Source organism: Mustelus asterias, unplaced genomic scaffold (assembly GCF_964213995.1).
Source record: "Mustelus asterias unplaced genomic scaffold, sMusAst1.hap1.1 HAP1_SCAFFOLD_1434, whole genome shotgun sequence".
In the NCBI taxonomy this organism is placed as follows: domain Eukaryota; kingdom Metazoa; phylum Chordata; class Chondrichthyes; order Carcharhiniformes; family Triakidae; genus Mustelus; species Mustelus asterias.
In genome coordinates this window covers 381-72,469 of record NW_027591379.1, presented here as the reverse complement: position 1 = coordinate 72,469, position 72,089 = coordinate 381, and the positions used below count along the sequence as shown (strand labels likewise).

General features: G+C 43.1%; 1 protein-coding gene across 4 annotated transcripts; it reads right to left on the bottom strand.

The window, feature by feature from the left end:
* Positions 1 to 16,219: 16,219 nt before the first annotated feature.
* On the bottom strand, positions 16,220 to 66,338 carry ilkap (integrin-linked kinase-associated serine/threonine phosphatase). Of its 4 annotated transcripts, XM_078206325.1 has the most exons (12): positions 66,083 to 66,338; positions 63,958 to 64,022; positions 62,807 to 62,905; positions 61,296 to 61,418; positions 56,901 to 57,018; positions 55,928 to 56,034; positions 52,439 to 52,532; positions 49,977 to 50,064; positions 44,534 to 44,655; positions 38,288 to 38,407; positions 19,184 to 19,265; positions 16,220 to 16,885 (listed from the first exon to the last, which is right to left on the bottom strand). In XM_078206325.1, the coding sequence occupies exons 4-12, from the start codon at positions 61,366 to 61,368 to the stop codon at positions 16,745 to 16,747; spliced, it is 945 nt and encodes a 314-aa protein (XP_078062451.1). In that variant the 5' UTR covers positions 61,369 to 61,418; positions 62,807 to 62,905; positions 63,958 to 64,022; positions 66,083 to 66,338; the 3' UTR covers positions 16,220 to 16,744. The 4 variants fall into 4 exon arrangements, with proteins under 4 accessions (XP_078062451.1, XP_078062452.1, XP_078062449.1 ...); XM_078206326.1 differs by lacking the exon at positions 62,807 to 62,905; XM_078206323.1 differs by lacking the exon at positions 62,807 to 62,905 and having other exon boundaries at positions 63,954 to 64,022; positions 66,083 to 66,107.
* Positions 66,339 to 72,089: the final 5,751 nt, after the last annotated feature.

Genomic DNA, 72,089 nt, shown 5'->3' with positions numbered 1-72,089 from the left:
AGCCATGCTGACTATTCTTAATCATATTATACCTCTCCAAATGTTCATAAATCCTGCCTCTCAGGATCTTCTCCATCAACTTACCAACCACTGAGGTTAGTCTCACTAATCTATAATTTCCAGGGCTATCTCTACTCCCTTTCTTGAATAAAGGAACAACATCCGCAATCCTCCAATCCTTCGGAACCTCTCCCATCTCCATTGATGATGCAAAGATCATCGCCAGAGGCTCAGCAATCTCCTCCCTTGCCTCTCACAGTAGCCTGGGAGACTTGCGCCAGCGTGCAACTCTGCAAGATCCCTGCTCTCCTCCAATTCCAGCCTCATATACATCCCTTATTTCCATCGTCCAGACCATTGGTCACGTCTTCCACTACATATGTCCTACCTTCTGGAATCCCCTCCCTAAAATTCTCTGCTTCTCTCTCCTTTTATGAAGCTCCTTAAAACCTACCTGTTTGAACAAGCTTTTGGTAACTTGCCCTCATATCTCTTTCTGTTATCAAATTTTGTCTGATTACATTCCAGTGAAGCACCTTGGGACAATTTACAATGTTAAAAATGTTATTTAAATGCAAGTTATTGTTGTAGCATCATTTTCTTTCCAGTGTTGCTAACGATTTGGCAGATCCTATTGTATATTATGGCATAGAAGAAGGCCATTCAGCCCATTGAATTTATGTTTGCTCCTTTGAATAGTAATCCAATTAGTCCCACTCTCAAGCTCTTTCCCCGTATCCATGTAATGTCCTCTTCTTCATGCATTTATCCAATTCCTCTTTGAAGTCTATGTTTAAATCTTTCTCTAACACTTTAACAGGTAGTGCAGGTCAAATCCTCCAGTCACTCACTGCATAAAAGACTTTTGCTTCTTGCTGCTTTTGGCTTGTTTGCCAATCACCTTAAATCTGTGCCCCCTGATTATTAACTCTTCCATTTTTGGAAACAGTTTTTTCTCTATGTGCTTTATCTAAACAGTTCATGATTTCACATCCCCTCAGTCAAATCTCATATTAGCTTTCTCAGCTCTAGCAAAAGAATCAAACTTTTTCCAACTTCGTGGTGTAACTATAGTTCCGCCTCCCTGGAGTCATTCTCATTAATCTCCTCTGAAAGTGTGGTGTCCAGTCATGAGATCTGTACCCCATGGCTCCTCAGTTGAAACTCTTGGTCCATCACTTGCTACAATTCCAAAATAAATTACACTTTCACACACAAACCCTTAGAGAGTTTCCAGGGTTTTGCCCTTCATAGAATCTTACAGTGCAGAAGGAGGCTATTCAGCCCATCAAATGTGCATCGACCACAGTCCCACTCAGGCCCATAACCCCATGCATTTACTGTAGCTAGTGCCCCTGACACCAAGGGGCAATTTAGCATGACCAATCCACCTAACCTGCACATCTTTGGACTGTGGGAAAAAAACCAGAGCTCTCAGAGGAAACCCACTTAGACAGGAGGGGAATGTGCAGACTCCACGCAGACAGTGACCCGAGCCGGGAATCGAACCCGGGTCCCTGGCGCTGTGAGGCAGCAGTGCTAACCACTGTGCCACCATGCTGCCCTTTCAGGAACAGCGTTCGCCTACCCATCCCAAAATGTCAGCAAGTCCATTGTACAGCTCCAGGACAAAGGGGCACACAGCCCTTGAAGTTGGTGGGGAATCTAATCCTAGCGCCCACCCCCCACCCCGCAACCCACTCCCGATCCCATGGGTCGTATCTGAAAGTCAAAGCCCTGATCAGTGGAATGGGTGGAGGATCTGTGTTTGCACCCCTCCATGGGGTTCACCTAGAGTATGACCTTGTTTCAGGCCTTGTCACGGTAAGAATTACCCTTGATTCACCAGCAGCAGGAATTCATCTCCTCTTTGGGGAATGATTTTTGAGGTGGCACAGTGGTTAGCACTGCTGCCTCATAGCATTAGGGATCCAGGTTCAATTCCAGCTTTGGGTCACTGTCTGTGTGGAATTTGTACGTTCTCCCGTGTCTGCGTGGGTTTCCTCCGGATGCTCCGGTTTCCTCCTACAGTCCAAAGATTTGCAGGTTCGATGGATTGGCCATGATAAATTGCCCTTAATGTCCCAAGATGTATTGTTTATGGGGATTAGTGGGCTCAATGCATGGGCTTATAGGGATAGAGCAGGGGTGGATCTGAGGAAGATGCTCTGTCAGAGAGTTGGTGCAGACTCGATGGGCCAAATGGCCTCCTTCGGCACTGTAGGGATTCTATGATGCTATGATTTAGCTGGCAGAAAGCTGTTAGCCCGTGAGAGAAAAAAGGCTAACGCCAACTAGCAGAAATCCTCAGGACAGCAGAAAGCTGGGAAAGTCCATAGGCCCAAAAGGATGAAGTGGTGCACAAAAATCTTAAGCAAAGGCTGCTCATGTAGCAAGGTCAAAGCCAGGCCAGTAAAGTTAAACGAGAACCAGGAAGGACCAGTAGAATAAAATAGACTCACAGTGTGTACACCAAAATTAATCCTGGACCAGAGAAGTCCCAGAGCAAAGAGTGTTGAAGAGCCTGAAGAAAGGCAAGTTATTAAACCAGGAAAGGAAAAGGCTACAGAATTGACTGTCATGTAGCTGGCAGAATCTTTATTTCCAACTGTAAAGAGGGACAAAGCAAGTTCCCAAACAAATGATCAGGTAGGGAGTGAGATGGTTAACCCAGTTGAAAAACCCCAAGGGAGTATAGCCAGAGCTACACCTCCACTTGAGAACAGATGTGTTGAAGGGGACATGGAACAAGTGGGAGAGTGCCAAAGGCCCCAGCTCTAAAGCCAATCATTGATTTCACTGACAGCTTTATGGTGAAGAATTTAAATGGGGACCAGGAAAGTTCCCAAATTGGCCCAGAGAATGTGAGGGTGATGCTTCACTTAGTTTAAAAAACACCAGGAGCTACAGAGGAAGCTGACTATCCGCCAGAGGGCAGCAGTGTTCCAAAAGACACAGAGACTACAGCCCAACTGACAAGCAGAGGGATCCCAAATAGATTGGAACCCATTGTGATGATACTGTGCCTTTAAGAAATGTGTTTGTGTCATGTTTCTTGTGAAGGGACTGTTTTATGCTTCAACTCTGATTACGATACCGAATTGCCTATAACTGGCAGCCCACCTGCTGATTCTGCAGAAGGTTAATTGCTCGTAATTATTGGAGTGTTTGTTTTAATCTGGACTAATGCCTTATTATTATTCTTAGAGTTGTTCCCTAGGATTTCAGAGTAGGGTTCGATTAGATTGAAATGCCTTCCATGTCCGCTGGGCACCGCAGGGACTGGGGTGCATTATTGACTCCTTTAATCACATTTTGATTTGATGTTTTAAGTTTCCTTTCCATTTTGTCCTTTGCCTGAGGTGGTTCCCTTCCTTTTGGGACCTGCCTGTTTTAATTTGTCCCCTCGTTAATTTGATTTAGTTTATTTGGTTGGCCCAAAAAGATTGGTTTGATTAGGGTGATTGACAAGAGAATCATGTGAGTGGGTCGAGCTCAGCATACAGAGAGAGGAAAAGCAGGCAGTTGCTGTTTGAATTTGAAAAGAGCAGCAGCTCTTGTTATCTCTCTCATTCTGGAAATTAAAGTCTGGGGACCTGCGAGAAAGTAGGTATCTTTCTCCAAAGATCTGCAAAAGGCAAGAGGTGTTTTCTCCCCCTCTCTCTCATTGGAGTTCTGCTGTGGAAAGACAGGTTTTCTTCTGGAGGCTGCGGTCTGAGTGTCAGAAGACAGATGTCTCTCTGTATCTCCAGAGGGGTTAAAAGTCTGGAGAACTGGGAATTCAGGTAAGCCTGTGTGTCTTGCTAATTGTTACTGAAGAGTGATTTACATCTGTGGGGATATTGCTTAAATTGGAACTAATCAACATAGTTAGCAGTTAAGAATTAGACCTTGTCATATTTAAGCACTTCAATTAGTAAAAATTATGCTAATTCTTTCTGTTATATTTTAACTGTGTTGTTAAATAAAGTTTGTTTTAATAAAAGCTTCGTAGTGGGTCAATAGAATGACACCTGGAGTGGAACACCTTATGCTAACACTAATGCCAAAATCAAAAATAGTTGGGTTCTAGGTTAACTTCGTAACATATCTTGGAGTTTCTCATCTGGTCCCTAACACCATTCTCATCCACCTTAATGCAGAATCACGAAGCAACCTGATTTACTGCATTTACTATAATCCATAACAAGCCCCACAGGATGCAGCACTGTAGTCCTACTGGTTTTAGAGAATAGAATCATAGAATCTCTACAGTGCAGAAGGGAGTCATTTGGCTCATCGAGCCTGCACCAAAACAATCCCACCCAGGCCCTATCCCGCTCATCCCACCTATTTACCCCATTTATTCTCCTGACACTAAAGGGCAATTTAGCATGGCAAATCCACATAACCTGCACATCTTTGGAGTGTAGGAGGAAACCAGAGCACCTGGGGGAAACCCACGCAGACACGGGGAGAATGTGCAAACTCCACACTGTCAGCTAAGGCCAGAATTGAACCTGGGTCCTTAGCGCTGTGAGGCAGCAATGCTAACCAATGTGCCACCATGCCGCCATGTGGATGAGAGAGAGGCCCTTCCCAGAAAGCAATCTTCCTATCAACCAGGACAGAAAGGCTGGCTCAAGTTTAAGAGCAGACTAACGTCCTGTTGTTATGCCAAGTCAAAGCACCTAGCAACAGAAGCTAGAACCGTCCAATTGTACCAGTGCTCGAACCAGACCTTGAACCGTAATCTCCTAATAAAGCCAAAGTACCATTCAAAAACCCCAATTTCCTGAAAATCACCCTAACCACAGCCCCTGGGGTTAAACAGCTGAATCCACAGGTTACCAAGGTAGACATGGAGTAGATAAAGCTGGACAAAGCTGCTCAGCCCTGTGATGTAAGGGGCTGGCATTTAGAGTGGAACATCCAGCACTCCCCTGCAGATAAAACTGAGGGGCTTGACCATCACTCACCCTCTGAGTGCTAACCACACTGTAAAAACCCCAGACCCTTTAGAGGTCACTGAATCAGGAGGTGGACAGGCAGATTTCTGAAAGTGATAGCTTTGGTTATGCCTGATTCCCCAACAGAGGAAAATTCAGAACTGTGACCCTGAATAGACTTCCCCAAGAGCCAAATTTTGAATCTTCCCCAAGTCACCGAAACCTGTCACATCCCAGAACAGGTCCATATCCTTGGTGATGCCTTAAGCCAGGTTTAAATCTCAAAAGAAAAATGCAACAGGAAACCACCATTGCCCCTTCTGGCTGTGTGTCTGATGTGCCAGTGTGAATGAGAGAAAGAGAGCATACTTCTTCACTTCTTGCTCTTCCTTCATAAGACCACATTTCATCTGAGGCCATGAGGATTGTGAGGGGACTAAGACCTCACCCTGTACAGTTTTTAATAAAATGCAGATATTTCTAAATTTTTAAAAACTGGACAAAGATCTTTTAAAATTGAATTTATGTCTGCCCTTGACTGTTGAACAAAATAAACTGTCTGGCAGTATCAAAGAATTTTGCACCTCGTTATCTCTGAAGAGAGACTAACAACACATAGTGGGTTGCACAGACTAAATTCAAAGAGGGCTGTACAAAGACAATTTGCATTTCATATCCCAGGTTGGCCAGCTGGCGTCTAATAATATGCCAGGTCAAAGGATTCTGAAATGTTCTTTCTATTCTTAATGGTTGAGACGTTTAACCATCTTCAGGACCCAGATGGGGAATACACACCCTTTACCAAAGGCACTCTGAAGAGGTGGGAGTCATGTAACATGGGCCTCTAGCTTGTGTAGCCTATAATATTGCCTTGCTGTACTGAAAAATCTCAGTCTGCCATTTGACCATTGACAAGTGACCTCACAGAAAAGGGGCTCTGCCCAGATTGAATACCTGGCTCCATCTACACTGTTTCTACTATAACTTCTGTATCATCACCTAAAAGACTGATTCATTTCAGGATGCCTATCACCTTTTATGAAGTCAACTGCTCCAGAAAAGTAAATCATACAGCATTGGGTTTTAGCCTGCTGACCTGCATGAAGGAATACCATATTGGATTTTGACTCTGGATCCCATGTAATACAGTAATTCTTTTCTCTATGCTCTTTGCCCTGTTAATCTTTTCTCTATCCTTCTTTTACTGTACAAGAGCGCAGGAGGCAATATGGCAGCCCTCCTTCGATGGTTGGAGAGTGCGCAAATAAATTAACCCTTTGAGTTCATCCTACCTCGTGTTTGCTGTGGGGTTATTAATAGAAAATTGGATCACACACAAACGGAGGGTTTGGGAAATACGTCATCACTTATCGGGGGCAATTCCACCCAAAAAATTCTAAGGCTTGAATTTGCGTGAAAACTGGAGTAAATACCGCTGGGGTTTTTTCAGCGGGAGTTTCAAAATGAATCTCCCACACTTTGTGCGCTGCTGAGTGCACCAGTGTGAATCACTGTACAAAGCTGTGGGTGGGGCCTTTCCCTGCTGGAGAGGCCAGCAGCATGGCACTGAGCGGGCCACATTGCAATCGCCAATCTGTCAGCGCCAAGATCGGCTCATGTGCAGTGGCCTCTGTTTGCCAGCCTCCCGATTGCTGGCCAGCTCAATCGCTGGCCGGTCCCATGATCCCCACATCGCTGGCCCTCCGACTCCCCCCACGGCCTGATTGCTACACCCCCCCCCCCCTCAAACATGCCCAAGCCTAGCCCCGTCTTCTGCTTCCTGGCCCGCCTCGATCTCCAGTTAACCTCCCCGATCTTCCCCCCCCCCCCAGCAGTCCCAAACCCTCCTGCAGTGCCGACTCCTCCCTTGTATCCCCGACTACCCCAGCAGGCTAACCCCCTCACTCCAATAGCCAGCCCTGATTGCTGGCCTCTCTCCCTCCCTCCCCCACCCAGCCAGACTACAATGTGGCAGCGGGAACTCCCACCCCCCAGAGGCCCCATCCCATTAGTCCCCACCCCTTGACACTGCCCCATGCCTGTGCAGTGCCAAGGGGCTCAGGCTGGCACTGCCAAGGTGGCAATGCCCAGGGGGCACCCCCATGACGCCCAACCCTCTGGGGGGGCCTTGATTGCCCCCCCCTTCACTCCAGCGGGGTCAGGCCATCAGCTCCCATCAGTGGAGTGAACCACTGCGGCGGGGGGGAGGGATGGGGAGGCAAGTGGACCTGAAGATTTCAGTCCCGGACCCACTAGTGAGATTCAAAATACATTTAAATGAGCTGCTGCAAAATTTATTAAGCTCTGCGCTGGAAATCGGGCGCTGGGAGAAGCGCTTAGGCCTGGACGCCCAGCACAAATCATGTAAATCGGCCGCCACTGGAATCTCCCGGCCCACTACGCTAAAAAAGCAGCACAGAGGGATGGGGGAATCACCCCCATAGAGGGAGAAACAAATCAAAACAGCTATTTATAAATGGGTGACGAGAGGAGAAATCAGGGCTGTTTAAATTAACTCTCCCTCCTGTCTATAAAATAAATTAGCAATAAACACCAATTGGTCCAATTATTCAACATCTAATTGATCAATAGTACTAGAAACTAGCCGTTAGCTTCTCCCACACTAAACTGAAAGGTTTTGATCTTATGTAGTCCAAATTGGGCAATATAGCCATGAATTCAAAATAACAACAAAAACTTTGTTGCACCCTCTTATGAAACATTCAGGTGGTCCTTGAGACGAGCAGTTTCACAGAAAAAGGGCTCTGCGTAGATTGAATACATGGCCCCACAAGGACACCACAAGGATGATTGATGTGGGAATTCCTATCATTCATAGTGAGTGAGGCAAGATGTTTCTGTTACTGCAGCAGGCATGTTGGGTCTCCTAGCCATAGGTGCAAGAGGAAAATTCAAGAGGATTTCAATAACAACATAAAATCAAGTGATCTCTACTTATCCTCTCCACTTGACTTTCCTTAATGTGCATGTACTCAGGCAATTTAGTACATCCAAGTGTTTAAATCCACCCAGGTATGCTGAGTCACCTTAATTAATCTGACATTTGTACAAATCTGGTATATGCACACACTGAAGGAGTTAGAACAGATGGCCAGGCATCTGATCTTTTTCTAGATGACTTAATTATGAATGCTTGACTGAGTTCTAAGAATGACAAATACACTTCACTCTCCATAATTAGTTTGGTATGGCCTGCAGGGGAATGATAGCTTTGTCTGATTGGCAATAGTTATTACCTTGTAATAACCTGATGAGTTTTTTCATTGCCTGCATGTTCATTTATGCAATATTAAGAGATATGAAGTGGATAACAGTCTTTTGTCATTGATATTATGAATAGTGTGGCTGATTGACACGTTTTTCAAGTTGTAAGTTTAGCATTAGGTTTTCAAAATTTTTTAGCTTATTGTGTCAGTTTTAGAATCATTTCAGATTTACTAGACTTATTTCCCTTGTACATAATGCATACTGGGAGACTGGATACAGAGGATGCATGGAAGGAACATGGGAATTTGAGGGGGTATGGGGGGTGCTTTTAGGGTGGGAAGGGATTTGGGTGCTGAGGACTGAGGGTTTGAAGGCTTGGCAGTTATGATTGCAACTGGGCCAAAGTCCCAGGAAATGGAGGCAGGACATCCTCACATCTCCATTACCAACTCGGGTATGCTTCCAGAGGTGACTCTATCCCAGTACTCCTCCAACGACCCCCCACCCTACCCTACATGAAAATATGGCAAAAGGGGGCTCCTGAATGGAGACATGGTTTGTGGAGTCAAGAATGTTCCCTACTCATGCCTACCACCTCCTTCACAACAACATAATTCTCTGAGTTCAAATCCCATCAGGGCAGTTAGCAAATCTGGATTCAATATTTTTTTCAAGTGGAAATAAACATCTAATAAGAATAAACATGTCCATGAAGCTGTTGGATTTTTATAAAAACCCAATTGGTTCACCACTGTTCTTTAGGAGAGCAAACTGGTCTGATCTGTATGTGTCTCCAATCCTACACCAATTTGCTTGACTCTTAACTGCCCTCTGAAATGACCTAGCAAACCACTCAATTCAGGGGCATGGGGGATGGGCACTAAGCAAGGTAGAATAGCTAGCTTTATGTAGATAGTTTAGTAATAATACCTTAAGGGTTAAATCATCACATGGACACACACAGATACCAGACCCAGCAGTGAGGTGTTGGCTGATGTGAGAATGGAATGTTAATTACTGGAAGAATGCCAATGTGTCTGGGGAACACCAGGGGAGTATGTCAGGAGAATAAGTCTCTCTGCAAGAAATATCTAAAGAAGATAAAGTGAAGGTTTTGAAGGACATCTGTAGTCATTCATGTGTGTGGAATGTCCAGAGAACAATAAACAGATAGTGATACTAATAAGTTAGCATGGGAGCTCCAAGTGGTCTACGTGACTACTGAAATTCTTATATATTAACCCTATGTGTTTACACCTTAATCATAGGTAGTGGAACATTCTTACTACATGTAATTAGCTATGCTATACTCCATATTGGTATACTGTAGGAACCCCATCTCATCCTGTACGGTAGTTATTAGCAGAGGGCTCAATTTGCTGATCCACAATGAGGTCTTTCTTCATGAGCACTAGTAATGTCGATTTCATGAGCACTGGAGATAATGCATTATATTTGCGCTTTTATTAATGAAGGTTATTAATCAGACATTTCTCGAGTCCACGCTTATGTTAAAAGTGAAGGATAAAGATTATCCTTAATTCAACAGAATAGAGGAAGTGTATTGACCATTAATGATGCCTTTGAATTTCTTGCTAAACAATCTAAGTTCTCAACACCAGCTACTGCTCACTTTGCCAGCTGTGACCTGGCTCTCCGATGCTGTTAATTTCCTCTTGCACTTTTCAGAAGTAGTACCTTCCTCCTGGCACTCACTGCTACAAGTAGTACCTTCAGGAAGTCATCAGAAAACCTGGGGAAAACTTACTCCTTTTTACAGCCATTTGTTGGAAGTTGACAAAAATTCTGGAAGTCTAAAGTACAGGTTACATTGTGTAAATGCAGCCTCCCTTAAATAAGACCATTCACTCTTTAAATCATGGTCCAGGATTTTCAGTGTAAATTGCGTAACATAGACAGTTCAAAGTGACTTTGCGTCATCAGCTTTCACACTTCTGAGTGAGCTATCTGATTTGTTCCCTCCTCCGCACATCAATCGGAGAGTTAAAATCGTGTCCATCCTAACTATTAAATGCAGATGAAACATTGCGTATAAAGTTAATTTATTTGTTACAAGTAGGCTTACATTAACACTGCAATGCAGTTACTGTGAAAATCCCCGCCACACACTGGCACCTGTTCAGGTACACTCAGGGAAAATTGAGCATGGCACTGTGAGGCAGCAGTGCTAACCACCGTGCCACATATATTTTGACAATCAGCTATTAAAGCTGACGGTTCAACTCAGTTTATCAAATGTACATCTCCAAAGAACAATCAACATTATTCACTGGGATTGCAGAGTTGTAATGTTCAAAGTTCTATGTAACAAAATGCAGCTTGTTTTAAAGAAATATATTTTTCTTAAAAAAAAACATTTTATGATGTGGCTGGTTGCTACTGAGAATGTTTTGAGCTAAGGAGGATTAATTTGAGTAGTTCAATCTCTGCCCCAGTATCACCGTGAACATCAATCTTGAAATGTTCAAAGGAACACACTTTTAATACACAAGAACCAGGCCATTCATTGCTGCTATTGTATCTCAAATAGTTACTGTCAGCAAAGAGAGGGACTGGAGAGGAATTTCCCAGATTTCTTTTCTAATTGCTATTGGTTTTTTGCTTCTTTAAGGCTACATGGAATCTCGGGGATAGGAAGTCTCTGGCTCTCGATGTGATGCACAAGACATCGTGAATATGTGGGACAAGCGGGATAGACCAGCTGCTCTCTTCTTGTCTCAGGTCAGCTGCTCAATAGACAGATTTCACTACAACAGTTTCTAGGTCTATACATTCAGACATTCCTGGCAAATGAGCTTTATTGGGTTGGAAGTTCTACTTGCAACTAAACTTTCTTCCTCTGTTGGGTGACATATTAGACTAACACAATGGATATATCTTTGGAAGAGGATGCTTCATTTTGCAGTTTGATTTCTTCACTGCTTTAGAAGAGATCCCAGTGGGGAGACTGGAAACTGGGTGCTGTGAATATTAAAAAACACATACCTATATCAATACACAAGTAGGGGGTTGGTCATATGATGTAACCACAGGAGTAGCTGCATTTTCACGAGCTCCGGGACTACTCCTCTTTTAATCCTTTTTTTTATCCTAATGCACAACCCATAGTTATTCAATCCTGATGGGTAAAATCAGTGCCATGTTTCTGTAAGATCCTGGATAAATTTGGGTGATAGGGAGGCGAGTTAAGAAAATCCTCATTTGATTGAGATGGTTGGAATCGGCCAGGGTGGGGCCCAGTCAATAGTGGTGGTTTCACTAGTGATCAGGCCAACGTTTGAGTGGTGCCATAGACATAGCTGCCTTTGTGAGTGAAGTTGTGGATGACAATCTCGGCTCCTCCGCACAGATTTGTGGTGCTCACATTGATGAGCTGTGAAATATCCTAAAGAGAATGGATGAAGTGGAGAAGGGAATCCTGGCAGTCGAGATCTTTACCACTCGTCAGGGCCGAGGTTTCCCTCTACCCTCCCTCAGGACGACAAAATAGCGGAGATGGAAAGGCTTTGGTTAAACTCTGGATGTAGCTCGATGATCCTGTCATGGCTTTGGCCTTTAAGCTCCATGGATAGTTATATTATCCTGCAGTTCATCATTAATCCTTAACTTTGTTCCCTTATCATTCTCCTGATTTTGTGATATTGCCTTTTGTCCTGAGAAGGGTGTATGATATATGAGCACAGAAGCTCACATCAACAATTGTTATCCTGTTATACAGTGAAAATCAGGAATGTCCATTTTTTTCTTACATATGGTATATGTCCGCGAGCGTGCTCAGATAGTGGAATGAGGGAAGACTTAGTTTAATCTGCATTATCGTTTGCATTCAATCTTGAAGAGTAGAACCAGTGGTTTGTTGGGTAAGGGAGACTGCCCACCCTGTTTCTGCCGTGTCAAATTCTAATTCTTGGGTTTAGAAAACAGAGATATTTGCTTGTTTGCTGATTGTTTCTAGGTCTCCTTTCTCGTGGGGAGCAAGCTGGGTTGATTGTATGACATGAGAGTTGTGTGGTATTTACCTGTTTTTTTAATATGCTGTAATCCTTGCATTTACATTGAGGAATACATTTTCTCTACCCTTCATTTTATTAATGGATAAGTGGCGGCATAGCAGGGTGGCGGTGGGTGGTTTCATGTAGAGGTGGTTGTTATGGCCTTATAAGTTCTCATTGTGGGTGAGGAAAATACCTGTTAGAACTTTTGGTGTCACGTTTTTCTTTTGTACTTGTGTTATTTTGGGATTTAATATATTTGAGTCAGTTTCTGCAGTCTAACAGACAATATTCAAGCACTGTAATCCCTATTGGCCTGTGAGAATAAAGAAAATAAAGCAGGTTACATGAAGAAATAGGTGAGCAACATATTTAAGATTAATGTTGGAACACGTTGGGTAGCAGCCTAATCGAGTAAATCTTGGGGTAAGTTAATAATGGACGCTTGAATGGGGATCACTACCTTCAACTCTCAGCCACTGATTACATTGCCATTAATTTTTGAATAATTTGACACTTTGGAAGTGTCAGAGATGTACCAAAACACCGAGCCAGTAATTTCTTGATTTTTAAAAATTATTTCCTTAAGGGTTGAAAGTTTACGCTGGAAATCTTCAAGCTCCTCTCAAACACCAACTGAACTCTGATTGACCTCAGGACCTGCTACATCGATTCTCCATCACTGGGAACCTAAACAGCAAGCACCTGAAAATAAAGCTCCCTAACAACATGGAACAACAAATATCCTCAAAAGGAAAGTCCTTAAAAGGACAAGCCAGGTTATTGTCAGAGGAGGTCAGCGAGTGTTTTTCATTTACTTTCCTACATATGAGAAGAGTGCTGAGGGTGATAGAGGTACGAGGATCTGAATGGCGGGGGTGGGCAGGTGAGGTCACAGCTGAAACTTTGCAGCATCTCGTGATCTGAAATAAGATGAGATTGGCATTGCCAAGCCATGCCCCTCTGCACACCTCTGTCAATTCCACATAATAAACCCTCCCCAATACTTCCCAAAGTAATCTAATAGGATGCCATGGCATGAAGTCAGTTTTGATAAAAGCTCCCTGGTAACTCAGTAGAATCGAATCTGGATTGAAATATTTTATCCTCACGCTAATGTCAAAATGGAAAATTGCTGGGGTCTAATCTGACTTCAGAATATAGCTTGTGGTTTCGGATCGCTACCCTAACAATCTCCAGGTAGGGGGATGACTTATTGCCCCAGTTGCATGATAGAGCTGCTGTTTTTTTACTTGTGTCGGAAAAGCAGGGGACTGAGAATGGTAACTATTGTTAAATGCTTGAGAAACATGGACAGATTTGTATGTGAAAAGGTTTTTGGGTGTGAAAGTCTTTCAGTCAAAATGCATCAAAAATGCTACAAGCTGGTGTACACCAAGAGCATTCCAAGTCCCAAATTTTAAGTGCAGTTATCTCCTCCATGAGATGTGCTATGTAACTGATGCACTTACGTAGCAAAATTACCTGTGCACCCGTAAACTTTCTAATCTGGCCATGTGAATATGACCTCTCAATATAAAGCCTTGTCCATGTATTAGTAACTAATGGTATACCATGTCACATATCGGGTGCTTTATGGAGAGTATGGGTTTGCTTTGTTGGTTTCATGATGGGCTGCAGGTTCCTATGTTAGATTAAAGTTTCATTTCAGTTATTAGACAAAGCATGTACTCTACACGTTGTGTGTCTTCTCCAATACTCTGACATATCACCTGTACAGTATATTCATTACACCACACTGCACACCTGTCGAATCATTTCATTGTGGCGGGGCTGATACTAAAGAACAGTAAATGAGAGTTGACAATGTGTTAGACTTTGCACTTCACTTCTCCTCAAGTCCCTTAAGCACCACAAGTTCCATAAATCTTGGAAACAATTTATACCTGAAACAAAGGGTATGCATTACAAGCTACAAGGAATTGGCCTTGAGCCTTAGGCTTCCCCTCCACCCACCACACTGGAACAGCCAGCACCATGAATGGGAGAGGCTGTGCTGTAACAAGATGCCTTGGCCAGTGTCTTCCTTTCTGAAAAACCAAGTCCCCATGCCAAACCCTCCGGCGATCAAACCTTAAATTAATGAGCTGAACTAACGGCTTAGAGAAACTCCCAGCCAAGTATCTATTTCATGGATATGCAGTTACCCTCAAATTATGAGAAAAGGTCAACAAAGCAAATCCAAACAGGAAATATTTCATGCTTTATGTGACAATCTGACAGGATAGAGCGGTACAGAGCTGGTTATTGCTGGAAATGACTCCCAATACCTGGGCATTTGAACTTGCATACCGTGCTGGTATTGCTGTTGTGTACAATGATGACTTGGGCAGATAACTGCTCTAATCCTACAGAGTGTGCATAAAGTGCATTGTTATAAAGCTGTAATCTCAGTGCCAACAACAGTTCTCAGTCATTGCTTTCCTTTACTCTAGGTATATTCATGTCCACAAACACTTTAAAAGCGAGGACTGAGTCAGAGGATCCATCAACAAAGTCTGAGACATCCCGTTTATTTTGTCAGTGTTATTCAATCACATGACAAATGGTGAGGGCTGTGGGTTTTTGACTATATTAGGTGATAGTTGGGGGTCCTGAGATCGTGAGTTGGGGGTCCTGAGATTGTGATTATTTTAATGCAAGTAGATATAACTACCCTAGTGCCATGGAAACAGGTGGCCTATGCATGACCAAGCAGGTTTTAACTTCCCCTCACTTCTGAAACAGTGACCATCTGGAATAGTCAGCTTTCTTTTGTCAATGATGCACAGGTCACAGGCTGTCCTCTCAGCTTGCCTGTACGGACTGTTAATGGGCTTTTGCTTTGAGACACTGTAGGAAACCACACGGGTACATGTGTGTACATGAGAGCTATGAGGCACTATTTTAAAATGTTACCTAGGTACACAAGTTTACTGTTACTAAATAAGCCAAATTACATTTTTATGTGGAATTTTCATTACTGTTTTGGGATTACGTTCCAATTGCCAATTTTCCAATGAAATCCATCAATTAGAGGGCTTGTCTTTACTGAATCAAAGGCATTGTATAAACAGACATGAAGCAGTTATGTAAAGTAGATCTGGAAAGAAACTGGAACCATGGTTTAAACGAAGTTAGAAAAGAGGTTTATAAGAATGATTCAAGGGATAAAGGATGAGAATTATATTAATAGACTGGAGAAGCTGAGACTGTTCTCTTTGCAGTAGAGAAGGCCAAGAGGAGAATTGCAACAGGTGCTTCGATAAAGTAACTGAGGATAAGCTGAAGGTTCAATAACCAGAGGATACAGATTTAAGGTGACTGGCAAAAGAACCAGAGGCAACAAGAGGAATTTTTTTCATGCAATGGGTGGTTAGGATTTGAAACACACTGCCTGATAGGATGCACAAACCAAATATGACACTAGCCTTTATAAAGAAAATATATAAATAATTGGAGAGAAAAATGGCAGGGAGATGTGGGAAAGAGCCAGGAAGTGGAACTGATTATAAAATTGTTCTTTGAAAGAGGTCAGAACCAGCTCCTCCTGTGTTGTATGACCCTATGATTCTATATGGCTGGAGTAATTGGAGCTCAGTAACTCTATTGTCATAAAGTCACATAGCTGTCCTATACAGATTGAGCAGTCAGTCGTCACACGCAAGCAGAATGAAACAGAACTTCACTGTACCAAATATACTTGCTTTCAGTTTTTTTAAAAAAAAGGTGGTTTGTGAAAACACCTAGCGAGTTGGTGCTCCTCCCTCACCGCCTTGCTGTCTTATTTTACTTCAACATATATTAGCAAGTATTTTTATGTCTGCTTCAGGAACAGGCGACACTGGATAGGAACTATCACTAGGTGTTGGGAGAGGAAACAAGGTGTCAGTACTTGTATTGAAGTGAGCTGGTACAACCAGACATTTGGAAAAGAAAACTTTTAAGTAGAATCCAACCAAAACACAGACCTCAAAACCAGCATGAATGAACAAAGCAATAATAAGAGGTGCACACAAAATGAAACCTTCAACTCATTAGAAGCTTCCACACATTGCAGTTGGGATCAGGGAGAAGGATATCAAAACCCCTTCCCAAGTATCTGTATCCAGATTTTATTTCTTGAACCTACCACCGGCTGGCTGCAGATGGTGTACAGAGACACCAGTCATTTCCATACGTCCCTTCCATTCATGCACATGCCAGGCATTCCAACACTAGCAGGCCCAGAGAAATGATGCCAAGTCCGTTCTAGTTTCCCAAGTGTGAGAGCGGTGGGGACAAGTTCTTCAAGAGTTGGTGTAGCTTGCTAAGCCGTTCCACCATCAGATTAACGGAGCCCCGATAAAGAAGAATTTCTGCTACAGTCAGTTGCTTGGGGTATTTGGAAGTGTCAGTCGGTAGCAATTCTACAGGATCAGATGAAAGCAAGTAGGTCAATCAAGATAAGCATTTTAATTTCAAGTCTCTGAAAGGGCCCGAGGTTGTTTCATCGTTTCTTTCCAGGGTCAGCAATCCCTCATGGATTCCCTGCGTTAACCCGTGAGATATTCTTGGTGAGGTGAGTTCCTCATGTCAGTGTGTGATGGCTACCAGAATGATGGTGACATTATCAGCAGAGCCCCGGCGGACCGCCTCGCTGGCCAGTCTGTTACAGGCAGCTTCAAATTGCACGTCCTGCACTGCCTTCCCCGGCCTTGCAGTCAGAGTCTTGTCCTGTGGGTTGACACAAAGACCACCCTCATGAGATTATGGTTTATAATTCAGCTTAGCAGCTAATGCTGACAAGTCCTTGACTACAGCACGCCTGGGGCCAGCTAGATCCCTTGTGTGGAGCTGGGAGAATGGTGTCCTTATTCAATGTTTGTTGCTACTTGCCAAAATGCACCATTCACGTAATCCCCAAGTGGCAGCCCCACAGATAAACTCCTTCTCGGTTGCCTTATCACAGAATCCCCTTCCTGATTACAAAGTGCCCAAACTTCATCCAAAGGGATGTTCGCCTCAATCTAGTTTGTGGGATTTGGACTAAATTATGACTTGATGTGGTAGCAGACACTAGAATTAGCCTTGGGACCCAGGTTAGGGAGTAGCAAAAGGGTGCCTTCTTTCTAGTGATCCCTGCACCTGTTGGCTGCTACAATGTGCAGATATGGATGCTAGGCAAATTCAGGGTGTGGCTCTGCCATGAGTTAAACATTCATTAGGATCACACATAATGAATGGACACTTAACGAGGCAATGTAGGGACACTATACAGTGTAATGCAGGGGGATGGTGTGTCCTTGGAGCCAGCAATGATCATCCATTTCAGAAAAGTAGAGTACTGAAAGGAGCTGAGGGGATCAGAGGTGAATTTTCTAGAGTATTTGCCACATTAGTGACCCAACCTTTCCAGATCATCACATGGCTGTGGATGATGGGCGGGCAGGAGGTATCTAGTCATGTCCTGGAGACTTCAGTCCCACTAACGATATTGAAATTCAAATTTAAGTATTTAAATCAGCGCAGAACTGATGACTCCAAAAAACTTGGCGCAGAGACGCGCGGAGGTCGTGATGCCCTGCGGGGAACCTGCTAAACGGCCTCCGTTGATGTCTCCGCTAGAGCAGTGCAGCAGGCTGGGAGAATCGACCCCGTTGTCTGATTTCAAGAAGAAATCAGATATAACTCTAGGGATTAAAGTATATGTTGGGGGGGGGAGAATCAGGATATTGAATTCAATGATTAGCCATGATCAAAATGAATGGTGGAGCAGGCTCAAAGGGCCTACTCCTGCTTCTAGTTTCTATGTTCTATCAACACACTTTTTTTTATACAATGGGCAGGTTATTTGTTTATTTGCATGGGCTCTTCAATTTCTTTGCATAGCTTGAACTTAAAGGAGCAGACTTCTATATGGGAACTTTAAAGTTTCTTGCATGGCTTGCAAATAGAACATTCAGCATGATCTTCCAAGCATCAAGAGTGTGGAGCTGGCTTAATGGAGCAGCTGGTCATTTTAGTCTGTTCATAATAAAAGATACACAACTCCGTTCTGAAACCCCAGGCCACTGTCCTCTTACTTCCTTTTATAACTGGATATCATTTGCAGACACTATGGCAGTGAAATTCATCTTCAGCTACAATATAAAATGGATAAGAGCAAACGACTGGTCCGTTCCCACCATGGTATATTTTTCCCCATCGACAATCAATGGAATATGGGCCGCCCAATCACACTCACCCCATTTCACCAAAGACCAATTCCACCCACTTTGGATCAGTGTCTCCTTTAGGCCAGCAGGTTTATGTTCAGCAAATCTATCAATGATCATTCTTTATTACAACCTTATCCATGGTAGGCACCGGTCCTAAAGGCAGCACGGTGGCACAGTGGTTAGCATTGCTGCCTCACAGCGCCAGGGACTCGAGTTCGATTCCTGGCTTGGGTCACTGTCCGTGCGGAGTCTGCATGTTCTCCTCGTGTCTGCGTGGGTTTCCTCCAGATGCTCTGGTTTCTTCCCACAGTAAGACATGCTGTTAGGTGCATTGGCCGTGCTAAATTCTCTCTGTACCCGAACAGGTGCCAGAGTGTGGCGACTAGGGGATTTTCACAGTAACTTCATTGCAGTGTTAATGTAAGCCTACTTGTGACACTAATAAAATTAAAATAAAACTAAAGGAATGTGAGCGCTGGTTGAGGTTTGGAGGAGTTGAAGCCAATTGCAAAGTGCAATGGGAACAAGTAGGGGTATTGATGGGTTGGGGAGATCTTGCTGCTAGGTCAGGGTACAATACAGAAGTGGCTTAAAAAGGGCTGTTGCTGGTGGACTGGGAGACCTTGCCCCTAGAGCACTGCTAAAACTGTTTTGTAAGCAGCTACATGTTTGATGGAGAATGCAACAGCTTAAAATCACCATCCCACAGAACATACAATGAAGGGCCACCATACAATCTGTACATGGTGTTCCAACCCATTAATTTTACAGAATTCAGCTGTAGGGAACAAACCGTGAGATTAGCAAACTGTACCTCAAGTATTGCTGAAACAAACAGAACAGCTTCCTCCGGGGAGAATACTTTAAATAATCCATCACAAGCAAGGAGAATAAACCTGGAAAAGAAATAGCACATCACACAAATGCTACTACATAAGTGATGCTGGTGATTTGCACTCCAATTAAAGGCAGCATGGAAGACAGACAAGCATTCTTCCATGCAATATACGCTATCCCTCTGGTTTTTCCTACCTCTCTGAAGGCTACAGATGGTGGCTCCCCCCTCCAGTACCTCAGTCATAATTCATGTCTAAGCATTTAATAGCAAGCGCTGGCAACTGTGCCATACATCAATCAAACTCAATTCTGTCATTTTCCCCCACCTCCCCCTACAAGAGGCAGAGTCCTCAGCTAGAGAGATAGGACCTAACAGAATTGTCAACCACCCTTTTGTGACCATTTCGTTTTAGTACATCAAATGTTTAGCCAAGAAAATGGCATGGATGAACACCTGTAATTATTCCACAGCTATTTCTGACCACGTCACTGGAACCATTCCAATCATAAAACGTGCTTGAGAAGACAATAATGGAGCAAGTTAGGATCCAAATCCAATGAAGGATTTTGGGAGAAGTGTCAAATTCAGAGTGAAGTTATTAGGGTAATTCCTAGTCATTACCAAGGCTTTACAACAAAGCTTGCAATCAACCCTAATTCACTCCATTATTGTTACTGATGCATGAGTCGGGACTGAAATGATTCTAGTGATGTGGTTAGAAATGGCTGTGAAACAATTGCAGGCTGTTAACTGGTGCCATTTCCATTTACCTCCTCTAAACATTTGATACATTTAAAGAGTGTTATGTTCCTCAGACACAGTTAACTTTTAAAGAGAAGTTGAACACCCAGTGATTTACTAAAAGAATGAAGTTACAAGATTCCATGGTTTAAAAATAGATGAATTTTACTATACAAGAATCAAGAAAACACTACTAAATAACATGGTTTTAGGTAATTACTTACACTTTTATGCAAAAAGCACAATTAACATCGCAACAACTAAACTTTCCCTTTTCCACAATGACATCCCCCAGAAAGTCTCTGGCGACTTTATCAGGTTCTTTAAAGGTTATTTACTTTCTTGGGGACCAATTCTAAAAGAATTTTCCACAGCTGCCTTATAAGGTCTGGGGTTACTCAGCCGAACTTCAATCACAATTCCTGTGTAGCGATTTAAACAGCAAATTACAAATGCCCCTGGTTTCTAATAGCTCAATTTTCCTAGTCCACAGCTCATGATAAATTATTTTCCTCTGCCTTCTGAACTCGGGGCTTAAACCCACCAATGAGGGCAAAAGGAGGAGTTGCAATTGTCTATTGAATAAGGGAAATGATCATCGGAGCACTGCAGGTAGAAACAGAGCGCACTAGCAGATAAAGCGAGGTTACAAAAAAAAGTAAAAAGACAAAACTGAAGGATCTGTATCTGAATGCATATAGCCAAAGATGTGCAGGTTAGATGGATTGGCCATGCTAAATTGCCCCTTAGTATCTATCCAAAGATGTGTAAGTTAGGTGAATTAGCCATGGTAAATGTGCAGGGTTATGGGGATTGTGTGTGTGTGGGGGAGGGGGGGTAAGATTCTTTTTCGGAAAGTCAGTGCTGACTCGATGGGCCGAATGACCTCCTTCTGTACTGTAGCGGTTCTATGATTCCACTGGGACCTGAATATTCTAGGGCACATGACATTTAGGAAGAACAGGAAGCTAGGAAAAGGTGGAGGGGTAGCTCTGTTCATTAACGATGATACAATTTGAGAGTAATTGCCTTAATTCTGGAGATTAAGATGTAGAATCAAGTTTGGGTAATGAAGAGAAATAGTAAAAGGTAAAATGTCTCTTGCGGGAGTGGTTTTCAGCCCATTAACTGTAATCACACTGTAGGATGGTATACAGGAAGAAATAATGGTGGCTTGTGAAACAGGTATGGCGATAATCATGGTGATTTTAAATTACATACAGGCTGGACAAATCAGATTGACAAAGGCAGCTTGGACACTGAGTTCATGAAGTATTTTCAGGACAGTTTCTTCGTGGAGCATATTTTAGCACCAACCAAAGAGCAGGCTATACTGCATATGGTGATGTGCAATGACAGTAAGAAGTTTAACAACACCAGGTTAAAGTCCAACAGGTTTATTTGGTAGCAAAAGCCACACAAGCTTTCGGAGCTGCAAGCCCCTTCTTCAGGTGAGTGGGAATTCTGTTCACAAACAGAGCATATAAAGACACAACCTCAATTTACATGAATAATGGTTGGAATGCGAATACTTACAACTAATCAAGTCTTTTAGAAACAAAACAATGTGAGTGAAGAGAGCATCAAGACAGGCTAAAAAGATGTGTATTGTCTCCAGACAAGACAGCCAGTGAAACTCTGTGGGGTTTACAAATAGTGTGCCATGAACCCACAAGATAGACACCGCAAACTGCCGGCTCCAAGTGGAGAGGATCTCCAAGAAGATCGCACATATCGACAAAAATAGACACCGCAAACTGATGTGCAATGAGACAGGATTCATTAATTACCCCACAGTGAAGGTGCCTCTAGGTAGCAACAATCATTATATGACTGAATTTCAAATTTATTTTGAGGGAGAGAGGAGTGAATCTAAGACTAATGTTTTAAACTTAATTATGAAAAAAGTTAAAAAGGAAGAACTCAGGAGATGTTAGGATTCAAAAACGTATAAAACTAGCATAAGGGCACTTTAACTAAATGCTTGTAGCATTCAAAACAAGGTGAATGAGTTGACAGCACAAATCATCGCAAGTGAGTATGATTTAGTGGCCATTACAGAGACATGAGAGGCGATTCTCCCAAAAGTGCTGAATTGGGGGAAAACTGTTCTAGATCACAACTGTTTTTTCAGTGCAACTTCAGACCCGAATGTCCCCACTCTTTGCACTGCAGAGGGCACAATCGTGAATATCATTAAAAACCCAGGGGGTGGGGCCTATTCGCGCCAGAGTCTGACAGTTCCAGGACTCTGCGCATGTGCAGTAGTCCCGATCTGTCAGTCCACCCATTTGCTGGCCAGCTCAATCGCTGGCCAGCCCAGGACCCCCACAGTGCTGCCCCTCCAACCCACAACAATTTCTGGACTAGCCCTGACCTCCCCTCCCCCGCCCCAGAGCGTCCCGATGTCCAGCCCGAGCACCCCCAGCAGTGGCAATCTCCCCCACAAGGAGGCAGGCCCTCCCCCCTCCCCAGCAGACCAGCAACTCCCCCAATTGCTGGCCTCCCTCCAGCCCCGACCGATCCCAATGCAGAGTGGCAGCAGGACCCCGCCACCTCCACCGATCACCCATAGGCCCTGCCCACAACAGGCTCCGCCCCATTGGCACTGCCCAATGCAGCCTTGAGTTCATAGAATGTATCCACGATTAGTTTCTCAAACACTATGTAATGGAACGTACAAAAGAGCAAGCTATCGTAGATCTGGTTTTGTGTAACGAGGCAGGACTAATTAATGATCTCATAGTTGGGGATCCTCTCGGAAGGAGCGATCACAATATGGCTGAATTTAAAATCTTCAGATGAAGAGTGAGAAAGTAAGATCCAATACCAGTGTCTTGTGCTTAAACAAAGGAGACTACAATGGGATGACGGAGGAGTTGGCTAAGATAGACTGGGAGCAAAGACTTTATGGTGAGACAATTGAGGAACAGTAGAGGACTTTCAACGTGATTTTTCATAGTGCTCAGCAGAAGTATATACTGGTGAAAAGGAAAAACTGTAGGAAATAAAGGAGTGCATCAAATTGAAAGAAAATGCATACAAAGTGGCAAAAATTAATGGGAAACTAGAGGATTGGGAAATCTTTAAAGGTCAACAGAAAGCCACGAAAAAAGCTATAAAAAGTAAGATAGATGAGAGTAAACTAGCTCAGAATATAAAAACAAATAGCAAAAGTTCCTACAAATATATAAAATGAAAATGAGTGGCCACAGTAAACATTGGTCCTTTAGAGGATGAGAAGGGGGATTTAATAATGGGAAATGGCCGAGGCATTGAACAGGTATTTTGTGTCGGTCTTCACAGTAGAAGACACAAATAACATGCCAAAAATTGATGACAAGGAGGCTATGGCAGGTGAGGACCTAGAAATGATCATTATCGCTAAAGAAGCAGTGTTGGACAAGCTAATGTGGCTAAAGGTAGGCAAGATATTAAAGATCCAAAGTCTGAGGTCATGTACCAACTGACTCAAGAACAGTTTCTTCCCTGCTGCCATCAGACTTGAATGGACTTACCTTGCATTAAGTTGATCTTCCTCTACACCCTAGCTATGACTGTAACACTACATTCTGCACTCTTTTGTTTCCTTCTCTATGAATGGGTATGTTCTGTCTGTATAGCACACAAGAAACAATACTTTTCACTTTATGCTAATACATGTGACAATAATAAATCAAATCAAGTCTCCTTGCCCTGATGGAATGCATCCCAGGATACGAAGAGAGATGACAGGGGAAATAGTAATTGCGCTCGTGGTAATTTACCAAAACTCGCTGGACTCTGGGGCGGTTCTGGCAGATTGGAAAACAGCAAATGTGACGCCACTGTTTAAAAAAAAGAGGTAAACAAAAGGCGGGACAAACAGGCTGGTTAGCTTAACTTCTATAGTGGGGAAAATGCTTGAATTTATCATCAAGAAAGAATTAGTGAGACATCTGGATAGAAATTGTCCCAATGGGCAGATGTAGCATGGGTTCATGAAAGGCAGGTCATGTTTAACTAATTCAGTGGAATTCTTTGAGGACATTGCATGCACAGTGGACAACGGGGAACCGGTGGATGGTATCTGGATTTCCAGAAGGCATCCGACAAGGTATTGCACAAAAGGCTTCTGCATAAGATAAAGGTGCACGGCGTTAAGAGTAATGTATTATAATGGATAGAGGATTGGTTAGCTAACAGAAAGCAAAGAGTGTGGATAAATATGTCTTTTTCTCATTGGCGAACAGTGACTAATGGTGTGCCTCAGGGATCAGTGTTGGGACCATAACTGTTTACAATTTACATAGATGATTTGGAGTTGGAGACCAAGTGTAGTGTGTTAAAGTTCACAGATGACACTAAGATGAGTGGTAGAGCAAAATATGCAGAAGACAAAGTCTGCAGAGGGATATAGATATTTTAAATAAGTGGGCAGATGGAGTACAATATTGGTAAATGTGAGGTCATCCAAAAAAATTGCAGCATGCTGGTGTGCAGAGGGACCTGGGTGTCCTTGTGCATGAATCACAAAAAGTTGGTTTGCAGGTCATTAAGAAGGCAATGGAATTTTGTCCTTCATTGCTAGAGGGATTGAGTTTAAAAAAGGGAGGTTATATTTCAGCTGGATAAGGTGCTGGTGAGGCCACACCTGGAATACTGTGTACAGTTTTGGTCTCCTTACTTGAGAAAGGATGTACTGGCACTGGATCAGGTGCAGAGGAGATTCACTAGGTTTATTCCGGAGTTAGAGGGTTGTCTTATGAGGAGAGACTGAGTAGACTGGGACTATGCTCATTTGAATTTAATCTTAAAGAAACATAAAATTATAAAGGGTATAGATAAGATAGAAGCAGGGAGGTTGTTTCCACTGGCAGGTGAAACTAGAACTAGAGGGCATGGCCTCAAAATGAAAAAGGGAGCAGATTTAAGACTGAGTTGAGGAGGAATTTCTTCACCCAAAGAATTGTGAATCTGTGGAATTCCCTGCCTAGTGAAGCAGTTGAGCTACCTCATTGAATGTTTTTTAAGGCAAAGACAGATTTTTGAACAGTGAAGGAATTAAGGGTTATGGTGAGCAGGTGCGTAAGTGGAGCTGAGTCAATGAAAAGATCAGCCATGATCTTATTGAATTGTGGAGCAGGCTCAAGGAGCCAGATGGGCTACTCCTGCTCCTAGTTCTCATGTTTTTATAAGGGCAATTATGAGGGCATAATACAGAGCTGGCTAAATTGAACGGGGAAATTAGGTGAAGAGATGGGGTAATAGAGATGCAGTGGCAGACATTTAGGGAGGTATTTCAGAATACTCTGAAAATATACATTCTGATGAGAAAGAAAGACTAAGGGAAGGACACGCCATCCGTGGCTAAATAAGTTAAATTGAAAGTATCATTCTGTAACTTGATGTTGTGTCGCTGTGCACTGTTTGAGAGCACATTTCCACTCCATTTGACGAAGGAGCAGCGCTCCGAAAGCTTATGGTATTTGCTACCAAATAAACCTGTTGGACTTTAACCTGGTGTTGTGAGACTTCTTCCTGTGTTCACCCCAGTCCAACATCGGCATCTCCACATTAGAAATATAAAAACAGCAAGAATTTCGACAAGTATTGAAAAGGAAAAAATAATGTGAACATTAGTTCTCTAGAGAGTGGAATGGGAAATTAAAAATGAAATACAAGGCAAAACAGATGAATTGAACATATATTTTGTGTCAGTCTTCACTGTAAAAGATCAAAATAACATCCCAGAAATAATTGTGAATCAGGTAGTGAAAGGAGGCGAAGAACTTGAAACAATTACAAATCACCAGGGTAAGGGTACTGAGAAAATTATTCTAAACTAAAAGCTGACAAGTCCCCTGGTCTGATGGACTTCATCCTAGGGCAGTGGTTCCAAAGGGTGCGGCGCGCCACACTGGTGCGGCGAGAGAGGATGACAAGTGTGGCGGGAAGATTCAAGGACAATCAAAGAAACATTTAAACATGGTTTAAACAAGCATTGTTTTATACTTTCTGGATGTCCCATGATCATATTATAAAGTATGTTATGTCTATGTCTATATTTAAAGTCTATGTCTATATTTAAAGTCTATGTTATGATTCAAGCACTGCTAGGAATTTTTTTTTGTTTTCGAATGTATTTCTTATCAATAAAAAATTCGGTGTGGCACGAGCAAATTTTTATTCCGAAAGTGCGGCCCAGTGAAAAAAGTTTGGGAACCACTGTCCTAGGGTCTTAAAAAGAAGTGGCTGCTAAGATAGTTGATGAATTGGTTTTAATTTTCCAAAACTCCCTAGATTCTGGAAACGTCCCATCAGATTGGAAGATAGCAAATGTGACTCCACTATTCAAGAAAGGAGAGACAGAAAGCAGAAACTACAGGCCAGTTAGCTTAACATGTCATAGGGTAATTGCCAGAATTTATTATAAAGGAGATAATAGTGAGGCACTTAAAAAACCTCAAGGCAATCGAGCAGAGTCAACATGGTTTTGAAGGGGAAATTATGATTGACTAATTTACTGGAGTTCTTTGAGGCAGTAACAAGCAATGTGGATAAAGGGTAAATTGTGCACTTGATTTCCAGAAGGCATTTGGTCAATACTCAAACTAAAAGCTCATGGTGTAATGGGTAACCTATTAGCACAGATAGAGGATTGGTTAGTTAACAGGAAGCAGAATAGAAAATGGATCATTTTTGGATTTGTCAAGATATGATGAGTGGAGTGACACAGGGATCAGTGCTGCGGCCACAATTCATATCAATGACTTGGATGAAGGGACCGAATGTATGGCTGCTAAATTGGCTGATAACAAAAAGATAGGTAGGAAGGAGTGTCATGAAGAGGAGTCTGCAAAGGACATGATAGGTTAAGTGATTTGGCAGATGGAGGATAATGTGGGAAAATGTAAACTTGTCCACTTTTGCAGGAGGAACAGGAAATGCAGAACATAAAGTACAGAGGGACCTGGGTGTCCTAGAACATGAATCAGGAAAAATTAGTATACAGGTACAACAAGTGAAGGCAAAAGGAATGTGTTGTTTATTGTAAGGACGAAGTAGGGATATTTTGCTACAGTTGTAGTGTTAATGAGACCATAGAACATTACAGCGCAGTACAAGCCCTTCGGCTCTCGATGTTGCGCCGACCAGTGGAACCAATCTAAAGCCCCTCTAATCTACACTATTCCAATATCATCCATATTTATCCAATAACCATTTGAATGCTCTTAATGTTGACGAGTCCACTACTGCTGCAGGCAGGGCATTCTACACCCTTACTACTCTGAGTAAAGAACCTACCTCCAACATCTGTCCTATATCTATCACCCCTCAATTTAAAGCTATGTCCCCTCGTGCTAGCCATCACCATCCGAGGAAAAAGGATCTCACTATCCACCCTATCTAATCCTCTGATCATCTTGTATGCCTCTATTAAGTCACCTCTTCACCTTCTTCTAACGAAAACAACCTCAAGCCCCTCAGCCTTTCCTCATACGATTTTCCCACCATACCAGGCAACATCCTGGTAAATCTCCTCTGCACCCTTTCCAACACTTCCACATCTTTCCTATAATACGGCGACCAGAACTGTACGCAATACTCCAAATGCGGCCGCACCAGAGTTTTGTACAGTTGCAGCATGACCTCCTGGCTCCGAAACTCAATCCCTCTACCAATAAAAGCTAACACACCGTACGCCTTCTTAACAACCTGGGTGCCAACTTTCAGGGATCTATGCACATGGACACCCAGATCCCTCTGTTCATCCACACTACCAAGTATCTTACCATTAGCCCAGTACTCTGTATTCCTGTTACTCCTTCCAAAGTGAATCACCTCACACTTTTCCGCATTAAACTCCATTTGCCACCTCTCAGCCCAGCTCTGCAGCTTATCTATGTCCCTCTGTAACCTGCCACTTCCCTCCGCACTGTCTACAACTCCACCGTCTTTAGTGTCATTCGCAAATTTACTAACCCATCCTTCCACGCCCTCATCCAGGTCATTAATAAAAATGACAAAACAGCAGTGGCCCCAAAACAGATTCTTGCGGTACACCACTAGTAACTGAACTCCAGGATGAATATTTCCCATCAACCACCACCCTCTGTTTTCACATTGAGAGTATAGCGTATAGTTTTAATGTTTTTACTTAAGAAAGGTATAAATGTGTCACAAGCAGTTCAGAGGTTTACTCGACTTATCCCTGGAATTGTAAGGGACCTTATGAGGAAAGGTTCGTAAGATTGGCCCTGTGTCTATTGGAGTTTAGAAGATTGAGGGGGGATCTTGTAGAAACATAAAAGATCCCGGGTGGATGCTGAAAGGAGGTTTGCCCATGTGGGAGACTAAAACAACGGAATGCTGTAAAAATAAGGGGTCTCCCATTTAAGATGGAGATGAGGAGAAATGTTTCTCTCAGGAGGTCATGAGTTTTGGAACTCTCTTCCCCAAAGAGTGACATAGGTAAGAGTCAGTGAATATTTTGAAGCCAGAGGTAGAGATTCTTGACTAACAAGGGAGTCAAAGGTCATCGGAGGTAGGTGAAATGTGGGGTTGAGATTACAATAGGAGCAGGCTTGAGGGGCTGAATGGCCTGCATCTAATTCATATATTTGTAACTAAGTCACTTTCAGTTCCATTTCCTAAATACCTTCTGGAAAAATCGCAACTTCCCAGAATTCCAACCAAGGCAGCACCCTGAATCAATCATTTCGATAGTAAGAGGTTGATTGAGATATAGAACTATAGAATCCCCTACAATGTAGAAGGAAGCCATTTGGCCCTTCAAGCCAGCACCGACAACAATCCCACCGAGACCATATCCCCGTAACTCCATGTATTTACCGTGCTAATCCCACTGACACTAAATGGCAATTTAGCATGGCCAATCCACCTAACCTGCACAACTTTGAACTGTGGGAGGAAACCAGTGCACCTGGAGGAAATCCACGCAGACACGGACAGAATGTGCAAACTCCACACAGTATATCCAATAGATATTTAAAGTAATTTGTGTTTTAGCTTTAAAACGAAACTTTTTGGTCGGGATCTGCATGAATTATTTACCTTTCTAACAAAGACAGGACAATGTAGCTTAAACCCTTTGTCCATGGTCTTCAAGCTAAATAAGCTCCCCTGCCGATTTATAAATCTCGCTCTTTCATGCTGACCTCCTTAAATAAACAGTTCATTCTTTGAACTGCCAATACTAAAGGTCACCTCCTAAAGTCTAGAATTTCAATCACCATAACATTACAATTTAATCTCCACAAAACTAAAAGTTACCTCTAAAATATTAATATAAATCTATATCACTAAAAGGGAACAAATACTTCTATCTTAAATCCTGTCTTTTCCATCATCATTTCAACGCTAGCCGAGAAATCTGCTTCCTGTTATAAGGGGAAGCGGATGACAAGCACAGGATTGGGCTTGACTGATGTATAGCGCAAGTTCGATTTGAACTTCGATTTACAAACTATTTAGTTTTTGTGCAAACATTCCTCCTCACAGGGCACGACGACTGCCCAGGCTCTCTAAGATGATGTGGAACATGACATTATTATGGCACCTTTACGAAGGGTTAATCAGTCATTGAGCAGGATATTATATGGCTGGTAAACACACATCTTGTATATTAAAATTGAGTTATGCTTTCAACGTCAATTCCCTTACAGCTACATTTAGGAATCTTATGTTTGGGAAAAATCACAACAAAAACCAAACTCTGGCCATGGACCACATCCCAGACCAAGCCCTTGCTGTGCCCAAGATGCATCCCATCCCTTCCACTGAGTAATTTGAACAGTCATTTCCTCGATATGCAATCTGCTCAATCTGAAGCAGCAGTCACTGAAACATCAACAGGCTCCTGCCACAGCCCGGTATGAGATGGTTATCTGACGCTGCCTCGCAAGCAGGTGAGTGAGTCCCATATTTACACTTTAATGCTAAACCCAACTGAATGAACAACAGAAATAGCCATTTGTTGAGCCTGTCACTACATATCATACACTGTCATTAGGAAACCCACAACAACTTGATGAGCATAACAAGGTGAGGAAATACGGGTCATGCTGATGCCTGGTAGAGACAGACAGAATAAGATAGGGCTCCCATCTATTCTCACTCTCCTTTTCCACCTCCCTCCAATAAAGAGATGAAGTATCTGCTGATTTCACAACTAAAGCTCTAGCCACAGTTTACAAAGAGGTTTAGAGGAGGAGTAATATTTAAAATGGCTGATGGATTTTCTTTTCTTCCCCTTCTGAAAATGCAGACTCTTGTTAGAGTGCCACGGGTGGCATCATCTCATGAATAACTCACTCAAGCGGCACTCTTCATACGTGTGCCTAGCTTGATAGGGTACTGTAGTGCTACACCGAGGTTGTGTGCTCAAAGTCCCCCCATGGCAAGTTGTGAAAACGAACTCAATAAGTTAGGTCATTTCCAAGCTAACATTAGAAGGAAAATGGCTGTCACAAAAATCCAATTGGTTCACGAATATCCTTCAGTGTATATGTCACCCTCAACTGGTCTGATCATGTGAACGTAATGTGCTACTGACTTAATGCTCTTGGGAACGTAGCTTATCAAACCACTTAGCAGTACAAAGAATAAAAACATCAGCTTAGGGATGGGCACGAAATGACAGTCACTCACACCTTGATGAGAAGCTTTTTAAAAAAAAACTCTGCATTCTCCAGCAGGAGTAGGTCGATTGTATTCAGGACTGGAAACATTGTTTCAGGACTAACTTAGCCCAAAAGAAAAAAAAAGAAATGGAAGCCAATTGTAAAATTTCTATTTATATTCATGCCAACTAACTGACGACCCAGCAAGAATTGAAACTGGGACCTCTTGAGCGTGTGACAACTCGAATACAAGGGATACATGTTTTAAAGGAAGTGTATTTCTATTTAATCCTTTTGCAAGTTACTTTTGCTTTTTTGGTTCTCATGCAGTATATAGAATTCCAATCCAACAACCTTGGGCTTTGGGGATGCAATACAAATCAGAAGGAGTTGACTGCTCTGAATATGGAATTTAATGACAAAAAATATGATTTTTTATCACCACATACAACACAATTAATTCCTGTGTACAAATACAAATCAGATTAACGGAAATTATCTTGAAACAGTGAAGTACTGGCATGCTTGGGGTTGAAAAACTAAACCCTTATCAGATGTCCTGCAGATTTGATACAGTAGGAAATGATTCAATTTGTTAACCAGTTTTCACAATCACATTTATACGAGGCTGTTGCTGATAATCTAAACTCCATATTCACCCAAGATGTTCATATCGGTCACATCTCTGGAAATACATGCACGTTTATCACATGAATTCAAACTGATGCCATTGGGCAGCATGGAATAAGAGACCAAAGAAATGCCAAAATAAATTTCCAGTGTAAAAAAGATCTTAAATTAGAAGAGGCTGAATGGCAAGTGTCTATTTACGATTAAGGACTGGGTACTGAAATGGGTCACAAGGAATGGGAGTAGTAAGCCATTCAACCCATCAAACCTGTTCCACCTTTCAATAAGATCCTGGCTGATCTGACTTGTGGCTCCAACTTCACTTTCCTGCCTGTCTGCTGTAACCCCCAGCACCATTGTCAATCAAAATCTGCCTAACTCAGCCTTGAATTTTTTCAATGACGCTGCCTCCACAGGTCTCCGTGTACAAGAATGTCAAACATTTAAAACTTTCAGGAAATAAATTCTCCTCATCTCCATGTTAAGTGGGAGTTCCCTTATTTTTAAATTGTGTCCCCGAGTTCTTGATTCCCCCATGAAAGGGATCAACATCTCAGCTTCTACTCTGTCAAGCCCTCTCAGGATTCTGTATCTTCCTCTCATTCTTCTAAATTCCAATGAACATTAGGCCAACCTACTCAACCTTTCCTCATAAGCCAATTCCTTCATCCCAGGGGGTCACCCTAGTGAACTTTCTCTGAACTGCTTCCAATGCATTATATCCCTCCTTAAGTAAGGAGACAAAAGCTGTACACGGTACTCTAGACAATCAATCTCAACAATGCCAGTTGTAGCAAGATGTCCCTGCTTTTATACTCCATTCTCCTTACGATAAAGGCCAATTTCGCATTTGCCTTCTTAATTACTTGCTGCAGCTGCTTGCTGATTGTGATTCATATAGATGGACACGCAGATCTTTTTGCACCACAGCATTCTGCGGGTTCGCCATGTGACATTCCATTTGTTTGCCAACTTCAAAATGACCCTGTTTCCTGTTCATTAGCAAATCCTCTATCCACACTATAATTCCCAACATCTCAAGCTCGTGTAGTAATCTTTTACATGGCACCAAATAAATCTACAGGTTCGCCTTTATCCACCCTGCTTGTTATATCCTCAAAAAATTCAAATAAGTTTGTCAATCATAACTAACCTTTCACAAATCCATGTTGACTTGACCTGATTGTATTCTGATTTTCTAAATTTCCAAATTCTACCAACATAATGGTTTCTAGCATTTTCCCGATGACAGCTGTTAGACTAACTGGTCTTTGGTTTATTGTTTTCTGTCTCCCTCTTTTCTTGAATAGCAGTGTTACCATCAGTAGTTTTCCAATCCATTGGGACCGTTCCAGAATTTAGGGAACCTTAGAAGATTATAACCAATGCATCCACTATATCTGCAGCCACTTCTTTTAAGACTCTAGGATGCAGGCCATCAGGTACAGGGACCCATCAGCTTTAGGCACATTAGTTTTCCTAGTACTTTTTTCTCGAATGATCATGATTGTTTTAAATAAGTCTTTCCCTTTGCTCACTGCTTTTGCTACTATTCCTGGGATGCTCTTTCCATCTTCTACTCTACTCTGAAGGTAGATACAAAATAGGTGTGTACAATCTTTCCTGTTCCCCATTATCAATTCCACAGTCTCATTCACTTCAGCTACTTTTGGATATACTTGTACAATCTTTCACTGTCTGTTTTCATATTTCATGTTAATTTTTTCATAATCCAATTTCTCCTTTTTTTGTTATCCTTTGCTGGTTTTTAAACATGTCTTGCTCCTCTGCGCTACCATTAATCTTTGCAGCGTGTAAATCTTCTCCTTGCGCACCCCCCACTCCCCAATTTGATACCATTCTTAACTTCCTTAGTTAGCCACAAATGGTGCATCCTTCTCAGTCTTTCTTTCAAAATGGAATATACCATGACCCTTGGAACTAAGATCATTGCTCACTACTGGACTGATCTCATTTTGATTAACAGTTACTACTGGCTACTCTTCCAAAATGTCAACTACCGTCGAATATTCAGGTCCCAGTTGAGGTCACTTTGCAACTACGGCCAGATTTTCCGGCCCCATTGTGGCAGGGTCTACTGCGCAAATTTCGGCAGCCCAGCCCAAATCCATTGACTTTCAGCAAGACTGGATGATCTTAGTGGCAGGTGCGGCCGGAAAACCCCACCCTTCGTCCCGAATGGCTAAATCACACTCATTAATTTCTATTTGTGCTGTTAATTTATCCATCGTTCCAAATGTTGCATAAGAGCCTTTATTTTCATCTTTTTAACCACTTTTCCCTACTCTGACCTTGTTTGCTGGTGCACTCTTAAGTATGCATCCTTTGGTCATCATTATCTATATTACCGCCCTGCCTTATCTTTTCTCAGTAACTTTCCAAATCTCCCCCTCTACCACCATTTAGTTTAAATGCTTCTCTACAGCCCAAATTGTACAATTCACCAGGACACTGGTCTCAGCCTGGTTCAGGTGATGGCCTTTCATACGCTGGGACTGGTGGTACATTGGCTCAGGAACCTGCATCTCCTCCAAATCCTACTGCACTGACCCTGCACTCTGATCATACCACTGGAAGTAGGGCAGTCGTTTTGTTAATATTCTGGGGCTGAAACTGTTCAGATGGATCAGTGTTAAAGGTTTGTGTCAAATACGACTCTTCTTCAGAACTCTGTCCACCTGTGACTTCACTTTCAAGGAACAATGAACATGTACTCCTAGATCTCTTTGTTCTGTAACTCTCCCCAATGCCCTACCATTAACCGAGTAACTCCTGTCCCTATTTCGATCTACCAAAATGCATCACCTCGCATTTATCTAAATTAAACTCCATCTGGCATTCATCGGTCCACTGGCCCAATTGATTAAGATCCCGTTGCAATACTAGATAACCTTCTTCACTGTCCACTACCCCACCAATCTTGGTGTCATGTGCAAACTTTCTAACCATGCCTCCTAAATTCTCATCCAAATCATCAATATAAATAACAAATAACACTAGTCCCACCACCAATCCCTGAGGCACACTGCTGGTCACAGGCCTCCAGTTTGAAAAATAACCTTCTATAACCACTCTCTGTCTTCTGTCGTCAAGCCAATTTTGTATCTAATTGGCTTCCTCACCCTGGACCCCATGAGATTTAACCTTACGCAACAACCTATCATGCAGTACCTTGTCAAAGGCCTTGGTAAAGTCCATATAGACGTTGAGTGCACTGCCCTCAATCTACATTCTTGGTTACCCCTTCAAAAATCTCAATCAAATTCGTGAGACATGATCTTCCACTCACAAAGCCATGTTGACTGTCCCTAATCAGTCCTTGCCTCTCTAAATGCCTGTAGATCCTGTCTCTCAGAATACCTTCTAACAACTTACCCACTACAGACGTTAGGCTCACCGGCCTGTAGTTCCCAGGCTTTTCCCTACAGCCCTTCTTAAACAAAGGCTCAACATTTGCTACCCTCCAATCTTCAGGCACCTCACCTGTGGCTGTTGATGATTCAAATATCTCTGCTAGGGGACCCACAATTTCCTCCCTTACCTCCCACAAGGTCCTGGGATACATTTCATTAGGTCCCGTGGATTTAGCGACCTTGATGCGCTTTAAGATTTCCAGCACCTCCTCCTTTGTAATGTGCAATCCCTCAAAACATCACTATTTATTTCCCCAAGTTCCCTATCACCCATGCCTTTTTCAACAGTAAATTACGATGAGAAATATTCATTTAGGATCTCACCCATTTCTTGTGGATCCGCACATGGATGACCTTGTTGATCCTGAAGAGGCCCTACTCTCTCCCTAGTTACTCTTTTGCCCTTTATGTCTTTATAGAAGCTCTTTGGATTCTCCTTTGCCTTATCTGCCAAAGCAATCTCATGTCCTCTTTTTGCCCTCCTGATTTCTTTAACTCTACTCCAACAACCTCTATACTCTTCAAGGGATCCACTTGATCCCAGCTGCCTATGCATGTCATATGCCTCCTTCTTTTTGACCAGGGCCTCAATATCCCAAATCATCCAGAGTTCCCTACTTGTACCAGCCTTGCCCTTCACTCTAAAAGGAATGTGCTTACCCTGAATCCTGGTTAACACACTTTTGAAAGTCTCCCACTTACCAGCCATCCCTTTGCCTACCAACAGACTCCCCCAATCAACTTTTGAAAGTTTCTATATAATATCAAAATTGGCTTTACCCCAACTTAGAATTTTAACTTTTGGGCCAGACCTATCATTCTCCATAGCTATCTAAAATTGGTGACTGGTCCCAAAGTGATTCCTCACCAACACTTCTGTCACCTGCTATTCCTTATTTACCAAGAGGTGATCAGGTTTTGCCCCCCTCTCTAGTCAGGCCATCCACATACTGAATGAAAAATTCCTCCTAAATACATTCAAATTTCTCTCCATCCAAGCCCCTAATGTTATGGCTGTCCCAGTCAATGTTGGGAAAGTTAAAGTCCCCAACTATTACCACATTATTTTTCTTTCAACTATCTGTAGTCTCCTTACATATTTGCTTCTAAATTTCCTGCTGACTATAGGGCCTGTAGTACAATTCTATCAAAGTCCTATCTCTCCCTTCTTATTTTTCAGTTCCACCCATATAGGGTCAGTGGGCGAACTCTTGGGTATATCCCCTCTCAGTACTGCCGTGATGTCCTTCCTAATCAAAAACGCAACTCCTCCTCCTCACTTACTTCCTGTTCCATCTTTCCTATAGCATCTGTACAAGCATTGAACTGCTTGTCCTGCCCCTCCCTTAGCCATGTTTCAGTAATAGCTATAATATCCCAGTCCCATGTACCCATCCATGCCCTGAGTTCATCTGCCTTGCCCATCAGGCCTCTTGCATTGAAATAAATGCAGTTTAATCCAGACTTCCCTTGCTCTTTGCACTGCTTTCTCAGACCATCTGTCCTGTCATGTTTTGTACACTCTCCTTGTGTTTTATTTCTCTTAAGTCTTACTGGACCCATTCACTGAGTTCTCCACAGTCTGTACTCTGTATTGTGGCCCTTTTTGATTTAGGTTTCTCTACCTTTCACTTTTCCCCACCTTTCACTTTTCCCCTTACTGCCTTTTGTTTCTGTTCCCACTTTAATGCCCTCTGACTTTCTGCATTGGTTCCCATCTCCCTGCAATATTAGTTTAAACCCTCCCCAACAGCACTAAAAAAGACTCCCCCCTAGGACATTGGTTCCAGTCCTGCCCAGATGCAGACCATTTGATTAGTACTGGTCCCACCTCCCTCAGAACCAGTTCCAATGTCCCAGGAATTTGAATCTCTCCCTCTTGCACCATCTCTCAAGCCACATATTCATCTTAGCTATCCTGACATTCTTACTCTGACTAGCACGTGACACTGGTAGCAATCCTGAGATTACTACCTTTGAGGTCCTGACTTTTTAGTTTAACTCCTAACTCCCTAAATTCAGCTTGTAGGACCTCATCCCATTTTTTACCATTATTGTTGGTGCCTTTTTGCACAACGACAGCTGGCTGTTCACACTCCCCCTCCAGAATGTCCAGCAGTCGCTCCGAGACATCCTTGACCCTTGCACCAGAGAGGCAACATACTATCCTGCAGTCTCGCTTGTGTTTGCCGAAACACCTGTCTATTCCCTTTACAATTGCGTCCCTTATCACTGTAGCTCTGCCATTCTTTTTTCCTGCCCTTCTGCGCAGCAGAGCCAGCCACAGTGCCATGAACCTGGTTGCTGCCACCTTCCCCTAGTGAGCCATCTCCCCCAACAGTACACAAAACGGTATATCTGTTTTGGAGGGAGATGACCGCAGGGGACCCTTGCACTACCTACCTACTCTTCCTCAGTCTGGTGATCACCCATTCCCTATTTCCCTCTGAAATTTTTATCTGTGGCATGACCAACTCACTGAATGTGCCATCAGCAACTTCCTCAGCATCGTGGATGACCCAAAGCAAATCCATCTGCAGCTCCAGGGCCATCAAGCAGTCTAACAGGAGCTGCAGTTGGACATACGTCTTGCACACGAAGGAGCCAGAGACACCAGAAGGGTCCCTGAATTCCCACATCACACAAGAGAAGCATGGGATCATCTGCCATGACTTAACCCTTAAGTTAACTTACAACAATAATTACAATACCAAGAGAAAAAAAAAGAAAAACTACTTACCAGTCAATCACTTACCTGTGACATCACGGTTCGATTTCTTTCTACCTCTCACTTGCCCACGAGTCTCCCTCACAGGTCCGCCTCTCTGCTCCTCAAGATGAGCATCTCTTTCCCCTCAGCATCGCATTACCATTCAGCTTCAAATTCCCGATACCCCCATTCTGGCTGAAATCTCACTCTGGCTGACCGGTCTTGCGCAAGCTCACTGGTTGTGCGCTTGCTAAAACCACTGCCTTATATACAGCTGAGGTGAGTTGGGATGACTCACACCAATTTAAAATTCCTAAGTGTTCACACCTATTGAGGCCCCAATCAGGCTTCAATTGATTGACAGATAACTGTCACTTAGCTAACTGGGTTAGTTGCTTATTGCCCTTTAAATAGACTACTGCATTTTAAAGAGAAACACTTACCAACATTTACCAATAGTTACCCACTCAGTTCCAAATCCCCGATGCCCTCACTCTGGCTGACTGGTCATAGAATCATACAGTGCAGAAAGAGGCTATTCAGCCCATCGAGTTTGTACCGACCATAATCCCACCCAGGCCCAATCCGCATAATCCCATGCATTTACCCTAGCTAATCCCCCTGACACTAAGGGACAATTTAGCATAATCAATCCACCTAACCCACACATCTTTGGTCCTGCACAAACTCACTCAAATTATGTAGATATTGCAGGTAAACCATATTCCAGTTTGTCAGGAACATAAAAGGTGTAGACTCTGAACTACAAGGAAGTTACCTGGAGTTTAAAAACCCCAACATCTGGAATAAAAGTCTTCACTACATTTTACTGGGCAGGATTTGCATCCAAACCCCAGAATTGAAATACACATGTTTAACTCAACCCTGAGTAATACCAGCTGCACTCAGTTTATTGCACGAACTAACCATTCCACCATACCTGTCATTCAACGTTAATTGACAGCGCCTAATGTCTGGTATTGATGTCACACCACAGTGCTTGTACTGCCCATCTCCAATCGAGCGCGACACCTCTAGTACACCCATCACTCGACCATCTCTGGGCAGGGAAAAAAACAAAATCAACATACTGGCCTCTGCTCAGTAAACACATAAAATAAGCAGGTTACAGAACAACTATGATGTCAGGCAGCTTTGTTATCAGTTACATGACTTGCAATGTTTCTTTGACTAACACTTACATTGGCCTTTCCACCAGGTATACAGACCCGCCACTCTTCAGGGGCCAACTCTGCCATTGAGTATTCCTGATGAAAAGTGACGCCTATGTGGAGTTAAGGACTCCACAGCTATCCCAGAAACACAAATACCTTTGAGTGTGCTTCTCCTCCACAGGTTAGACAATTAGATTGAAGAGAAACAAGAAAAAGCATCTTAAATGGATGCTGAAACTAATAACTTGTATTCAGATAATGAATTCCAAACCATCATGGGCTTTAAAGTGATGGCAGAAAATCAGGGGGTGTGGGGCATAATTTCATTAGTAGCTTTCTCTCTGCAAGTGTTCCAAGTAGGGAACTAACCTCTAATCTTGGTTGATGATAAAACTGTTCCCTTTGCTGATGACTCTACCTTCCGCAGAAAGTGGTTAAAGTCAAGCAGAGGTCAACTCATCTCAAGGCATGTTACATGTGCTGAGCCAGGAGAAGATCACCAGAGATATATTTAGCTGTGAGAAGACCAAATAATTGTGATGTTACCTCCCATTTTCACTCAAGACTAGAAAATTTCCCTCAAAACCTTCTGGCTTGACACTCATACCTACATAGATGTAAGACAAGTGCAGAGCAGGTGGAAAATTCAAGAAATCTTACTACTCATCATTGACATTCAGAATCTAAAGAACTTTGGAAGATTATAATCCAAGTCTCTCCTCTTTTATGATCTTAGTAGAAGTGGCTACTTCTACTAAGATTGTAGAGGTATGGGTTATAATCCTCCAACATTCCTTAGCTTATGGAAGGGTCCCAGCGGATTGGAAAATAGCAAATTGAACACTTTTATTCAAGTAAGGAGGGAAACCAAAAAACAGGAAACGATAGGCCACTTAGCAAACTGTTATATGAAAATTGCTAGAACGATTATTAAGTTATAGTAGAATACTTCAAAAATCATAATGGGATCAGGCAGAATCAATGTGGTTTTATGAAAGGAAAATTGCTTTTAAATAATTTAGAGTTCTTTATGAAAATAACAAGCATGGTGAATAAAGGGGAACCAGTAGATGTGAGCGTTCTTGAATTTTCAAAAGGCATTTATTAAGATCATGCATCAAAGGTTGCTACACAAAGTAAGAGCTCATGGTGTAGGGGGTAACATATTGGTATGGGAAAAGAATTGGTCAGCGACCAGGAAGCAGAGAATAGGGATACATGGGTCATTTTTGGTTTGACAATGGTAACAAGCAGAGTATCACATGGAACTATTTACAATCTATATCTATGAGTTTGATGGAAGGAACCAAATGTATGATTGCTACATTTGTCAATGACACCAAGATAGGTAGGAAAGTAAGCTGTCAAGAGAAAGTAAAGAGTCTACAAAGGATTTAAATAGGTTAAGGGAGTGGGCAAAAATTTGGCAGATGGAAAATAATATGGGAAAATGTGAACTTGTCTACTACTTTGGCAGGAAGAACACAAAAGCAGTATACTACTTAAATGGATGAAGATTGCAGAACTCAGTGGTCCATAGAGATCTTTGGGTACATGAATCACAAAAAGCTAGCATTCAGGTACAAGTGAATAAGGCGGTAAATTGAATATTAGCATTTATTGCAAGAGGAGTGAACTGTTAAAAGTAGGGAAGTTTAACTGCAGCCATATAGAGCCTTGCTGAGACTACATCTGGAGTACTGTGTACAGTTTTGGTCTCCATATTTGAGAACGGGTGTAATTGTGTTAGAAGCATTGCAGAGAAGGCTCACTCGACTGATTCCTGGATAAAGGACTTATCTGAACCTATACTCATTGGAGTTTAGAAGAATGAGGGGTGATCCTATTGAAACATACAAGATCCAGAGGGGACTTGATGGCGTGGATACCAGGAGGGTGTTTCCTCTCGTCAGAGGGGTGGGAGAGTGCTAAAACTTGGGGACACAGTTTAAAAATAAGAGTTTCCCTTTTAAAATAGGGAGGACAAGGAATTTTCTCTCAAGGATGTCATTAGTTGTGGGATTATCTTCCTCAGGGAGCAATGGAGGCTGGGTCTGAGTATACTCATGACAGATTTTTGATCATCAAGAGAATCAAGGATCATATTGGAAGATAGGAAATTAGAGTTGAGACCACTATCAGATCAACCATGATCTTATCAAAGGACCTACTTCTAAATTTCATGTTCCAATGTCTAGATTCTACAAAGCCTCTGTATGGACAGAAAAAGGATACTGTAGCTCTGTTAGTCAGGCTGCAGAGAGCCAGAAGATTACTCATTGACTTTATAATGTATTGGTCAGGTTATATTTGGAGCACCAAGAGAAGATGCAAGTGCCTAACCAGAGGCAATTGAGATCCCCAGGAACATGTTCAAGTGTGCCTCTCCTGCGCAGGTTACACTATTAGAACCAAGAGAAACAAGAAAAGGCATCTTAACTGGATGCTGAAACTAATAACTTGAATCTTTTGACGATAAATTTCAAATCATTTAATGTCCTAGAGATTCCAGCATCCCCACCTAAGAATCCAAGCCTCAGGCAGCAGTGATCCATCTTTAAAACTCTGAGTTTAAGTATCAAATTAGTAAACTACAAAGAATCAGAACTTTCTAATGATCAAGGGAATGGGCTGTGGGATGGTAAGAGTTTTGGCTCCTCCTACTGGGGGAAAGAAGAGGGAAAGTTGGATATACACAGCAAAACAAGGTTCTGTGGAAGGAGATGTGTATGTAGGACAATGTGTCAGAAACTAGTGCCAACTATTCCAGAAAGGAATCTAGAAGAAACTCCTTTACTCAGAGTGATGGCACTCAATACCACATGAAGTTGTTGAGGTGAATAGCATCGAAGCATTTAAAGTGTAGCTATACCAGCACATGAAGCAAGGAATAGGATATATTGATAGGATGGAATGAAGGGAAGTGAGGAGAGGTTCACGTGCAGCATTGACACCAAGGTGGAAAGTTGGGCCAAATGGCCTGTTTCTGTGCTGTAAAATTCTATGTTGCCAACTGTTATAAAATTAGTCTTATGCGCCACACAATCGTATTTGAGTCTTGTGTGGAAAAGTTGATTTCATTGAAAGGGCAGACTGTTTGTTTCATCAAGGTAATAACATACCATCTCACTGAACACTGCACTATAGAAAGTGTTCCATTCCCCCAGCATTGATACCCCTCAACTCGTCACTAAAAATTATCTCATCAAGAATTTACTTCTCCAGCGAGACCTTGTAAAAAAAAAAGCACCATTGTATATTGATGGGGAGATTTACTAGCTATGAGTTTGCCAGAACTGGAAGCCTGCCTGTTTTGTGGCAAGGTTAAGTGAAAAGTAAATTTTAGAATAAACAACGAATCAAGGGAGAGACCTGGATCCTTCAGCACTGAGAGGATTTCAGTGTAGTTCATACCTCATGACAGGGGAAAGGCTGAAGAGCCTCTGTGCTAGACTGGTGACAGGAAGTGGTGATTCCAGGGGTAGTACTTGGAGGAAGTGCTCTGTGCCACAAGCGAAGCCAGTGTGATGCACAAGCTTCTGTTAAACACTTTACACAGGGCCAAAATAATCAAATAATGAAACACCAGAGTCCAGCTGTGCTACAAACAGCATCCAAACCATAATAATGAAATTACTGCAATTGTGACTGCCTACTAACCTTGAAAGTGGACGTGACCTGTTGACAATCACTTCACTCCCTTTACGAGGTGAAAAATTACCCCTTTTATAATAGTGATTGGCCTTAAAGTAGAGAAGATACGATTGAGCAGATTGGTAGATTGTGTTGAATAGAGCGCAAAGACTTAACAATTTGGAGAAGGGAGATGTGGGTGAAATAGGGCACAAGGACATCATCAGAGATGGCCTTGAAGTGATTAGAGCAATGTGACGCGCGAGGTCATATGGGAGAGGAAGGTCGAGGGGGTGGGTGTTAACATGGAGTTAATAATTTGAACAAGAATTTCAGGGCAGGGCAGAGGACAGTAACCTCATAGCAAAGAGCACATGAAGAAGTGTGATGGAGGCTGAAATCACAGAGGCACTCGGTGCAGAGGCTGAGGGAGGAAAACACTGTGATATCTTAAGTCGAAACTTAGTTTGGTACCTGCATTGAATAGGGGTGAGGGGGGTGGGGATAAGGATTTTATGCAAGCACTTAAATAAGTGGCAAAAGAGCTGGAGCAAGGCGAGAAAATGCCCAAGGAGTAGGGTACAGACCAAGGTGTGGTTTGGTGATAAGTATTACACCACTATGGGGTGGCATGGGTGCAGCAAGTGAAGAAAGGTGTAGCCAGATTGGAAAACTTCCAAAAGGTATAATCTTTCAGCCAGGTGCCCATCAACGCAATGATGCCAACGTAATGATCCACCACAAGTTAATGAACAGCAGGCACTTCACAAGCAAATATACATTATGCAGGAAGATGCGGAGAGGGGTAGTGATTGCTGATCCACTGGCGGAGTCCTCGGGAGCTGTGGGATGGAAGGAGGCTGGAATTTAGCCCCCATCATATGCTCTGGGCAGCAGGTTTGGTGAGAACATGATAGATCTACTATCTGTAATGAGTGGCTAGAGGGGACTTCAGAGGATGGCTACAGAGGTACAGGTGGAAGCTGCAGGCTTACCCAAGAGTGAGTCATACTTGTATGATAGTAGAAGTATTGAAAGATTGAACAACACTGAAGGTCTGGAGGAGGGTTTGGAAGGACAGAGTGGGAAGTCTATTTGTGCTGGAGATAAAATAATTTTTTGTTACTTTTTCAAATGATGGAAGATGTGAGAATATAGGTTCAATAAAGTTTGTACCAAGTGGTAACCAAGTAAGTTGCAAAACAGGTTTTTAAAATTATCAGGTGAATCAAGATTACACTAACTAGCTTGGAGGCCATTGACAGGGAGTCAATCATTTAAAATGGCCAAAGAGAGGAAAGTTCTAGAAGTTTGGTTTTCATAGAGAACAGTTAAGAGTATGAAATACTTTCCCAAAGGGAATAGCTAAGTCACTGAAAGATTGCATTTGAAGACGAGGAAGATACAGGTTCATCAGAAGATAGCAGAGCAGTGGGATAAATCATGTTCTGCTTTGGCAAAAGCTGCTTGCGATACCATGGGCTGAATGGTCTTCTTCTGTGTTCCAAACTGTTACAGTTTTAATTTCTAAGAATTGTTGCTGTTCAAAATGTTGTGCAAAAGATTTCACCATTAATCGATTTGTACTCTGAACCTCAAAATTCTCTCTCACAATGGATCAAATGCTCATTTATAACTGTTGTTTACCCTTCTGGAGAGTGATGCTAAATGGAGCTGATTCCTGATTAACATTATTAGTTGCCTCTTATCTTCAAACCAGGCTCACGGCTCATTCTTGTGCAGTGGTTTTTGACACATTCAGGATTCGGGTTCAACATCCAAACTCAAGCTAAATATCGGACATTTCTAATATTGTTAAATTCTTCAATTTCATAAATACCTAGTCTACCCTGGTGGATTATGGCAAATTAAATTAATGACAAAATAGTTTCTCTCTCAGGAGATCAGGAACAATGCAAATATGAGAACAAAGAGGTCACACTTGAGTTGGTCCCAGAGTATGAATCAGTGAGTGCTGCCCACACACAGGACCAGGGTCTGTTGCAGAGCCTTAAGATCTGCTGCCCCTGAACTTCCCAAACCTCTGAACAGAAAGCTATGACTGCTCATCGAGTCATAGATTCTCTCTGCAACATTCCCAGCCACTTTCAGGTCCCATATCCAAAATCCACACAAACCCAAAGTCTGTAATTGTCTCGTTCTCGAGGGTGCTGGATTTTGACACAGGACCTGTACACCACACAACACAGGACCTTGGGAGTACTGCCAGTGTACCGAACTAGCAACATGGAGTTGGTGAGAAAGATTTCATTGCCCACTTTACTTTCTTTCCGAAGCAGAAATTGACTAGAAAATCTGATGTGTTTGATCTGAAACTTGCCCGCCTTTCTTCCAAATCATTAGAATTTGCTCCTCACCTAACTGTGCCACCTGCTTTCTGAATTCTCATTCTCTCATCGTACTGGGTAGGATTATGTTCCTTCACCAATGGCAGGGCCGTCAATTTCTTGCTCGCCTCATTCATCCGACATAGAATGGCCTAGAAGCAGAAAACAAATTTTACTTCAGTGGGTAAAGGGTTAAGTCCATTTACAATTAATGATTGTTAAACTCACACAAGTACCTTACCGCATCCCCCAGCAACCCAGAGGTTGTACACACAATGACCCATGAACACCACACCTTGAAACTGCATACATGCTGACACGTATATCCCAGATTTCCCTTCCCAACATCCGAAGGGTTGATGGACAACACATCTGCCAATACTGCCTGGCTGGCTAACGTTGACACTGGGGAAGTTGCTAGGGTTTATTATCAAGGATTTCATAACTCAACATTTGGAAAGCAGTGGTATAATCAGACAAAGTCAGCATGGATTTACAAAGGGGAAATCATGCTTGACGAATCTGTTGGGATTTTTGAGGATGTAACTAGTAGGGTTGACCGAGGAGAACCAGTGGATGTGGTTTATTTCGACTTTCAGAAGGTTTCGACAAAGTCTCGCATAACAGACTACTATGTAAAGTTAAAGCCCACGGGATTGCAGGTGATGTCTTGAGATGGATAGAAAGCTGCTTAGCAGATAGGAAGCAAAGAGTTGGCATAAATGGGTCTTTTTTCTGATTGGCAGTCAGTGACTAGTGAGGTTCCACAGGGATCTGTGCTAGGACCCCAACTGTTCACATTATATATTAATAAAGTTGGATGAAGGAACTGAATGTATTATCTCCAAATTTGCAGAGGATACAAAGTTGGGTGGGAGAGTGAGCTGTGAGGAGGATGCAGAGATGCTTCAGTGTGATTTGGGCATGCTGAGTGTGTGGGCATCTGCATGGCAGATGCAGTATAATGTGGATAAATGTGAGGTTATCCACTTTGGTAACAATAATAGGAAGACAGATTATTACTTGAATGGGTGTAAATTGAGACAGGTGGATACTTAACGCGATCTTGGAGTCCTTGTGCATCAGTCGCTGAAAGTAAGCGCGCAGGTACAACAGGCAGTAAAGAAGGCAAATGGTTTCTAGGCCTTCATGGCGAGAGGATTTGTGGATAGGGATGTTTTGCTGCAATTGTATAGGGCGTTGGTGAAGCCACACCTGGAGTATTGTGTGCAGTTTTGGTGTCCTTATCTGAGGAAGGATGTCCTTGTTATAGAGGGAGTACAGCAAAGATTTACCAGGCTGATTCCTGGGATGGCAGGTTTGTCATATGAGGAGAGACTAAGTCAGTTAGGATTATGTTCACTGGAGTTAAGAAGAGTGAGAGGGGATCTCATCAAACGTATAAAATTCTAACAGGGTTAGACAGGGTAGATTCAGAAAGAATGTTGCCAATGGTGGGGGAGCCCAGAACTAGGGGTCATAGTTTGAGGATAAGGGGTAAATCTTTTAGAACGGAGGCAAGGAGAAATTTCTTCACCCTGAGGATGGTGAATGTGTGGAATTCACTACCACCGAATGTAGTCGAGGCCAAAACATTGTGAGAGTTCAAGAAGAAAGTAGATAGAGCTCTTGGGACGAAAGGGAACAAGGGATATGGAAGGAAAGGGGGAAAATCAGGATATTGAAGCCAATGATCAGCCATGATCAAAATGAATGGCGGAGCAGGCTCAAAGGGCCGAATGGCCTACTCCTGCTTCTAGTTTCCACGTTTCCATTTAACACTCCAACAAGCGTTGGCTTGAGGTGGAATTTCTAGCCTTCACTTGGAAGGATATCCTGCTTCAAAGAGGTGTCAGCCAATCATATTGGCCAGCAACTCTCCTAATCCATGCAGCGCCAGAAGCTTTAGTGGATAGGATTGGGACTATAAGCAGTCGCCAGAGTTTAAGTCCCAAGAGTCCAAGAATGGGTAAGTTTTGGTGGTCTCAGGATGAGGAGGGTGGGTGAGGCATGGCGAAGTTGACAAGGGAGATAGTGGTGTCGGACTTGCTTTTCCAGTGTGAAACTGCAGAGAGGTCGAGGCCATCTGACCAATTTTATGCCCATTGTACTTAACTGGGCAATACTTGTCCTAGTTGTGTAAAATGGGACAGTGTGGACATTTACACTGTAGCTGACTCAAGCTGTACTCGGGAGCATTTAATGGGACAGTACTGAGGGAGCTTTACTCTGTATCCAAACACTGATTTACAGGTAGCGACAGGAGCTAGACTATTTCAGCTGAGAGCTCTTGTGCTTGCAATAGACATCTCTACATCAAACGTCAGGCAATTTCAAAGTCATGGCTTTGATTAAAGTCAGTGGGGTTGCTCCAGGACACAGAGCAGTGTCCTGCTAATGACATCACTGGAACAGTCTGGAAATCCCACACAGTGATGAGAAGTTTAACACTTCAACATTAGTGAATACTTGCACATAATTTATTCCAGAAAAGATGGCATACATTGAACTACTAGTCCTCCCCCAGATTCAACTTTCATCTTAAAAGGACATGAAAACAAAAATGCTGGAGATACTCAGCAGATCAGGCAGCATCGGAGAGAAATTGAGGTAACATTTCAATGGTGGCTGACCCAAAACTCCGTTTTTCTCTCTCCACAGATGTCGCCTGACCCGAGAATCTTCACAGTATTTTCTGTTTTCTTTACATTTCAGATTTCCAGCATCTGCAGTATTTTACTATGGTAAAATAACATGTTTGTTTAGGAAAGAAGATCAGTGTAAATCTCAGCCAGCAAAGCAAACATTGAGAGTGGTTGCAGTATAAAGCACGCAAATACAAAATATCCCACAATGATCATGACACATAACAAAGGAGCTGCTGTTACACTGCACGTAGCCACAGATAACAGTTATCTACATGGGTCAGGCAGGTGTCAATGCACAAACTATGCCAGCCAGCTTATCTTCAAGCACTCACTATCTTCTATCATGAGCCTTGTTACATCTTGGATTATCGATAGCTGCAGAGCCATTTCACTCTACAATTAAATCAGAGGTTCAGTCCACACCCAAAACTCCTGGGACGCTAAAACTTTAAGATCTGTAAACTATAAACATTTTTTTTTTAAAAAGTGCTCCATTCATTAAGGGAACCCTTATTCTCTCAGTTCAAGGGCAGACTGCTCTCTCTGTTTTTATTTGTGTGCTCCAGACCTCTTTTAGTCCCTTTAGAGCCACACATTCCGCAAAACTGTTTGGATTGAATGCCCTTCATGGCACAAGTTCACATTTTAATTAACACTGTGCCATCTGCTGTGGGAGTTCCGCACTTTTACATTGCCAATGTACAATTGGTGATAGAAGACCTATCAGCTACAATTCATCTACGTTAAGCTTAAGTACAGCGCTTCTTGGAGGAATTGTCTGATTCATGCCCACCCCCTTGTGGCTAAATACCGTTTCTGAATTTGTTTTTGCAGCCAGACTCAGCTTCACTAACGCTAGATGGGTTTTCAGTTCAGAGATGGCTAAGAACAGGTGGTTTGATGCTACCAAAGGACTCTCTCAGTACATGCTGCACTGGGTACAAGGATGGGACCCCTCTATAACAACGACTTAGTAATTCAGAGTGCCCCCAGTATATCATGCACTGGCAAGAGAGAGACAGTCCAAGCTCTCTCTTCCCTACCCCCACCATCTCTTGAGATAACCAAATCTGTCAGATCATGTGCGGAGACCATGACATGAAGCAGTATGTTCCAGATGATAATTGGTAGCACAGTCTGTATAGTTCACTGTCACATGATTTTCTCTGAAGTTTCAAGTTCCAGTGTCTTCCTGAAGTCAGTCCAAGATTGTGGACCTATGGAGCTTAACACACAAGACTTTGGATTCTCTCTGCAACTATTACCTCTGCAATGAGCTGTGACAAGTAAACCAGTCACGTACAACGAACACATGATAGGCAATCGACTTGCATCGTGCATTTTTAACAACAATGGTGAAGAATTCCCTCTTCTACAGTTGCTGAAATGAGGGGGTACAGGTTCTCCATTGGGAGCACTGATGTTGTGAGAAACTACTCTTTTGAAAGACAATACAAGTCTATGGAACAAGTGGAGAAGGGAGGGGGTACACCAATTGTACATTGGCAATGTAAAAGTGCGGAACTTAAAGAATTCAGAGAAAGGAAGAAGTTAGAGTGAAAAGATGAAAGCAGAAGTTGAATGAAAATAGGAAAGCCGAAGTTGAGTGAGAAGAGGAAACAACATAATGTAAAAGGAGTAAACAGAGGCAAAGAGAGAAAGATTGATCAATAGTGGCAGGAATGGAAAATAGACAAGAAATTGGAAGAAAGGGACAGGACAATGAGAGACAGACTGGTTCTTTCGGACTTCATTGAATCCAGGTAAGGAGGGAAGGAGAACAAGAGAAAGGGAGAGTGAGTGAGAGGAAACAGAGATAGAATGCAGCAAGAGAAAATAGTAGAAATGGAGAACGAAACAGATACAAACAAAGAACATAGAGAAATGGGCAAAGAATAGACAAAGATGGGAACAGAAACTAAAGACAAAGACAGGAAGAGAGGCAAACAGATAGAGAGAGGCAAATAAAATAAAGGAGAAAGAACAGTTAGAGACAAAGAGGACCAAGGTGGGACGGCACAGTGACACAGTGGTTAGCACTGCTGCCTCACAGCGTCAGGGACCTGGGTTCGATTCTTGCTTGGGTCACTGTCTATGTGGAGTTTGCATGTTCTCCCTGCATCTGCGAGGGTTTCCTCCGGTGCTCCGGTTTCCTCCCACAGTCTGAAAGACGTGCTGGTTAGGTGCATTGACCCGAACAGGCGCTGGAATGTGGCAACTAGGGGAATTTCACAATAACTTCATTGCAATGTTAATGTAAGTCTTACTTGTGACTAATAAATAAATATACTTTAAAAGATAGAGACCAGAAGCAGGCAGACCAGGAGAAAGGAGAGAGAGAGAGAAAATAGAGAAGACAAAATGAAAACAAATGTAGAAATAGAGAAGAGAAACAGAAACTGAGACAAGAGGAGATAAAGAGAGGAAGAGAAAGTGGCAGAAAAAATACAGCAATGAATTGGAAAAAGAGGCAGGGAGTGACAGAACTTAGATTTTGGAAAAGGGATATAGGAAGGGGAAGAAAGACAGAGAAAGGAAGGGGAAGAGATGAAGTAAGGAGAAAGAAATAATAGGACCATAAGACATAGGAGCAGAATTAGGCCACTCGGCCCATCGAGTCTGCTCCGCCATTCAATCATGGCTGATTTTTTTTCTCATCCCCATTCTCCTGCTTTTTCCCCATAAACCCTGATCCCCTTATTAATCAAGAATAATGAAGCAGTAAAGGGTGGGAAAGCTGAAGTGCAGTTGCACATGGATTGTTATGCATCAACAGACCATGGTATCCCCAGCACAGACATGCATTATTCGCAAGAATTTCATACCCTGCTGTCACCAAGGTTTGCGACGTATAAATCCTTGTCCACTAGCAGAACACATGTAGCAGTAGATCCATCTTTCCAGGCTGGTTTCCTGCAGAGACACACAATACAAGAGTTAATTATTGACCTAAATTTATGGAGGGTTTTATGCAATACTGTACCTACATGATTTGGGGCTCTGCTTAAAATACTGATCTGCCAAACAGACCAGCACATCACACATATGGATAGCAAGGCATCAAAGATCTTTGAGCAGTGCCAGGAGGAATCAAGGACAAAGCCAAGTAAACAGAAAATACTTCCTACATGCGAGTTGTGAGGGAAGAGAGATTCTCAAGAGGGTAAGTAGCCCCGAGATTCTCTCCAGCAGTAGCAGCTGGGCAGACAGAACTAGTCCCAAGTCAAATATACATAAAGCATTTCACAAACCACCCCAACATGAATGCTTGCGTACAATGAGCACTTCCTCAATTCATCAGTATGTCCGTGGATTAATTAACACGCACCTTCACCCAGCTCACCACTGGCACAATGCCTGATACTTCCACCACACAGTCCCGCATAAAGAACCCACAGCAGGTTTTAACTGTTGGATACCAGCAAGAACAGGAACAATAGGCAGAACTTTAAACCAACCCCTGAACAAACATAAGCTATTGCAATCATAGAAAAATTGCCTGTACCACTGTCCCTCTCCTTACAAATCTGGCACGGCAACTCTTTCCCTGTTATCGCCCCCACAAAAAGTGCTGACTTTTGCTTGTTACTGTTCCACCACGGTTGCTCTCCAGAATTTAATTCAATAAGCTATTGTTTACATGATGAGAGAGAAAGTTGGGTATGGGAGTTTAATTACTCTTGTCCAGAGGAAAGTGGATGAAGGGGGTGTGGAGGGTGGTGGCAATTAGTGACACCAACACACAGCCCAAGCTAAATATCCAGATTGTGTCCAAATGAGGTATTTGGGGCCACAAGGGGACAGGCGGAAGTCATTAAAAACCGTAGCTGGTGCCAGAGGATGCCCAGGAATGTAATGGTTCATTGAGAAAGTTTCCTTATAGGCTAGGAGAACCAGATGAAGCTTTTCAGGCTCAAGAACCAAGCTTTTCAGGCTTTAAGGGGCGGCATGGTAGCACAGTGGTTAGCACTGCTGCTTCACAGCTCCAGGGACCTGGGTTTGATTCCCGGCTTGGGTCACTGTCTTTGTGGAGTTTGCACATTCTCCTCGTGTCTGCGTGGGTTTCCTCCGGGTGCTCCGGTTTCCTCCCACAGTCCAAAGATGTGCGGGTTAGGTTGATTGGCTATGCTAAGATTGCCCCTTAGTGTCCTGAGATGGATGGGTTAGAGGGATTAGCAAGTAAATGTGTAGGGATATGGGGGGGTAGGGCCTGGGTGGGATTGCGGTCGGTGCAGACCCGATGGGCCACATGGCCTCTTTCTGCACTGTAGGGTTTCTATGATTCTAAGAAGGAAAGTTGGACCTCCCCTCCTCCCCACCCAGGATTCGCCTCCTGAGCACTTTGTCATGTCCTGGGAACCATTCTGGGATCACTGGCAACAGCATCTTACCACCTGATTTTACTTGCCAGGCAGCATCTTTCCAGACTTATTACAAGCAGCTGGTTAACGAAGGCGAGCTGTTTTAAATTGGCTAAGGCTCCTTCTAGATGGAAATTACTGCTCACCTTGCAATGTCCCCACCTAGATTGGCTTTAGCCTTGCCAGTTAATTAAAAAAACTCACTCATTCACATTAGATAGGCAACCTGACAGCACAGCAATGGTCGCTGAATCAGGAGAGGTGATGGAGATAAAGCTGGCAGTCAATGTGATGAGGAGTAGGAGTGCCCAAGGTTGAACTTGGGCACAGCACTCATGGGTCACTGAAGACATGCTGGCTACGTTGGGAAAAGCAGGAATGGAACAAATGGTTCCGTGGCAAAGGGCAGGGCAAAAGGTGGCAATGATAATAATTCTCACAGCTGGGAACAAACTGAGGAGGTAACATGGTTAATAAACAGCGAGGCAAGGGAAGGTAGTTTACTTGACAGGAAACTGTATTCAGGAGGAGTTTGAGAGCAGACAGTTGGTTTCAAGGAAAGGAGTCTAATGAGTAAACAAAAAATCCATTATACTCAAGTATTATATTAAAGATTGCAATGTACTCTCATACCCGAGAATCACCTAATGCGTGCACGGTCAATGATTTCACCTCTGGAATGATCTTTTATCTTCTCTGGTTGGAAGCATGAGGTGACAAGAGAATGGAATGGAAACAGGCTCTCTCAGTTTTTGGGGCACAAGTGGAACTCCACTACTAAACAACAGGAGAGCCTAGCAACAAATTGCAGAGATCAGGAATGCCCCATTTTCAATGCCAAGAAAAGGAGATACTACTGTAGGCCTCAACTGTGCTTGGGAAGTGAAAAGGAACAATTAACCCAATTTCCAATTACTATTACTCACTGGCTTGATGCCTGCTTGAGAAAGCCCTCATCCGTCTGCTTGAAGGTCATTAGAAGGCACTTCTTAATGGTCTTCTCTATACCAATCACTTCTCCTGTAAAGAGGGAATTAAAAGAAAACCTGATCATTTTGCACAAAAACGTCTCACTTGAATCTGGGGGTTCAGTGAGTGGGATGAGGTCCTACAAGCTGAATTTAGGGAATTAGAAGTTAAACTAGAAAATAGGACCTCAAAAGGTAGTAATCTCAGGATTGCTACCAGTGCCACATGCTAGCCAGAGTAGGAATGTCAGGATAGCCAAGATGAATGCGTGGCTTGAGGGATAGTGCAAGAGGGAGGAATTTTAATTCCTGAGACATTGGAACCAGTTCTGGGGAGGTGGGACCAGTACAAATCGAACAGTCTGCACCTGGACAGGACTGGAACCAATGTCCTAGGGGAGCATTTGTTAGTGCTGTTGATGAGGATTTAAACTAATGTGGCAGGGGGATTGGAATCGATGTAGGAAGTCAGAGGGAACAGAAACAAAAGGCAGTAAGGGGAAAAGTGGAAGGCAGAGAAACCAAAGACAAAAATCAAAAAGGGCCACAGTGCAGAGTACAGAAACTGTGGAGAACTCAGTGAATGGGTCCAGTAAGACCAAGAGAAATAAAACACAGGGAGTGTGTGCAAAACATGACAGGACAGATGGTCTCAGGTGCGCTTGCTTTAACACAAGGTGTATGACAGGTGAAGTGGATGAATTTAAAGCTTAGATTACTTCATGGAACTATGATGTTGTGTCAATTACAGAGACTTGGATGAAAGAAGGACAGGACTGGCAGCTTAACATTCCAGGATTTAAATGCTTCAGGTGAGATAGAGAGGATGACAAAAGAGGTGGGGGTTTTGCTTTACTGATTAGGGAGAATGTCACAGCTATACGGAGGGAGGTCACTTGGTGGGATCGTGCAGTGAGGCCATATGGGTAGAGCTCAGGAACAGGAGTGACACAATCACGCTATTGGGGTTGTACTACAGACCTCCCAACAGCCAGCATGAAGTGGAGGAACTGATATGTCAGCAGATTATGGGAAGATGTAAAAACAACAGGGTTGATGAGATGGGTGATTTTAAATTCCCCAATGTATACTGGGATTCCTTTAGTGCCAAGGGCTTGGGTGGCGCAGAGTTTGTTCAGTGTGTCCAAGAGTGCTTCTTGAGGCAGTGTGTAGATAGTCCAATTTGGGAAGGGGCTATCTTAGACCTGGTTCTGGGAAACGAGCCCAGACAGGTGATTGATGTCTCGGTGGGGGACCATTTTGGGAACAGTGATAACAATTCTATGAGTTTTAAGATACTTGTAGAAAAGGATAAAAGTAGTCCCAGAGTGAAAGTACTAAACTGGGGGAAGGCTAACTATGACAGTGTTAGGCAGGAGCTAGGGAATGTAGACTGGAGGGGAGTGGGGGGGAGAGAGATGGCAAGATTCAGGAACCCTGGATGACAAGAGAGATTGTGAGCTTAGTGAAAAAGGAGGAGGAGGCATCATAAATTTCAGGAAATTGAAAACACATTAGGCTCTTGAGGAATACAAAGATAACAGGAAAGAGCTTAAACATGGACTTAGGAGGCAGGATTAAGGAGAATCCTAAGGCTTTTTATGCATTTTTCGGAGGAAGAGGGTAGCTAAGGAAAGGGTTGGTCCACTCAAGGACAGTGGAGGGAATGTGTGCGTAGAGCCAGATGAGGTGGGTGAGATCTTTAACGAGTATTTTGCATCAGTATTCACAAAGAAGAAGGATGTGGTGGATTGAGAGTGTAGAAAAGGAGGATGTTGACATCCTAGGACATGTTGAGATAAAAAGGGAGGTGGTATTGGAGGTTTTGAAAAACATTAAGGTGGACAAGTCCCCAGGGCCAGATAGGGTCTCTCCCAGGATACTGAGAGAGGTGAGGGGAGAAATTGCTGAGGCCTTGGCTAAAATCTTTCTATCCTCTTTAGCCATGAGTGAGGTACCAGAGGATGAGAGGGGAGGTTGTATCACACAAACTTGATTGAGTTCTTTGAGGAAGTGGCAAGAAAAATTGTCCAGGGCAGGGCAGTGGATGTTGTAAATATGGACTTTAGTAAAGCCTTCGATAAGGCTCCTCATGGCAGGCTGATACAGAAGGTGAAGCCATATGGGGCATTGAGTATAGGAATTGGAACATCATGTTGCAGCTGTATAACACTTGGTTCAGCCGCATTTGGAGTATTGTGTACAATTCTGGTCGCCACACTACCAGAAGGATGTTGATGCATTGGAAAGGGTGCAGAAAAGATTTAGCAGAACGTTGCCTGGTTTGGAGGATATGGACTACGAAGAAAGGTCAAACAAACTTGGATTATTTTCATTGGAGCATCGGAGGACAAGGGGGGGCCTGATAGAGGTTTACAAGATTATGACAGGCTTGGGTAGAGTGGATAGTCAGAATCTTTTTCCCAGGGTCGAAGGGTCAATTACTCGGGGGCAGATTGAAAGTGAGAGGGGGAAAGTTTAAACGAGATGTAAGGGGCAAGTTTTTCACACAGAGGGTGGTGAATGCCTGGAGGTGGTGATGGAAGCAGCTTCTATAACAACGTTCAAGAGGCATCTGAATAGATACATGAATAGGCACGGAACAGAGGGATATGGACTGCGTAGAGGCAAGAAAATATTAGAGAGGCATCTGTGTCAGCACAGACTTGGTGGGCTTGAAGGGCCTGTTCCTGTGCTGTACTGTTCTTTGTAGTCCAGCTCAGACCTTTTGAGGTAACAGCAGGAGTAACAAGAACAAGGTCATGTTCATCCTGTAATCCCTGGACTCACAAACCACTTTGAATGCAAATCTATTCATTGAAATTTAATTCTGAAAACCTGCAGATTTAAGTAGGTGCTCATGCTGGACTCACGACCTGGAGTCTCACACCTTGCACTGATAACAATGTAGAAATCTACAAGGCCTTTGGACAACAGGAGCCAGAATAATGTAAAAACAAAACTTCCACTTAATTAGACTAGTTAAGATATAACCATCAATGATTGAGCAACATCTTAACTTTGGATCTCATTCTGAATTAAAATTAAGTGAACATTGAACAGTGATAGTCTGTAGCAATCGCTCAAGTGAGCTCCTCAAATGAAAACAATAATAGGTCACAATCCAATGTTCGGCTATGGTGTTGTATATTTTGATATGTACAGTAGGGGAAAAACACATTCACTTGAGTTACCAATGAGCCATGCTTTAAAAAATGTACTCCTGTCTGATCAGCAAGTATCTTCAGGACTAAACTACATTCCTAACCCAGCAGGGAACACGTTCAGGGTTAAACTCCATTGATGTCTGATAAAGGGGTCTCATCCAGAACTAAACCTCACTTTCTTATAGTAAGTCCTATAAACAATTGGATACCGGTTCAGCTACTGAGCTTGGATTTCAGATTAAATGCTAGCGTTCCCCTTTACTGTGGCAGTTGTGGTTACCTTTGGGGAAGTTACGGGCCAGGTTGAGGTGAAGGTTCTGAGCGGCGTACTTGGATGCTCGTGTTCCACCATGGCCATCGAAAACAGCGAAGTATGACAATCGAGAGCTAAACCGGAGGCAGAGAAGAAAGGAGTTTTGAGAGAAATGATAGCTGCATTATCCAGCAAACTGTCCACGTCACCTAAAAACTATCCAGCTCAATCCCATTCTCGGGTCGTGGGCAAGGCCAGCATTAAGAGCCCATCCTGGCTGCCCTAGGCAAAGTGGCTTGAAAGGCCAATTCATAAGCATTTAAGACTCAGCACAGTTGGTGTGGGACTGGAGTCAAATATAGGCCAGAAGAATAGAAGGTTTCCCATCCTACAGGAGAACAGAAATCTAGTTGGATTTTTATGATAATTCGATAGCTTTGTGCCACATATTCAGCTGTTTTCTTTCTTCCAAATTTGAATTCAAATTTACAAATAATCATGGGGGCAATGGTGGGTTTGTACTCTGATCAATAGACCAGTAATACACCTTCTATACTACTGTTCACCCCACTTAGTTTCCAAGACTAATGTTCCACGGCAAGAAACTCATATAGTGAGATCTCCACAAACAACACAGCACAGAACCAACACACAGCATCGCACATGGGCTTCTGTGTGCTCATGTTGGCATATGGTACAAAGTGTAGGATGTGGGGTAAGGTGGGGTGGGGGCCAAGAGTGTGGATCCGGGGGGGGGGGGGGCGGGGGGGGGAGGAGAGAGAGAGAGAGAGAGAGAGGAGTGAACAGTATCACGAGCTACCCTTGCAAACTCAAAAAAAAGAGTTGGCCGTAGAGGCTGGAACAACTCTCCAGTCTGTACTTTTCTCACATGACTACTCCCCAGTCCAGGGAGAATAGTATGTTGCATAGTAACGCTCTCTCTAATCTACCCAGTTGTAAAAGTAAAGGCTGCATGGCGGTCCGCCACTTTGATACTTACACTTCTGATGGCAACCGTGTGAAGCTCGATGTAAAATCATTAATTATAACATGTGCATCCTGCATTTCCCCTCGTTCACCCCTTCTCTCTGCGACATAACCCTTCAAGGTGACAAATGCTGAAGGAAAACATAAACGAAATCTATGAAAAAAACTGCAGATGCTGGAAGTCTGCTTATTGCAACTTTTACAAAATCTCTCTTCAAACTCCCCACACCCTTCCCATGTTAAACATTCAGTTCCTCGAACTTGCTCCTTTGATAAGTTCATGGATGATCTGATTGTGGCCTCTACTTTATGCAGCACCAACTCAGCCTTCAAAATATTCAATTACCTTGAGGTTTCTAGGGAAATGAATTTTGCAAACCCTCCAAGTGAAAACATTTCTCCTCATCTCCATCTTAAATTGGAGACCCCTTATTTTTAAACTGCATCCCCTAGTTCTCACCTGTCCCACAAAGGGAAACACCCTTTCAGCATTCACCCTGTCAGGACCCCTCAAGATCTTATATGTTTCAATAAAATCACCTCCCATGCCTCCAAACTTCAAAAGATACAGGCTCAATGTGTCCTCTGTTCCTTGTAAGACAATCCCTTCTTCCCAGGAATCAGTTGATTGGATTTTCTATGCACTACAGTGACATTCTTTTTTAAATTAAGGAACTAAAACTGTCCACTCCAGATGGGAGTCTCAAAAAATCACTATATAATTCTAGCAAAAACTTTCCTACTTTTGCATTCCATTCCGCTTGCAATAAACATTTGCATTCCTAACCACTTGCTATACTTGCATCCAAATGTTTGTGCTTCATGTACCAACACACACACACACATCCCTCTGTGAGTTCTGCAATCCCTCCATTTAATAATATGCTGTTTTCCTAGTTTTTCTGCCTCAGTGGACAAGTTCACATTTTCCTACATTATTTGCTACCTGCCAAATTTTTGTGCATTCACTTAACTTTATTATATCCGTCTGTAGACTATTTATGTCCTCTTCCCAAATTTCTCCTTAGCTATCTTTGTCTCATTAGCAAATTTAGCAGCCATTTTGTTTTATTCATTCATGGGATATGAGCTGGGCACTCAGTTCAAGGGTAATTAAGGGTCAACCACATTACATGTAGGCCAGACCAGGTAAGGACGGCAGATTTCCATCCTAAAAGGGCGTTTGGGCGGCACAGTGGTTAGCACTGCTGCCTCAAAGCGCCAAGGACCCGGGTTTGATTCCCAGCTTGGGTCGCTGTCTGTGTGGAGTTTGCACATTCTCCCCATATCTGTGTGGGTTTCCTCCGGGTGCTCCGGTTTCCTCCCACAGTCCAAAGATGTGTGGGTTAGGTTGATTGGCCAGGTTAAATTGCCTCTTAGTGTCAGGGAGACTAGCTGGGGTAAATGCATAGGGTTATGGGGATAGGGCCTGGGTGGGATTGTGGTCGGTGCAGATTCGACGGTCCAAATGGCCTCCTTCTGCATTATAGGATTCTATGATTCTATGTTCGTGAACTCGATGGGGTGTTACAACCATTGACAATGGTTTCACGGTCATCATTAGACTTTTACTGAATTGAAACTTCACCATCTGCCGTGATAGGATTCGAACCCGGGGGCCCTGACTTTTACCCTGGTGTCTCTGGATTATTAGTCCAGTGACAATACGACTATCCCACTGCCTCCCTATTCGGTCCCTTCATTCAGGTAATTGATAAAAGTAATAAATAGTTGTAGCCCCAGCAATGATCCTTGTGGCACTCCACTTGTTACATCTTGCCAACCCATGACCTAATATATGCCTGCTTTCTGTTTCCTGTTAGCTAACCAATCTCTATCCACATTAATATGTTACCCCCATACCACGTGCTCTGATCTTGTGTAGTGACCCTTGATATGGCACCTTGACAACTGTCTCCTGGAAATCTAAGCACACTGCATCTACAGGTTCCTCCTGACCCATTTTACTTATTACTTCCTCAACTAAGTCTAATAAACTAATCAAACACGATCTCCCATTTTGCAAAATCAATCCGACTCTGCCTGATAGCATTTAGATTTTCTGAGTGCCTTGCTATAACCTCCTGAATAAGATTCCATCATTTTCTTGTTGACAGATGTTAGGCTAACTGGTCTGTATCTATTTCCAGCCTCTCTCCTTTCATGAATAGAGAAGTTACATTTGCTATTTTCCACTCTGATCCTCTCCCCTCTCTGTTGTTTACACTCCACCTTCATTTCTCCTGAAAACACTGGTTCATGCTCAGGTTTGGATACATGGGTTTAGGTAACAATAAGTTATATATTAATTTAAGGCCTTTAACAAAGAAAAACATCCCAAGGTGCACTACCCATTATGAAACAAAATTTGGCATTGCACCACATAAGATGATGTCAAGACAGGAGACCAAAAGTTTAAACAAGAGGTTATTTTGACGGAGTGTCTTAAAAGGAGTAAAGGTAGAGACAGATGCAGAGGGTTTGGAAGGAAATTCCAGAGCTTAGAGCTGAAGCAGCTGAAGGAATGGCCGCCAGTGGCACAGCAATTAAAATCAGGGATCCACTAGAGTCTAGGATTGGAAAAGCAGAGATCTGAGGTCAGTTTGGCTGGAGGAGGTTACAAAGAAAGGGCAAGGCCATGAGGTGAACTGTAAACAAGCTTGGGCAGCAAAGGGCCCAAAGGTCTGCATCTCCTCCTATTTCTTACATTAGATTCTCATTTTCACCATCATTTGTAAATACTAATAAAACATTTATTTCATGCCTCTGCTATTCCTTCACAACTAAATGTTCATCTTCATCCCTGAGCGAGGCTGATCCTTCAAGTACGCTTATTTTTTAAAAAATGATTTTAAAAGTTGCTATTTCTTTTGTATTGCCTGGTGCCGATTTTTAATATTCCCTTTTATTTTGTACTCTACTCTCCCCATTGCAAATAGCAACCATTTAGCCCCCAGTTAATTCAGCTCAGATTCCTTTAATTGTGCTGAAACTTGTCTTTTCTCCAGTTCACTATTCATGAAGTCAATGTCCTTTCTGCTTTCAAATTGAACCAGACCACATCGCTAATTCCACGATCTCTTTCTGCTATTTGTATATTTATCAGCATGACAATCTGCAGCATTATACTGGGTTGCAAAGAGACATAAAAATGGCAAGTGTCAGGTTCTGACTGAAAACCCCAGAGAAACAGGCAGGTGTTTACTCCAAATCTTCTGACACATTTGTCAAAAAAAAGCAGGGGGCATATTTTGAGCTGCCATACTTGTGGAGGCACCGCCTAAAGACACTAGCATTTATTTATTATTAGTCACAGGTAAGGCTTACATTAACACTGCAATGAAGTTACTGTAAAATTCCCCTAGTCACCACAGTCCGGCACCTGTTTGGGTCAATTCACCTAACCAGCACGTCTTTCAGACTGTGGGAGGAAACTGGAGCACCCGGAGGAAACCTACGCAGACACGGGGAGAACGTGCAAACTCCACACAGACAGTAACCCAAGCTGGGAATGGAACCCAGGTCCCTGGCGCTGTGAGGCAGCAGTGCTAATCACCGTGTCGCCCGTCCGGCAGCACAGAGATCAGGTCGCTGTTTTTAAAAGGGCGCCCTGATCTCTAGGTGAAGAGACAGTCCCCCCATCACACAGACTTTGGCACCCCAGCAAACAAGGGGAAGCCCCCCAGCTTCTATGACAGACGGCCAACCATTTACGGCATGGTAGCACAGTGGTTAGCACTGCTGCTTCACAGCTCCAGGGACCTGGGTTCAATTCCCGGCTTGGGTCACTGTCTGTGTGGAGTTTGCACATTCTCCTCGTGTCTGCGGGGTTTCCTCCGGGTGCTCCGGTTTCCTCCCACAGTCCAAAGATGTGCGGGTTAGGTTGATTGGCCAGGTTAAAAATTGAGTTCTGAGATGCGTAGGTTAGAGGGATTAGCGGGTAAATATGTGGGGGTAGGGCCTGGGTGGGATTGTGGTCGGCGCAGACTCGATGGGCCGAATGGCCTCCTTCTGCACTGTAGGGTTTCTAAAAAAAAAATTTACGGTTCAGGTTTGGGCAACCCCCCTCCCCCCCAGCAAAACCATGCAAGCATCAGGGTGACCCGCACGTGCCCCCATCCACACTGGCATCGGGTCTTCGGGGGCATCACCCTCTCCCCATCCCGTTTAATCTGATGTAAATTAACATTCATTCCAATCAGGCTCATGCCCAAATATGTTGCTGATGGGGGTGGGGAGATCTCCCCAGTGCAAATCCCATTACGGCCCTTTCACAAAGTATTCGACCATAATGGGATTTGCGCCCACAGCAAATGAGCCTAGAAAATGCCCACCCAGGTCTCCATTAACCACTATGTTCTGTACCTGTTGTCAGTCCTTTCCTCACTTGCCAATTTGGCTACAATACCTTTACATAGTTTCTTCTCCTCGTGGCCTTTGGATCCATTCTGATCTGGCATTTTGCGCTTCTCACCCTTCATGTCATTCTTTGCTTCTGGAAGCTCCCCAAACAGGTCAGGCACGTGAGGTGCTGGCAGATGCAAGGAACAAGAGAGCAATTTAAATGCAACTGCAAAACAATGAAGTTATTACAACATTTACAAGCTTTCTTTCATACTGTTTCGTTCACATAAGCTACTCTCAGTTTACCTTTCCATCTTTGGAAAGTATCAAAATACCATTATAGTATGCATGATGTGATGGAGCTGCCAGTATCAAAAAGCTCTATTTGGGACAGGATTTTGCTGCCTGCCTGTTCAGGCAAAGACTCAGCTTGGCACTTAGAATCCAGCACGTTTGTTTCAGGCTGTGGTTCAGAAAAGCAGCCTTAGTGAAGGTTTGTCACAATAATAGATTTGCAAACTCAGCCTTATAATTGATGTATAAATGCAAGAGGTTGTTCCAGAATTACCAATTTAGCCTTGCAGCAAGCCTTTATTCATCAGCCAGTAGAAACAAGACAGGCACCCACCCCAACATTGTTCTGGAGCGCAGGATCCTTGCCTCCCATTTAGAAGGTTCAGGACTCGGACATATAATCTTGGCTGTCATGCGAGTACATCACGGAGGGATTTATCATCCTTTGGATGTTTCAGAATCCGTTTGACTTTTCCCAGGGAGAGCAGGAAGCTCTGCTGGTGCCTCTTCAACATTTCTCCCTCAGCCAATATCAAAAACAGACCAACTATTCCAACCATTGCATTATGGTTTGTAAAACATTATGGTGCAAGAAATAGGCAACAACCAAGAAATAGCGACTGGGCTTCAAAGTATTTCATTATATGTGAAATCCTTTGGGATACTTCCATGAGATGTCATACAAATTTATGTGCAGACCACACCACTGACAATGTCAACACTCATCATGGCAGCCTTATATTGGACAAATTGTATCAACTATCTGGCCTTACTAAAGAAGTCAATTACAAAGGCACTGTTTATGATGCACCAAGCATGGTGATTTCAGGCAATTCTTTGCACACCACACATCCCTGCAATGTAGTTTATGATGGACAATGTTGAGGATTATTTGCAGTGAGAACTCCAAGAAGCATCAGCACTGTCACATTTCTCCATCATAATTCTCTCTCTGCTGGCAATCTCACATTTTCTGTTGGTGCTGCTCTAATTAGTACAGGAACTGAGTGGCAACTGCGACCCACACCAATCCTTATTTCAGTGACCAGGAGAGCCAGCTCACTTAAATTATAGCAGTGAAGATTGATTTTATCAGCCAGCCAGTGCTTGTAGCTGATAAATTACTTTAATATCAATACACCCTCAACAATGGGGGCTTTACTTTTCCTATCCGAATGGTAAGCAGCAGCCAGTGTTGTTGCTGGACTTATCTAGAGCACTACAGGGGACATCACATCTAGGTCGACACATTTTAAAGTTGTGATACACTAAATTCATCACCTCAAATTGCTCCCATCACTATCATTCCTGTTACAGATCTGTGAGCAACAGTACATCATTCCAGTGTTATATAGCTGAAAAATCTCTCCCCAGGGCAATCTGGAGAAAGGAGACAAAAATCTTTTATTGTGTATAGAGAATAAAGACTGTATAATGCTGGAATCACATACCAACCACCCCCCCAACTAGGAATAAGGAGGGAAAATGCATCCACGTAACTAGCCTTGTTACTAGAAATAAACTGTGAAACCATAGTTCATGTTTCATGATTCCTGAATATTCTCCTCCCTTAGTGCTAGACAATCATTTAAATGAATACACAGATACTGAGTGTGGAATGAGATCCTGTTACAGAGACCCCTTTCCCTATTCCTGCCAGAAATGGGTGCATGTGTATTACGATGCCATGTGATTCAGAGAAACATGTCATGCAGTATTTTCCTGTCATTTGCTCTTTAATGGTAATGATAGCAGCACAGTGAATATGTTGTAATGTATGCTGTAATCTTGAAGGCAGGGATAATAATTCAGAGAATACCAGACAAAATTTCACCTGGGCAGTTTGTAAATTTGACTTCCATTTGATTTCCGTTAAAGAAAAACTGTTAAAGTGATGATGATTCTGATTTCTCATAAATACCCTGCCGTACCTTACCCAGTCTCGCCCATGACTCCAGTCCCACAACAATGCAGCTGACTCTTGACTACCCTCTGAACTAGTTTATTAAACGAGGTCATATCAAACCAATGCAATAGCAGCTCTCAGAAAAGGCACACCACCGACTTCTCAAGAGCACCCAGGGATGAACAATAAATGCCCGTCTTGCCAGCAACTTCAACACCCCAAAGGTAATTTCTCGCTTATAAATCCAAAACATCCAGCATTGCCATGGGCTTCGAGGAGAAAGAGAAGGCAAATGACAGCTTTGGCTACTGCGATCTTCCAAAATTGGCAAAACCAGCTAGCCTTATTTTTAAAAACCCCAGTGGAAGTTGGGGGGAGGCAAGGAGAGCAAGTAACTAACTTTAATAGCATAATTAATGAAGCATGAATACCAACAATAAAGAAGCAACGGCCAAAAGTCCACCATCAATAACATAAAGCAGGAGCAAATCAACAAAGGAGTTTCACTCTGGCTGCGTTTACCTACGTCTGGGTTGCTTGGATCTGGTAGATTGTCAAAGAGTGAACGTTCTGACTTCGGCATGTCGCCTCCTAACAAAAAGAAAGCAAACAGATTCACAATAGTGTTTATTTCTTCTAAATCACTTAGTTTCCTGGCTTGAGAGGTGGGGAGTGAGTTGCTCTGAGCTCTCTGACTGCTGCTGGTAGTTCATTAGAGTAGAACAGAACCAGTTCAAGTGCAAAATATGTGCATCCTCACCCTGGCCTGCCACTAACTGAATTTCCCTTGCCTAGATGACGGACCCGAGAGCAAAAAAAACTGGAGGCAAGAAACCTCTTGGTCGAGAATGGTCACACATCTCTCTTTCCATGTGGCATTTGCACTGCTCAAGGGCTACTAATCATGGTTACTGACATGATACCATTTTGGGGCAAGTACAGGAGACAGGCATCAAGAATTACCTCTGCCAGTACAGGGAGTGAATGCATGCTGTTGGTGTTATGCTGCACCACCCTCTTGCCAGGCATCGAGCTAACTGAGCTAATTAGCCCCTCACATGGAGCCACAAAAGCAAAATCCTGCAGATTATAGAAATTTGAAATTAAAAAACACTGGAAATACAGAGCAGGTCTGACAGCATCTATGGTGAGAGAACTTAATTGAGATCTGTGACCTTTCATCACAATTGAGAGAAGTTAGAAATGTAATAGGTATTGAGCACGTTAAAGGGGGAAGGGTGGGATGAAGAACAAAAGGCAAGGTCTGTGGTAGGGTGGAGGGCAGGAGAGATTAATGCCAAAAGGTGTCACAGTAAAAGGTCAAAAAGGGTGGTAACCGGACAAGTAACGAAACAAAAGACGTATCTAGTTGAGGGGTGAATGGCAGTATAGTAGCAGTCCGTAAACAAAATAAACAAATTAAGAAAGAAATGAGAAAAAAGGTGAAACTGCAAAGAAAATAAAACAAAATGGGGGCAGAGGTTATAATCTAAAATCATTGAACTCAATATTAAGTCCACCTTGATCTATTTTCCAATTGGGTGGCCAAAGCCAACCCTGACTTTCACTGGGAAGCCTCCAATTCCTGCAGGGAACACCAACATGACCTAGCTCTGACTCAAAATGGGAGGGGTGGGGGGGGGCAAACACCAGCTAGGAACCCCAATCCAATTGATGGCCTCAACCCAAGACAACCGACAGTCCAAACCCCAACTCTGGCAGCTCATGTTGAAATAAACCTAAAAAAAGCAAAAGCAAGTCAGTCATCTTCAGTGTGGAAGAACGCATTAAAGTAGCTGTTGGAAAATGGACACCGTTCTCTCCGTATTACGTGGCTGACCTGTCCACTGTAAATTCGCAGATTCAAGCGCGTGAGCTGCCAGCTGGAGCTGGATCAGGTTTACAAGCAAACGTTAGGCTGAACCACATTACATTTTTATTATGACTTCTATGGTCTGGTTTATAAAAGAAGGCTTTATAAAATCTTCCATGGGTAATTTTGATTAAGCTTTGGGGCATTATGCAGCTGCATGAATGATATGTTTACAATTTCCGTCATTAGCTGGCAGATTAACTGTAATTAGCATCATTACATCAGGATTGTGATTGGCAAGTATTGAATAAAATCAAGCAAAGTAAATTAGGGACACCCGCCATTTTGATTGGTGCTTTTAAACACAACCAGTTATAAATTCTTCAGCAGAAAAATAAAATTACCCAGGAACCCAGGGAGAAATTAAACTGTTCCAATGTTGCGCTCAAAGGTCCCACTTAAAACATTAACCCATTTCTTCTTCCAGTGCTAACTGAACTCATGCACAATTCAGACATTTACTGTAATTCCAGATTTACAGCTTTTGTTTTTTTAAAACCAAACTTTACACACACCAGATAGAAGCAGCAATACTACCAGCAATTACATATAGGGACCACATCTTGGCCATGCTGTGTTACATACCAGAGAGTGAAATGCATTGGTCCAGGTTTTCTGGCCTCAATACACTGGAGCTGACCTTTTCTGATCACCAATATACCAAAAACTGGAAGAGCGGTGTGCCGCTATGCACTCTGGAGGAACATACAATGATGGCAGGGAGGGCAGGGAGCACTACTGTGTGAAGTTGGGCTAATTTCCCACAACTTGGACATACCTTTACACATGTCTTGTGTTCAGAGCTGATAGTAGCAGGACAGAAAAGCTGTGTCCCTTCCAGTGTTTTTCCGTACAGCAAAATTCTCATCCCAGCTGCTCTGCTGTGGAAGTGAAGCCCATGGCTGGTGTGTTCCACAAGCAGAAGGAAGAGTAAGGGCTCAAAACAGCATGATATTGTGACTGTGTGTGTGGCCAAATTCCCCTCCAATTCGATTTTCAAGTTTGCTGACGACACCACTGTAGTGGGTCGGATCTTAAACAATGATGAGACAGAGTACAGGAATGAGATAGAGAATCTGGCGAACTGGTGCAGCACCAATAATCTCTCCCTCAATGTCAGCAAAATGAAGGAGATTGTCATCGACTTCAGGAACTGTAAAGGAGAACATGCCCCTGTCTACAACAATGGGGACGAAGTAGAAAGGATTGAGAGCTTCAAGTTTTTAGGTATCCAGATCACCAGCAACCTGTCCTGGTCCCCCCATGCTGACACTATAGTGAAGAAAGCCCACCAACGTCTCTACTTTCTCAGAAGACTAAAGAAATTTGGCATTGAGCTTCTTCAGTGTTGTTGGAGTTGCACTTATTCAGGCTCCGACTCTCACCAACTTTTACAGATGCACCATAGAAAGCATTCTTTCTGGTTGTATCACAGCTTGGTATGGCTCCTGCTCTGCCCAAGACCACAAGGAATTACAAAAGGTCGTGAATGTAGCCCAATCCATCACACAAACCAGCCTCCCATCCATTGACACTGTCTACACTTCCTGCTGCCTCAGCAAAGCAGCCAGCATAATTAAGGACCCCAGGCACCCCGGACATTCTCTCTTCCACCTTATTCCGTCGGGAAAAGGATACAAAAGTCTGAGGTCACGTACCAACTGACTCAAAAACAGTTTCTTCCCTGCTGCTGTCAGACTTTTAAATGAACTTACCTTGCATTGAGTTGCTCTTTCTCTACCTCCTAGCTATGACTGTAACACTACATTCTGCACTCTCTAGTTTCTTTCTCTATGAACGGTATGTTTTGTCTGTATAGCGTGCAAGAAACAATACTTTTCACTGCATGTTAATAAATGCGACAATAAATCAAATCAATCCACACTATATCCCTCATTGATCCTCACTGTCGTGACACCCATCGCCCCCACCCCTGCACCCAGAATACTTATTGTTGACCCCACTGCAGTAGGGTGACCCCATGGTCGATTTTACATAAGAATAATCTAAATACAAATTATTTTGAAATATACTTCAAAAAGACATTAATTTACAGGGCAGAAGAACTGGTAGGCGTGCATTACTTGTTCACATTCATTGATAACTACAAATGTTTGAACTCTGCCTAAATAAAGCTGGTGACCTCTTTGATGGTTTGGAATTGGGGAGGATAACCTGTCAGGACTCAGAGTCATAGAGTCATAGAGGTTTACAGCATGGAAACAGGCCCTTCGGCCCAACTTGTCCATGCCGCCCTTTTTTTTTGTAGAACCCCTAAGCTAATCCCAATTGCCTGCATTTGACCCATATCCCTCTATACCCATCGTACCCATGTAACTGTCTAAATGCTTTTTAAAAGATAAAATTGTACCCGCCTCTAGTACTACCTCTGGCAGCTTGTTCCAGACACTCACCACCCTCTGTGTGAAAGAATTGCCCCTCTGGACACTTTTGTATCTCTCCCCTCTCACCTTAAACCTATGCCCTCTAGTTTTAGACTCCCCTATCTTTGGGAAAAGATATTGACTATCTACCTTGTCTATGCCCCTCATTATTTTATAGACCTCTATAAGGTCACCCCTCAGCCTCCTACGCTCCAGAGAGAAAAGTCCCAGTCTATCCAGCCTCTCCTTATAACTCACTCCATCAAGTCCTGGTAGCATCCTAGTAAATCTTTTCTGCATTCTTTCTAGTTTAATAATATCCTTTCTATAATAGGGTGACCAGAATTGCACACAGTATTCTACGTGTGGCCTTACCAATGTCTTGTACAACTTCAACAAGACGTCCCAACTCCTGTATTCAATGTTCTGACCGATGAAACCAAGCATGCTAAATGCCTTCTTCACCACTCTGTCCACCTGTGACTCCACTTTCAAGGAGCTATGAACATATATCCCTAGATCTCTTTGTTCTGTACCTCTCCCCAACGCCCTACCATTAACTGAGCAAGTCCTGCCCTGGTTCAACCTACCAAAATGCATCACCTCACATTTGTCTAAATTAAACTCCATCTGCCATTCGTCAGCCCACTGGCCCAATTGATCAAGATCCCATTGCAATTGGAGGTAACTTTCTTCACTGTCCACTATGCCACCAATCTTGCTGTCATCTGTAAACTTACTAACCATGCTCCCTATATTCTCATCCAAATCATTAATATAAATGACAATTAACAGTGGGCCCAGCACTGATCCCTGAGGCACACCGCAGGTCACAGGCCTCTAGTTTGAAAAGCAACTCTCTACAACCACCCTCTGGCTTCAGTCAAGAAGCCAATTTTGGATCCATTTAGATACCTCACCCTGGATCCCATGAGATTTAACTTTATGCAACAACCTACCATACGGTACCTTGTCAAAGGCCTTGCTAAAGTCCATGTAGACAACATCAACTGCACTGCCCTCATCTACCTTCTTGGTTACCCCTTCAAAAAACTCAATTAAATTTGCGAGACATGATTTTCCACTCACAAAGCCATGCTGACTATCCCTAATCAGTCCTTGCATCTCCAAATGCCTGTAGATCCTGTTTCTCAAAAATATCTCCCAACAATTTACTCACCACAGACGTGAGGCTAACTGGCCTGTTGTTCCCAGGCTTTTCCCTGCAGCTCTTTTTAAACAAAGGCACAACATTTGCCACTCTCCAATCTTCAGGCACCTCACCCGTGACTATCGATGATTCAAATATCTCAGCTAGGGGACCCGCAATTTCCTGCCTAGCCTCCCACAACGTCCTGGGATATACTTCATCAGGTCCCAGGGATTTATCTACCTTGATGCGCTTTAAGATTTCCAGCACCTCCTTCTCTGTAATATGTACACTCCTCAAGACATCACTATTTATTTCCCCAAGTTCCCTAACATCCATGCTTTTCTCAACAGTAAATACTGATGAGAAATATTCATTTAGGATCTCACCCATCTTTTGTAGATCCGCACATAGATGACCTTGTTGATCCTTAAGAGGCCCTACTCTCTCCTTTGTTACTCTTTTGCCTTTTATGTATTTGTAGAAGCTCTTTGGATTCTCCTCTGCCTTATCTGCCAAAACAAGTTCGTGTCCCCTTTTTGCCCTCCTGATTTCTCTCTTAACTCTACTCCTACACCCCCTGTACTCTTCAAGAGATTCACTTGATCCCAGCTGCCTATGCATGTCATGTGCCTCTTTCTTCTTCTTGACCAGGGACTCAAAGAAACAAATCAGGTAATGAAATGTCAAGAAAAGTTGAAGAGCTGAGGAAACTGCAGGATGAGAGAAGCTTTGTTGTAGGTTGTGGCACAGATGCAGCAGGATTATTTAGTTTAATTTTTAAAAATTAATTTACAGAATGTGGCTAGGCCAGCATTATTGCCCATTCCTACTTGCCCTTGAGAAGGTGGTGGTGATTTGCCTTCTTGAACTGCTGTAGTCCATGTTGTGTAGGTACACCCACAGTGCTTTTAAGGGAGGAAATTCCACGATTTTGACCCAGCAACAGTGAAGGAACGGCGATATATTTCCAATCAGGATGGTAAGTGACTTGGAGGGAAACCTCCAGGTGGTTGTATTCCCAGGCATCTGCCGCCCATGAGGTTGGAAAGTGTTGCCTAAGGAACCTTGGTGAGTTCCTGCAGCACATCCGCTGTTGGCGGAATTGAATGTTTGTGGAAGGGATACCAATCAAGAGCTTTATCTTGGATGGCATTGAGCTTCTTGAGAGTTGTTGGAGTTGCACTTATTCAAGCAAGTGGAGAGTATTCCATCACACTCCTGACTTGTGCCTTGTAGATTGAGGAGTACATTGAAGGAAAAATAGGGTTGTTGTAGTGGGAGACTTCAATTTCCCTGGTATAGACTGGAAATCGCATAGGGCTGGGAGTCTGAATGGGGAGGAATTTGTAAAATGTGTACAGGGAGGTTCTTTGGAACAATATGTAGATAGCCCGACTAGAGAGGGGGCTATACTGGACCTAGTACTGAGGAATGGGCCCGGTCAGGTCTTCAAAGTTTCGGTGGGGGAACATGTGGCAAATAGTGACCACAATTCTGTTAGCTTTAGGATAGTGATGGAAAAGGATGAGTGGTGTCCCAAGGGTAAGGTGTTGGATTGGGGAAGGCTAACTTTAGTGGGATTAGGCAGAAATTGGCAGCTGTTGATTGGGAGAGGCTGTTTGAGGGTAAATCCACATCTGGCATGTGGGAGTCTTTTAAGGAACAGTTGTTAGGGCTGCAGGATAGGCATGTGCCTGTAAAAAAGGATAGGAAGGGTAGGATTCGAGAACCGTGGATAACCAGGGAAATTGATGGATTGGTCAAAAAGAAAAGAGAGGCGTACGTTAGGTCCAGGCAGCTAAAAACGGAGGGAGCTCTGGAGGAATACAAAGAAAGTAGGAAAGAACTCAAACGAGGAATTAGAAGGGCAAAAAGGGGTCACGAATTGTCTTTGGCAGACAGGATTAGGGAGAATTCCAAGGCATTTTATTCATACGTTAGGAACAAAAGGGTTGTCAGGGAAAAAAATCGGACCTCTCAGGGACAAAAGTGGGGAATTATGCTTAGAGCCCAAAGAAGTAGGGGAGATCCTAAATGAATACTTTGCGTCGATATTCACAAAGGAGAGGGATATGTTGACTGGGAGTGTCTCGGAGGGGAGTGTTGACCTGTTAGAGAAAATCTCCATTACAAGGGAGGAAGTGTTAGGTTTTTTAGGGAATATAAAGACTGACAAATCCCCAGGGCCTGATGGAATCTTTCCAAGGCTGCTCAGGGAGACGAGAGATGAAATCGCTGGGCCTCTGACGCAAATCTTTGTCTCGTCACTGGACACAGGTGAGATCCCAGAGGATTGGAGGATAGCTAATGTGGTCCCGTTATTTAAGAAGGGTAGGAAGGATAACCCGGGAAATTATAGGCCGGTGAGCTTGGCATCCGTGGTAGGGAAGTTGTTGGAGAGGATTCTTAGAGATAGGATGTATGCGCATTTAGAAAGGAATAAACTCATTAACGATAGTCAGCATGGTTTTGTGAGAGGGAGGTCATGCCTCACTAACCTGGTGGAGTTTTTTGAAGAAGTGACTAGAATGGTTGACGAGGGAAGGGCCGTGGATGTCGTCTATATGGACTTTAGTAAAGCGTTTGACAAAGTCCCTCATGGTAGGTTGGTGCAAAAGGTTGGATCTCATGGGATAAAGGGGGAGGTGGCTAGATGGGTGGAGCACTGGCTTGGTCACAGAAGACAGAGGGTGGTAGTGGAAGGGTCTTTTTCCGGCTGGATGCCTGTGACTAGTGGTGTTCCGCAGGGCTCTGTACTGGGACCTCTGCTGTTCGTGATTTATATAAATGATCTGGAAGAAGGTGTAACTGGGGTGATCAGTAAGTTTGCGGACAACACAAAAATGGCTGGACTTGCAGATAGTGAGGACCACTGTCAGAGGCTACAGAAGGATATAGATAGGCTGGAAATTTGGGCAAAGAAATGGCAGGTGGAGTTCAATCCAGATAAATGCAAAGTGATGCATTTTGGTAGAACTAACGTAGGGGGAGCTATACGATAAATGGCAGAACCATAAAGGGTGTAGATACGCAGAGGGACCTGGGTGTGCAAGTCCACAGATCCTTGAAGGTGACGTCACAGGTGGAGAAGGTAGTGAAGAAGGCATATGGCATGCTTGCCTTTATAGGACGGGGCATAGAGTATAAAAGTTGGGGTCTGATGTTGCAGTTGTATAGAACGTTGGTTCGGCCGCATTTGGAATACTGTGCCCAGTTCTGGTCGCCACACTACCAGAAGGACATGGAGG

Coding starts and splice junctions, on each gene's coding strand:
- ilkap (XM_078206323.1), bottom strand. Junction 52,533..55,927: donor GGCCCGTAACTTCCCCAAAG/GTAACCACAACT, acceptor CCCTCTTTACAG/GAGAAGTGATTGGTATAGAG. Junction 50,065..52,438: donor CTCAAGCAGGCATCAAGCCA/GTGAGTAATAGT, acceptor GTGTCTCTGCAG/GAAACCAGCCTGGAAAGATG.